Source organism: Benincasa hispida, chromosome 3, assembly GCF_027475165.1.
Source record: "Benincasa hispida cultivar pf3 chromosome 3, pf3_genome.v1.1, whole genome shotgun sequence".
In the NCBI taxonomy this organism is placed as follows: Eukaryota; Viridiplantae; Streptophyta; class Magnoliopsida; order Cucurbitales; family Cucurbitaceae; genus Benincasa; species Benincasa hispida.
In genome coordinates, this window is record NC_143480.1 from 710,959 (window position 1) to 778,788 (window position 67,830).

General features: G+C 36.2%; 2 protein-coding genes, 2 long non-coding RNA genes and 2 pseudogenes across 6 annotated transcripts in view; 3 read left to right on the forward strand and 3 right to left on the reverse strand.

Annotated features, from left to right (window-relative positions):
* The first annotated feature begins 8,377 nt into the window (after positions 1-8,377).
* On the forward strand, positions 8,378-10,093 carry LOC120069780 (pentatricopeptide repeat-containing protein At5g66520 pseudogene; annotated as a pseudogene). The gene has a single exon (XR_016528208.1). The product of XR_016528208.1 is annotated as a pentatricopeptide repeat-containing protein At5g66520 pseudogene (transcript).
* A 767-nt stretch (positions 10,094-10,860) lies between these two features.
* FKBP13 (FK506-binding protein 13) lies at positions 10,861-12,435 on the forward strand. The gene is made up of 5 exons (XM_039021594.2): positions 10,861-11,482; positions 11,648-11,740; positions 11,831-11,891; positions 11,971-12,039; positions 12,134-12,435. The coding sequence occupies exons 1-5, from the start codon at positions 11,126-11,128 to the stop codon at positions 12,196-12,198; spliced, it is 645 nt and encodes a 214-aa protein (XP_038877522.1). The 5' UTR covers positions 10,861-11,125; the 3' UTR covers positions 12,199-12,435.
* A 1,212-nt stretch (positions 12,436-13,647) lies between these two features.
* On the reverse strand, positions 13,648-15,136 carry LOC150036935 (serine/threonine-protein phosphatase 7 long form homolog; annotated as a pseudogene).
* Positions 15,137-46,369: 31,233 nt separating this feature from the next.
* Positions 46,370-60,405, reverse strand: LOC120069784 (uncharacterized). Of its 2 annotated transcripts, none has more exons than XR_016528722.1 (3): positions 59,986-60,405; positions 59,680-59,887; positions 46,370-47,035 (listed from the first exon to the last, which is right to left on the reverse strand). It is a non-coding gene; the product is annotated as an uncharacterized LOC120069784 (long non-coding RNA). The 2 variants fall into 2 exon arrangements; XR_016528721.1 differs by having other exon boundaries at positions 46,370-50,668.
* A 4,136-nt stretch (positions 60,406-64,541) lies between these two features.
* LOC120069774 (uncharacterized) lies at positions 64,542-65,492 on the reverse strand. The gene is made up of 2 exons (XR_005479691.2): positions 64,955-65,492; positions 64,542-64,882 (listed from the first exon to the last, which is right to left on the reverse strand). It is a non-coding gene; the product is annotated as an uncharacterized LOC120069774 (long non-coding RNA).
* A 1,093-nt stretch (positions 65,493-66,585) lies between these two features.
* The window catches only part of LOC120069761 (uncharacterized), a 2,569-nt gene continuing 1,324 nt past the window's right edge, over positions 66,586-67,830 (forward strand). Inside the window, exon 1 of the mRNA XM_039021556.2 lies at positions 66,586-67,000. Coding sequence (XP_038877484.1) covers positions 66,778-67,000 — 223 coding nt within the window. The 5' untranslated portion in view covers positions 66,586-66,777. The remainder of the gene's footprint in view (positions 67,001-67,830) is intronic.

Here is a 67,830-nt window from a genome sequence, read left to right on the forward strand (position 1 = left end):
AATCCTCCGAATTGACCCACATTCTGAATCATCTGCAGCATAATAGGTCTTATCTCAAAGCTTACATTTTCCTCAACCATGGGTCTTGAAATTCCTGGTGAAAATTTATAAAAATCCGGCGTCGCATAATCCCTCATAGGAATGTTGTGCTCAGCAGCAAGAAAAACTGGATCTTGCGTTGGCCAATTCTCCATTTGATTTCCTGCGGGTGCCACATTCTCATTAGCCATGCTTCTTCACCAATTAATTCGGCCCTGATGAACTCTTGCGCGAATAATACACTTGATCTCTGGGTCCACTTAGAATTTCTGAATTACTCCAGTACTCATAAGCCGTCAAACTGCTCTCCGCATTGAACAATCAGTACAAAGATATTTGTCCTGCATATATCACAAACATATTCAACACTACCCATTAACCAATCCTCGGCAACGGTGCCATAAACTTGTTGGAACATATAGATGATATGCTATACAATGCACGTAAGATACAAGTCCAATGATATATAATGATGACCTGACTTTATTTAATTTATGCGATACTACTTCTAGATATGCGTGAATAATGAATGTTCTTGTAGTATGTTGTGCATTGTCACGAGTTTCCTTACGTTGGAACCAAGTATAATTCCACTGCAAGTTTCTCAGTGTGATTCGAGGTAGAACACAGGGATTGTTTGAGGTTATTGCGTTATATTTGTGATACATGCGACCGGGGGTTTCTCAATTTATAAAAGGTTGTGTGTACAGGTATCTAAAAATGCGATAAAGTAAAGTAATGTGATAATAAAGTAAATGGCGATAAAGTAAACCTAAGCTAAGATGATACAAGATATAGGTTATATGATACAAGATATCGAGGTTGAGACTGACTGTGAAGATTATACAAAGATCGTGTAATGCGGTGGCAAGTCTTATGTGTGAAGCAGAAAGAGAAAGGATAACTAATATAAATATCGTAAGTTCCTTAATTGCGTTAAAGACATAAGTGTGGTTCCGCTTTTCCCTTGGTGTACACTTCTCGGTGATCGGCTGCGTTCCCACATCTATGTGGTGAAACAGGGACGAACATAATGAACGCAAGGTTGCTTCCATCTCTGGAAGTACTTCTCGCTAAATAACGCATTCTTCTAACCTTCTCTCGATAGATCAGAATGGCATCTTCACTTCTGCTCTCAAAGGTGAAGATGTCGTCTAGCATGCCTTAGCTAAACACATTTATCTCTTTAGAACAGATGAAGTTACTCGTTTAATTCATATTAATCACCAAGGGATTAAGAAAACTTCATGAAGAAAGCCATAAATGGAGGAACGAAAGTAGACAGAAAAGTGGAGATGGAAACGATCAAGACATTCAATAATACTATTTAGCGTCTGATACATGATTTATGAATGAAGAGATTAAGAAGTTGAAATACAATTGATGAATAGAGTTAGAAACAAATAAAAATAGGCGCCAACGTCTTGGCGCCGATCTAGATGGAGATTTTGCTTGTCGGTGTATGGATCGTGTGGAAGGATGAGCTTCCCTCTCAGGTTTGCTCAACCGGTAGCAGGGATCTAAGCACAGAGCTTCACGGCGAGGATTTGTAAGAATCGCACTGAGACTCACCTCTCGGCCTTGTCTCTTTTCTTCCCAGATTTCCTCCGATCAGCACCCAGCTCAGCTTCTCTCTCAATAGCCTCGTATCAATTTCCCCCGTATCAAGTATATCTTTTTGTGAATTCTATAGGGGCATTTATAGGTGAAAATCATTGACTCTTGACTTGTGGACCCCACTTATTGTTATAGAAATTTCGAAAATGGTGGAATAAATATTCCTTCTGTTATGCAATCAGACCATCAAATATGCACAACGGTTAGTTGTACACGTGTCGCAATCCTCTGCATTTGCGTTGCTCATTTGCATTTTTCGATCATGTGTCCTCATGTAGTGTTGTTTTTATTACCGCATGCGGTTGAAGTTCAGCTTTGGATCAACTGTCGCATTGCGCCGTCAATGCGTAGATCATCTCTTCATTATTGGTTGACGGACGCAATGCAATGGAGATGCGTTGTTCAGTTCGTCTTGAGCCTTGATCGCAAGCGGTGACTTGGTTTCCTACAAAACAGACTTGAAATATCTTTTTTTACCATCTTGATGGTGTTAGTGAGTGTATTTGCGATGAGTTATAATTATTGTATTTCTTAGCTAATTCTCATACAATTGACGCATATTTACTCTCTTTTGACCGCAATATCTGAATAAGGCAGCATAAATAACTTATATTTCTACAAGTTATCATCGACAATGGCAGAGATGGAGATAAAGATAAATCTCCTTATGAAAGTGGTAAAAGAGCAAGATCATGAAATCGCTGCTTTAAGAGATGAAATACAGGCTCGAAAAACTATTGAGTCGAGTCAATCTCCAATTACGAAAGTTAATGACAAAGGAAAGACTGTCTTGCAGGAAGACCAGCCGCAATAATCTACCTCTGTCACCAACCTATCAATTCAACAGTTGCAGGATATGATTGCAAACACCATAAGGGCTCAGTACGAAAGACCATCACAGTCCTTCTTTATGTACTCCAAGCCATATACCAAGAGAATTGACAACCTGAGAATGCCAGTTGGGTATCAACCTCCAAAGTTCCAGCAGTTCGATGGAAAGGGCAATCCAAAACAACATGTTGCACATTTCATTAAAACATGCAAAAATGTATGAATCAGAGGAGACCAGCTAGTCAAGTAGTTTGTCCGTAATTTAAAAGAAAATGCTTTCGATTGGTATACTGATTTGGAGCCAGAAGTGATTGACAGTTGGGAACAGCTAGAAAGGGAGTTCCTGAACCGCTTTTACAGTACAAGGCGCACTGTTAGCATGACAGAGCTGACGAACACCAAATAGTGGAAGGGAGAGATAGTCATCGATTACAACAACCGATGGAGAGCATTGAGTCTGGATTGCAAAGATAGATTCACTGAATTATCTATAGTGGAAATGTGCACTCAAGGCATGCACTAGGAGCTTCTCTACATCCTACAAGGGATAAAACCTCGTACATTTGAGGAGTTGGCAACACGCGTTCATGATATGGAGCTGAGCATCGCCAACAGAGGAATTAAAGATTTCATAGTCCCTAAAGGGAGAAAATACAAAAATGAAGCCAAGGGCACTGAAAAGATCGTGGATAGTGCCATAAAAGAATCTATGGTCGTTCATGTGAGCTCGCTGAAATTTTTCTCCAAAGGAAAATAAACAAAATTTGAAAGAAGGCACCATGAGGGCGAGAAGCATTGCCCAACTCTTAAAGAAAGACAGAAGAAGATTTATCCATTCCCTGACTCTGATGTGGCAGATATGTTGGAGCAACTACTAGAGAAGTAACTTATTCAACTGCCAAAATGCAAGCAGCCGGAACAAGCAAGAAAAGTAGATGATCCTAACTACTGCAAGTATCATCAGGATGTTAGTCACCCAGTTGAAAGGTGTTTCGTGCTGAAGGAACGAATTCTGGAGTTGGCTCGTGAAAAGAAGATTGAGCTAGATTTGGATGAAGTAGCTCAGACAAATCACACTATAGTAGCGGCGACTTCAAGTGTTCCAACACTATATGTTCCCATGCTCAAAGACAAAGCCTGATCCAGTTCGGAGCCTTCAAGTCTATAGTTGTTTGGTTCCAACTAGAGATTCAAATAGAAAATTCCAAAAAGAAAGATGAGCTCGTTGAAGATGACAACGAAGGGTGGATAGTTGGGACTCATCGAAAAAGAAGACAACCGAACTACACCCAAAAAAAGTCGCGTTCCTATCGAAGTTATAGAAGAAGGAACAAGACTCATAAAAATAAAGGCAAAAGGATGACATGGAAGCCTAAGCCTGCTAAGAAAGAAGACAAGGACTTCCCTCAATTCCGACGACCGGTAACTTTGGCAGAATTTCTCCCAATAAGCTTTCTCAATAATCATCCAGAGAAAGTATCAGAATTTATTGCATGTCACACTGTTGGCATAGTGGAAGTCGACAACAATCATATAACTATCGAAGAAGTCAATGACTCGGAAGAAATGAAGCAAAGAACTTCTGTCTTCGATCGTATTAAGCCTTCAAGTGCTCGATCTTCAGTCTTTCAAAGATCGAGTATGGCCACAGTAGGAGAAGAAGACCAATGTCCAACAACTACTTCTACTCGAACTTCAGCCTTCAAAAGACTAAGTATATCCACATCAACGAAGAGTCAACCTTCAGCATCTGCTTTTGATCATCTCAAGATAACAAGCGATCAACATAAAGGAAGGATGAAAATCTTGAAGGCGACGTCATTCCATGAAGAAAACAACAGCGAAAAGATTCACAGTCGTGTCCCTTCACGCATGAAAAGAAAATTTTTTATTGACATAAGTACAGAAGGTTTCTTGATAGTGAAGCCAAAACTCATCATATTGACGAATCCTACATATGAAGAGGATGATCAAAACCATGATGAAATAAGAACTTCTGAAGTTTAAATGAAGAAGCTCCTCATCGTAAGAGCCTAAACTGCATGATGCTCCTGGCCCGCATGAGCTTAAAATGTGAATGGCCCCCTCCTCAAAAAAAAAATCTTTGTACGAACTACGTCACGACTTGATCTCTATCATTATAAAGGGTATGTAGGCAACTTAGAGAAATTTAAGTTCAGTCGCGCATAAGAAAAAAACATTCTTTTTTAACTACATTATGACTTGATCCCTATCATTATGAAGGGTACGTAGGCAGCTTGAAAGAAACTTCAAGTTCAGTCCAGTTAAAAAAAAAATCCTTGAACTACGTCATGATTTGATCCCTTTCTTTAAGGGTATGAAGGCAACCTAAAGAAATTTAAGTTTAATCCATTAGAAAATGTACCACAACCACCTAAGTATGATACTACAAGATTGATGTTGATCATCCTCATTAAAGAAGAACACCCAATATTGAAGATGTTCATCCCTATTGGGGGCAACACAACAGATTGAAGAAGTTCATCCTTCGAAAGGAGCTAGCATGGTAAATAAAAGGCACACACTTGGAATGCACTTTGTTTCCTCTTCGAAATCAAACTTGGATGCTCTTCCACCTTCAAGTTCAAAGGTTTCATCGATATTTCATCTTCATGCTCAAGTCTAGAGGCTTTGCAATGCCATCTTCATGCTCAAAGTCGTGAAGTCGAGCCTAATGCGAAGATTCATTGATGCTTCGTCAAACTCAAGTGTGGAGGATTCGCCGATGCTTCAAGCTCAAGTGCAGAGGATTTGTCGATGCTTCGTCAAGCTCAAATGCGGAGGATTCGTCGATATTTCAAACACAAGTGCAGAGGATTTGTCAATGCTTTGTCAGACTCAAATGTGTAGGATTTGCTAATGCCTTGTCAAACTCAAACGCGAAAGTCTCGTCGATGTTTCTCCATCTTCAAGTTTAGAGGCTCCATCGATGCTGATCCATCTTCAAGTTCATGGTCAGTGTGCATGGCTCGGCTCCATCTTCAATGACTACAAAATCATGACGTAGCTTCGCTTCATCTCTGAAGTCTGGTGTGGTTCGCTTCATCTTCAAAGTCGTGGCATGGCTTCATATCATCTTCAAACTGATGGCACAGCTTCGCTTCATCTCCAAAATGTTGGCGCAGTTTCGCTTTATCTCTAAAGTCTGGCATGGTTCGTTTCATCTCCAAAGTTGTGGTGTGGCTTCGCTTCATCTTCAAACTGATGGCGCGACTTCGCTTCATCTCCAAATTCATGGTGCGATTTCATTTCCTCTCCAAAATGTTGGTGCGGCTTCGCTTCATCTCCAAATTCGTGGCGTGGCTTCATTTCATCTCCAAACTGATGGTGCAGTTTCACTTCATCTCCAAACTGATGAAGTGACTTCACTCTATCTCCAAAATCGTGGTGTGGCTTTGTTTCATCTCCAAACTGATGACGCGGTTTCACTTCATCTCCAAACTGATGGCCCGACTTCACTCTATCTCCAAAGTCATGGTACGATTTCGTTTCCTCTCTAAAATGTTGGTACAACCTCATCTCTTCTCCAAAATGTTGGTTTAGCTTTGCTTCCTCTCCAAAAATGTTGGTGTGGTTTCACCTCATATGCGAGGACAACTCTGGCCCGTCTGGCTCCACCTCATATGCAAGGACAACTCTGGTCCATCCGGCTCTGCCTTATATGCGAGATGTACTTCGACCGAATTGACTCCGCTCAAAAGCTTGATGGCATATTCTTCCCATCTTCAAAGTTTGATGGCATATCTGCCTCATTTTCAATACTCGATGACATATTTCCCTTATCTTCAAATTTTGATCAAGGAGTAACATAATAAGGTAGACCTTTCTGGGATCCTCCCTAGGGTGATCGAATGGGAGAGTTGTAAGCCTTTGCAGGGCCCCTCCCATGACGATCAGGATGCACGAACGGTGCTACAAGGCAGACCTTTCCAGGATCCTCCCTAGGATGATCGAATGGGAGAGTTGTAAGCATTCACGAAGCCCCTCCCATGACGATCAGGAAGCACGAACAGCGCTACAAGATAGATGGTGATCGAATGAGGGGGTTGTAAGCCTTTGCGGGGTCCCCCATGACAATTAAGAAGTACGAACACGAGCACGAACAGGGATACAATAGACAGACTATGCCAAGGTCGTCTTTATGTGCACCAAAGAATCGATCATGCGGCCGGACATTTCTACAAATAAAAAAAAAAAAACTTGTTACGAAACAAAGCTTATGAGAGGAGAAACTCACCCTTTAAGATTACTGATGAGTCGGTGAGATTAAAAAAATTATTTTATTGTGCTCTTTTGGTTGCGTTGTAACTCCTACAAAAAAAATAGTAAAGGGGCAAATTAGTAAAAAAATAATTAAAAAAAAGAGAGAGAGAAAAAAAAAGAAAACAAAAAATCTTCTGAAAAAAAAAAAAGAAGAAATAGAAAAAAAAAACATGGGGAAAAAAGGGTTGAAAAAAAAAGCAAACAGAAAAGAAAAAGAAAGCAAAAAAAAAACCTTGCTAAAAGGAAAAAAAGAAGGAAAAATAAAGAAAGAAAACAAATTAAAAAAAAAACAAAAGAAAAAAACGTTGAAAGAAGAGGAAGATGAGAGAAAGGAAAGTTAGAAGAAGTGGAGGGGATGCAGATAATGGAGGGACTTGGGGTGAGGTTTCCTAGATTCCATAACAAATTAGGAAATTCAAATTAAATAAAAAATTGATTTAAAATATTAGATTCTTATTAGATTTTCTAATTTGATTCTATCCTAATTTCAAATTAAAATAAAAAAAATAAATTAAACAAATTTTCTATCTAATTTGATTTTATTAGATTTTGTACTCAGATTTATCCTCAACTAAGATTTGGACGTATTTTAAATTTTATTCAAAATCAAATTTAAATTGTGGATACAATCACAAATTAAAATTTGGTCATATTCCAAATTTTATTTAAAATCAAATGGTTCAAATTAAATTGTAAAAAAAATCTCAAATTAAAGTTTGGGCATATTCCAAATTTTATCCCAAATCTAAATCACCATACTTTTATCCTCAAGCCAAATTACCAAGGATAAAATCTTAAATTAAAATTTGGGCATCTTCCAAATTTTATATCAAATTTAGGTTCTTATAATTTAAGTTATCACGCCTAACTTTGGAGTTCTTATGATTGAGCACTGAAAAAGAAGGTGCATCTTGTTGGTATAGGTAGTAACTTTCAATTCTTTTAGGTCTTTCTTAACCATACTTTTATGTCCTCAGAATACCTTTAATTCAGATGTGATACCGATTCATTCATGTACCCCTCCTAAATTCGGGTCGTTACAGAACCACATTCAAATCAACACCAACTCAAGTCCAACTTCTAATCCTCCATGAAATCAACAAGTCCAAAGGTCGATCATCAACAAGCCCAAAGGTCAATCATCTCTAAGAAGATCAACCAGCGATCATCTAAGAAGATCAACAAGCTCAAAGGCCAATCATCAAAGAATATCAACAAGCCCAAAGGCCGATCATCCAAAAATATCATCAAACCAGACTATAATTTATTTTAAGAGTATCGAAATATTATGTATTAGAGATTGTAATCACTTTTCACAAAATTAATATAAATACAAAGTTCAAGTTCCACGAAATAAATTTTTCTTGAAATCTCATGCGAAAGGTAGAAGATGGAAGGTTAGGCAGAAGATGGAAGATTTATTGGAGATTTATGCTATAATTGCAGAATTTAAAAGAAGATATTTGTTCGAGCACTTCTATGAAAAAATCTTCAAATTCCTATTTTTAAAAACTTTGTAATTAATTATAAGGTGGGGACTAAAAAACAATTTGATTCTAATTTTTGTGTAATTAAGAAGTTTATTTGGACATTTTAGGGAAAAACAAGAAAAATAGATATAATTGAAATATGAAGTCATTCTTTGGGGCGTCTAAGCTTGGAACTGGCGGTTGCCAAATTCGCCATTCCCCATATGGTAGAAGGACGAGACCGAGACGACGCAAGTTATGCTCGTTAATCTCTCATGTCACTTGCTCAAACCTGCTTGCCGTCAATTTGCTTTATCCGCCAAAGGCTTCAACTCTTGGGCTTTACGTATTCGAAATGCTCCCTCCCTTCATAAAGCACTTGCTATCTACTCCCAGATGCACCGCCAATCTGTTCCCCACGATAGTTTCTCCATTCTATTCATGCTCAAAGCCTGCGCTCGTTCCAACAATGTCTCCGTTCTCCACCATCTTCATGCTCATATTACTAAACTTGGTTTCACTGCTCATGTCTTTGTCGCGACATCTCTACTCTATGCATACGTCCTTCACTCCATTCAACTTGCTTGCTTGGTGTTCGATGAAATGCCCCACAAAAGCACTGTTACCTGGAACACTATGATTTTGCGGTATTCCAAGACAGGGGATGTAGACGCAGCTCGCCAGCTGTTTGATCAAATGCCGTCAAGGGACTTGGCATCTTGGTCCTCCATGATTACTGCCTACGTTAACAATCGCAATTACAGGGCTGGTTTGCTTATTTTCCAAGATATGATAGTTAATGGTATAAGTCCTGATCAGATCGCGATAGGATCAATCTTAAATGGGTGTGCTCATATGGGCTCTTTAGGATTGTTGGCTGGAAAATCAGTTCATGGTTTTGTGGTCAAGAATAGGTGGGAACTCAACCTGCAACTTGGTACAGTTTTGGTTGATATGTACGCCAAGTGTGGATTTTTGAAGTATGCTTGCCAGATATTTCATTTTATGTCTGAAAAGAATGTTAGGACTTGGACTGCTCTGATATGTGGGATGGCCCAGCATGGCTACGGCAAGGAAGCATTGCTTTTATTTGAGACAATGAGACGTGAAGGTGTGGAACCGAATGAATTGACTTTCACTGGGGTTTTAAGTGCATGTGTTCATGCAGGGTTTGTTGAAGAAGGCCGCAAATACTTTAACATGATTGAAGAATATGGCTTAGAAATAAGGATTCAACATTATGGTTGCATGGTTGATCTGTTGGGCAGGTCGGGATTGTTGGAGGAAGCTTATGGGGTTATTAAGAGTATGCGACTCGAACCTAATGTAATTGTGTGGAGCTCTCTTTTGTCAGCCTGTAAGCAACATAAAAGATTTGACATGGCCGAGAGAGTTATTGAGCAGATATTGAAAAAAACAGAACCCGAGAATCATGGTGGAATTTACTCTCTTATATCTGATTTGTATGTTCTGGAGGAGAAGTGGGATGATGCAGAAAAGATAAGGAATTTACTAAACCAAAATGTGCGGAAGGTTAGGGCTTATAGCCTTATCAGAAGTGGATTATAGTTGGCTGTACTTGCACCATTCTTCTTTTCGAATTAGAATGGTAATTGATAATGGTCAGGTTTATAAATTATTTTCGCTGGTGCTTTCTAATCTGCTTCCTTGCAAATTATTCTGAGGAACAATTGTAAAGGAAATTAATAGATAAACAGGTCTTGTATCTTATTGTTTCCATCCTTGACATAGGATGGTGACTCTTTGGGTTCACCTTTTTCAGATTAAATTTCCTATTCAAGCTTCATGAACTCTTACACCGTAATAAATAAACACTAGATTTCATCTCAAAATCAATTGAAAATGAATAGGCATGTATCTTATTTTTTGTTTTTTGTGGGATCCTCAAACAGAAATAAATGTTTAGTTTGCAACGCTGCATAGATTCTCAAATGCCAGCCCTAGACAATTTTACTTGGTCAAGAGAGCGTCTCCTTATTTTGTGTGCGGACATCAAATACTACACAACCTCAGGGATGATTGTTGGCTGATGGTTAGTGCTATGTGGGCGCGCTTACTTTTCTGATCATGGCTTGATCTGCTGCTCGCTTGCCCATTCGAGATTTTTGGTGGAACCAGAGCGGCCCCCACCCCACCAACACCACATTGTCTGTTCTGTTTGATCGATCATTTTTTCTATATAGCATACATTGGCTTGTTATACTTGTATTGTATTTATATGGTCACTGGTTAATTTGGCCAAATGATTTAAATTTGATGTCCCTCAAGATCCCGAGCCAGGTTAATAAGCTCATTGCGTGTGCCATGCTCTATCTGCTGGAAGTAAATAAAAGCTATGGAATCACAGGGAAAACAGAAAAAGAAGAACAAGAACCACAACAAGAAGAAACGCTAAACTAAGCATAAACTACTTCAAAAGATACCAAAACAATCTGATTTGCTGTGGGAGATCTATAATTTCATTATTTCATAATTATACCTGCTTTGTTTAGCTTCACTTGCAGGTATGAACGGCAGTTCTCATCTTTATTTTGATTATGAGAGTTCTTGACCGAAAAGATTGTGAAAATAAATCCGGTTAGATGTTGCTATTTTAGATATATTCAGAACTACAGATTGTAGTTGGGCTGGGCTCTAAACAATATTACCACAAACTATTAAAAGTCGGCTCAAAATGGTCCAAGGTTGGGGGATAACAAAGCAGGCCCGCCTTATGGTACGTCGCCCAATGTCATGCTGCCCACAGTGAATGCCATTAGCTTCTATCCATCTCAACGCAATAAGGCAAATCAGCGGTGTGCAGGTGGAAGCTAATCCTGTTTTGTTTGATCTTCTTCTGAGAGTAGAAACTAGTTTCGTTGGTTATGAGCTCGGTGACAATTTCAGTTGGGGCCGCCACACCCAGAACGCTCAGCTCCAACAACATATCACCTGATAAATGTCAAACAACGAAACAAGTCTCCAAATTTAACCACATCCGTACCCCAAAAATCTCCGTTTCTCATCAAGAACTGGAAGTGAAGGAGAAACCAGCTTCATTTGGCAGAAGAGAAGCAATTGGTTGTGGGTTCCTGCTCGGCCTTGCCAACGTTCTCCTACAGCCACTGCCTGCAGCTGCTGAAGCCACACCATGTGAATTCACAACAGCTCCGTCGGGCCTTGCATTCTGCGATAAAGTTATTGGGACAGGCCCTGAGGCTGAGAAAGGACAGCTAATCAAGGTATTCCTTCAATCACTTTTACCCCTTTATTCTCTACCATAGATTCAAGGATTTGAAACTAGACTTAATATATCTGCAAATAATGTGAAGAGTGCGCGCATATATAATTGATGTTGTATTGTGGTATTGTATACCCATGTGAAGTGACAAATTGGTTATCGGTAGGCACATTATGTTGGAAAATTAGAGAGCGGAAAGGTGTTTGACAGCAGCTACAATCGGGGGAAACCGTTAACCTTTCGAGTTGGGGTTGGTGAGGTATATATAATGTATATTATATATGTACTTTTAAAGAAACATGAGAAGGAGCTATTAATTGATGAAAGTAAAGTAAAAATAAATGTACAGGTTATAAAAGGTTGGGATGAAGGTATTCTTGGGGGCGAAGGAGTTCCAGCGATGCTTCCGGGTACGTTTTCCACGTAGACTGAAGAATGGAAATTGGAATGGTGTTAATTAACATATACTTGGTTTTCTGATTTGTGAAGGAGGGAAGCGGGTGCTAAAGCTTCCTCCAAAACTTGGGTATGGCGCAAGAGGTGCTGGATGCAAAGGAGGTTCAATTACTTTATAATCTTAACTCATTTTGTAGTTGGGCTCTGGGAAATGAGTTTTGAGTTCACTCTGGTTTTTGTTTGATTGCTGATGCAGGATCATGTGTCATTCCTCCTAACTCAGTTCTCTTATTTGATGTGGAGTTCATTGGGAAGGCATGACATCAAAAACTTCTAAGGGTTCTTTACTTGTCATTATGTTTGCACTCTCATCTCTCATTCCTCCTTCCTACTTCCATTTTCTCATCTTTTGGCCCTCTACAAATCCCTCTCCATCACTGATCATTCCCTTTTTCTTTTATTTCTTTTTTTTTTAAAAAAAAAAAAAACTTCTAGTACTCATACATATCTTTGAGATAATTATAATTATAATCAATTAAGTTTCTCTGCTTTTCATCATTATTAGAATTAATTTAAAATTTCTCATGATTATTTTAAATTGATTATTGTGAGATAATTCTTACTCTACCACTAGTATATTGCACGATGATTGACGGGAACCGATATGGAAAAAGATGTATAAATATCCTCTCTGAACTCCTGTATTACCTTTGATGAGATAATTCTTCCACCACCGGCAGGGAAGAGGAAGAGACGACGATTGAAAGTAATGAATGATCTTAGATATAACAAAAGCTAGTCAATCAAGTGGGTTGGTGGACTGTCGTTTCTCAACTGTGGTGAGAGAGATAGGGTAGCAACAAGATAGGTGCGTCAATAAAGAAGGGTCACCAACGAATAAGGAGACGGCAAAAATCAGAAGGAAGAATAGAAGAATGAGGAAATCTCTACCATATATAAAACGGCCAAAATGAGGAGAATTTTTACCTTTCTATTTTGCCCCTGGTTCTTAAATATATGCCAAATATAAGGAAAATTTATCCCGATGACTTAAGAAAAGTCTTTATGATTGATGACCCAATATGAAATCTAATCTTTTGATTAGATCACATCCCACTATCACTTATCACTTTTCGACTATTTATTGGGACGACTATATTTATGGTAGTCCTAACGCAATTGCAATTTACTTTTTCCCATAGAATTAGTAACAACAAAAATGAGATTGCCATAGGGCTAGGGACACATGAATATTCCTAAACCAATAAGTCCTAACAAATTGAAAAATTGTGATCCAATTATGATCCTAACAAACTGTGATGTTTGACGTAAGCAAAATGTTAGATTTTCATACTTTTGTGAGGGGAAAAATTAGGATAATATTGTAGTTTTTGAAACTATTTATAAAAATATGGTTGTTTCAAAACAATTTAGAAAAATATTGTGTTTTTTTTTTTTTTTAATTTAGTGTGTCGAGTGTTGTAAACTCGACAAAGGATGTCGAGTCTTCAAAATTTGACAAGCCTAAGTCGAATTTTGAAGACTCGACTTCCATCCATTTTTTTATTTTCCATTTTATTATTTTAATATTACACCTTCCTTTGTTATTATTTTTTATCACCATCTTCTTAACTTAACTCTAAAGAATATCATATAAAAGAATATCTCATTCACGTTTTCTTCCATAATTTAAAAATAATAAAGTATAAATTAAAATATTCATATTAATACAACTATTATCTCATTTATATAAAAATAATTAAAAAAAAATCAATGTGTCCCACAAGACGGATGTCGTCGATTTCGAGCTGGTTGTTGTCGTCGACTTCAAACTTAAGGTTGCTCTAGTTCCTCTTGATGTTGCTCTGGTACCTCTACAGACGTTTCATAATATAAATATTCATTATGCTCTTCACGACCCCGACCATGTCAATGCACGTATGAAGACAATGGACCAGCCTCTGAATCATAATATCCTGAACCAAATGCTAGCATCATCATCATCGGACTAACATAATCAGTTTGGCTCTGTGTCTGCATCATAGGGGGCAATTCTTCTACATTGTAGGCAACCTCATCGAACTCATCTTCTTCTTCTCGAACAGATCCTCTACGTCTAGGAGCTGGTGGGGGAACAATAGGTATGTCGTACATATAATGTATCTCCTCCATATAGCTCTGGTTTTCACTGCATATAGCAAGAACCTGGTTTGGATCATTCGTAGCATCACGGAGTCTACTGTAGTTCGATCTCTGTGAATTATAAAACAATTAGATAATATTTAAAATAAATTTATGTTAAAAATAATTAGATAATATTCATTTATTTACCAGATGTCCCACAGCTGCTCCCGGACGAGTAATGTAGCGCCTTGTGATATTATTATACCAGTTGATGTAGTTTTGAGTGACATCTCTGTCAAACTGTTTAATAGAAACCCCCACTGCAAAAACCTTGCACGATAGTGTCATCGCATTACCAAATGTGCAACTTTTTTGTACCATCTCTAGTTTTTAAGTCAATGTCATGCAATAGGGGTTCAGTATTGCAAGGCGATGGGACATCCTGTTGAAAACCGAATTGTCTCATCACCCTGACAGGAAGATGCCACTCACCAATGTGAAAACATATAAGAGGACTTATCGTCCGCCATATGTTTTGACCATTTATACAGAAATTAGGCAAAATGTTCATAACAAGTTTGTAAAACTCCCAAATAATTTGAAACACAAAATATTGTATTGAAAAACATTAAAGACAAATACAATAAAAATCTGTATAAAATAATCAATTTGGTTCAGTATTAATGTACCTGATCAGTTGAAGCAGATCAAACATGTAATTATATTGATTGACTACATGTGTGGTTGTCCTAGTCACACAAAATTTGTCTCTCCACCTAAATTTTTAAATTGATAATTTAGATTATGAATTAACTAGATCAGTTGTATAAAAATTAAATTGAATTAAATAACATACCGAAAACCAGCCTCATCCAGCTAACTGAGCATCATTTACATGTTGTAGCTGTCGAGCCATTGATGGAAATTGGTCTCAAGCCCATAGTTGCACAAGTATCAGAGGCCCAATTATCTCACGTACTTCAGGTTTTGTTGCTTTGCACAGTTGTCTATACAACCATGTCAAACATGCTCCACCCCAAGAATACCGTCTCGCATCATTGAGGTTAGCTAACAATGGTAGGAATATCAAGTGAACAAAATGACTTGATTTGTTAGAAAACAGACTTCCACCCATCATTTGCAGTATATATGCTCGTGCACATCTCATGACAGTTTCCTCGTCTGCATCATCGACGTGTTCACGAAATTATCCCTAACCATATTAAACTTAATCTCGATCCTTGGTAGGTGGGGTTACACCGAGGTACAGTTGACAAATTTGTAAACAGTCATCATACATCACTCCAGAGACTAGCTCACCGTCAACAAGTAACCCAAACAACACTTCTATGTTCTGTAGAGTGATAGTGCACTCTTCAATGGACATATGAAATATATGTGTTTCAGGCCTCCATCTCTCGACCAATGTTGTGATGAGATGTCAATCTAACTAAATGAATCTCAATCTGGCAACTTCATAAAATCTAGATGTACGAAGTAGCGGTAGTATTCGAGGGTGAAGTGGGATAGTGCGCTGAACAACTGCCTCTCGACGTCTGCAAGATATTTCGCCAGTGTTACGATCTTGCCATACAACGATTGATCGATGAATGGATTGGTTGCACACTTGACAATGGAGCTTGTCGAGTATTCGACATTCGACATATACCAAATGTTTGTCGAGTGTTCAACATTCGACCTCTTTAGGTCGAAAGTTCAACACTCGACAAAGCTCATCTGCCAAGATTCCCTGCCTTCCCTATGGCTTTGGCTTCTCTGTATGGTCAAGTCTTCATTGGGCACTTCATGCAGATCAGAAGCTGCACAGCATGCTGGCCATGACTTTATGACCAACTTTCTCGTGGGTCGACCTATGCCTTTTTAAACCCACTCCAGATGCCATTTTACCTCTCTTCTTCGTGAATTAGAAACCCTCTCCTCCCATTTTACCTCACCGCTCCCTCTTCTTCGTTCCACAAGAATCCCTTTCCTCCCATTTTTTACTTTTCATTTCCATTTCACATTCTTCTGTTTCATACAAATTGTCTCCACACTTCTCATCACAAATTATACTCGTTTGTTAATTTACTCTACTAGATTTCTACTTTTTTAAGAATAATTATAAATTTTGTTTTTGTTCTTATATTATTATTTTTTTTTTTTTATAGTTTTTATTACTATTCGGGAAACAAATATTAAAAAAGAGGTATATGTTTATTACTATTTTTTTATAAGTTATAGATTCTAATATTATTTTATTTTTTGTAGTTGTTGTCGGATAACAAATACCAAAAAAAAAAAAAGTGAATGTTGTCACTTTGAAGGAAAAAAAGAACTACGGTCGAATTTGTGAGTTGAACTTTAATTTTTATTTATTAGTAGTTTTTTGTTTTTAATATTTGTTTATGCTAAATCTATCATTTTTATTCCTTATATTGATGTTAATAATTTTTTAATATTACGCTGAATTTAATAATATTTTAGATATATCATGTTTATGTTAGTCTATCATGTTAATATTAATTTTTTTAATATTGTTTTTTAATGGAAGATCAAGAAGTAATTTTGTTTATTTGTTGTTTGTTATATGATATCTTATATTTTAGTATTATCTTTTAGTTAACAAGTTTAGTATTTTGTTTGTTTTAAATAAAAAAAAGTTAATACTTTATTGTTTGTTTTTATATAACTGTGATGTTTATAGTTTAAAAAGTTTAGTTTATTGTTATGTTTAAAAAGTTGATGTTTGTAGTTTAAAAACTTTAGTATTATTAGTTTAATACAAAATGATTGTGATTTTTTAAATATATTTCTTATGATATTTGATTTTTTTAGTATTAAATTTGAAAAAATTTAGTTTATTGTTATGTTTAAAAAGTTGAGGTATTATATTTAAAAACTTTAGTATTATTAGTTTAATACAAAATTATTGTGATTTTTTTAATATATTTCTTATAATATTTGATTCTTTTAGTATTAAATTTGAAAAAATAGTTTAAAAAGTTTAGTTTATTGTTAGGTTTAAAAAGTTGATGTTTATAGTTTAAAAACTTTACTATTTTTAGTTTAATACAAAATTATTGTGATTTTTTTTAATATATTTCTTATGATATTTGATTCTTTTAGTATTAAATTTGAAAAATTAGTTTTAAAAAGTTTAGTTTATTGTTATGTTTAAAATGTTGATGTTTATAGTTTAAAAACTTTAGTAGTTTTAGTTTAATACAAAACTATTGTGATTTTTTAATATGTTTCTTATAATATTTGATTTTTGTAGTACTAACTTTGAAAAATTAGTTAAAAAAGTTTAATTTATTGTTATGTTTAAAAAGTTGATGTTTATAGTTTAAAAACTTTAGTATTAGTAGTTTAATACAAAATTATTGTGATTTTTTTAATATATTTCCTTTGATATTTGATTATTTTAGTATTAAATTTGAAAAAATTGTTTTGAAAAGTTTATTTTATAGTTATGTTTAAAAAGTTGATGTTTATAGTTTAGAAACTTTATTATTTTTAGTTTAATACAAAATTATTGTGATTTATTTAATATATTTCTTATGATATTTGATTTTTTTAGTATTAAATTTATTACCTTTGAAAAAATAGTTTAGTTTAATATTAACTTTATTGTGATTTTAGTATTAAATTTAGTTTTTTGTATTAACTTTGGAAAAATAGTTTAAAAAATTTAGTTTAGTTTAATATTTTATTGTGATTTTTTAAATATATTTCTTATGATATTTGATTTTTTTTTATCGTTTTTTGTTTTTATTTAAGTTTGATAATTAGTAAAACAATTAATAATGTATTGTTTGTCTTTGTTTTTTTTTCAAATGACGGACAGATGTTTGGGATTTATGTTGTTTACAAATGGTAATATGATTGATGGTATTGATGGAGTTGATTATGACCAACCACCAATTGGGGTTTTAGCATAAATGTGAATAGTGAAATTATATTTGAACAATTCATTGAAATGGTTGGGATGTCACTTAGTGAAGATATGAGAACAAATTAGTTAGAAATAATATATAGACATCCTCATCTAGAACCATCAAGATCAATAAGGTTTATGCAATTTTCTATTCCGAATGAACAAGTTATGAACTTGATGTTCTCGATCACGATGCCTCTCCCGAATTTAGTGCATTTGTATCTAAATGTAAGTAGGATAGGGTTGGATATAAACTTGAATGCACCCTTTAGTCAGTTTGAAGATCCAACTCAATGTATTAATCCTGATCCGGAATCAGTTGCATCGCCATGTGATGATAAAGATATGACAACTAACAACTAGTACAGAGATTTCAGAAAGAAACAGACGATGAATTTGAAGAGTTGGATTTTGATGGTCATGAACATGAGTTACCTTCAATACATTCAATGATTTGGATATGAATGTACTAGATAGCATTCGAGAACACGACCCAATTATAGCCCCTGTGGATGTTGATAATACCCAATTGTATAAGGGGATGATTTGTCAAGACAAAGAAATGCTACAACACGTGGTCAAATGTTTTGCTATTAAATGTCACACACCATATGAGGTTGTGGAATCGACACCGATGATTTGGGAAATTCGGTGTAAGTAATGGGAAGAAGGTTGCTAATGGAGACTTCCTGCAATAAAGAAAAATCACATGGCTTGTTCGAGATCAGTAAATATGTTGAGCAACATACATGTTTTTATTCAGAAATGAGTCAAAGTCATGTGTAGTTGGATTCATCAATGATTGCACTAGAGTTTTGTGATGTCGTAAGAGAAAAACCATCTATCAGCGTGGGACAACTACAGTCCGACATAAAATCAAAATTTGGATATCATGTTCCTTACTATAGGGTGTGGGAGGGCAAAAAAAAGTATTGGTTAAAGTGTTCAGTGACTGGAATGAGTCATAAAAATTGTTACCTAAGTGACTGTATATGGTTAAGCAGACCAATCCCGGAACACATGTAGAGTGGAGAGTGAAAGAAACGTTTACTGAAGGCCATATTATCCTAACTTCTATATTTTGGACATTTGGTCCTTGTATAGAAGCTTTTAATAAATGTTGGTCGATAATTCAGATAGATGGTACCAACTTGTATGACAAATATTGAGGAAAGTTACTGATTGCTACATCAGTTGATTCGAACGGGCATCTTCTTCCACTTGCATTCGCCTTTGCAGATGAGGAGTTTACAGACTCATAGGGATGGTTCTTAAAACACTTGAGAGAAATCCTCCATCGCATGCCCATCACCACAAGTCGCACACTTTGCGATGTTTTAACTTATTGCGTTGATTTGCCCACCTTGCAGTGTTGGGCTACTGATCATCATTCCTTGAATCAAATTCATCATTGCGGTCAGTTGGTTTTGCAATGAAACAATAGCACCGTTATTTGCGTCCAAATCTTTGAGTCTCAATCTCTAGTCGCTCTCCCTCCAGTCTTCATGATTCTTGGAGATGCGATCCAGGATATTCTTTGCCTCATCATAAATCTTGTCAAGCAGACCACCTGCTGCTGCGGCATTGGCAGCGGTCTGCGAAGCAGGATTCAAACCGTGGTAGAAAATTTCCATTTGCAGGCAATCTGGTAGCCCGTTATGTGGAAAATCTTGGACTAACCTCTTAAATCTCGCCCAGGCATCGCTAAGTGATTTATCCATATCTTGTTCAAAATTAGTGATAAGCTTTCTTCGTCTGGCATTCTCTGTAGGTGGGAAATACTTCTTCATAAACTTCTCCACCACCTGCTCCCAAGAAGTGATCTCTCCTGGTTCGAGTGAATAAGCCCATTTCCTCGCCTGATCACAGAGAGAAAATGGAAATAACGTTAGTCAAACCTCCTTAGCAAAGATGTTCGGGAACACAAAAGTATTGCAGATTTCAATAAAACTTTGAAGGTGGGCGTGCGGATCTTCGCCACGCCTTCCTCCGAATTGACCTGTAGCCTAGATCATCTGCAGCATCACCGGTTTCATTTCAAATTTACTTCCGTCTAAGGCAGGCCTCATGATTCCCGGAGAGAAATCATATAGGTTTGGCGATGCATAGTCCCTAATGGGCCTATTGCGATTGTTTGCCAACAGAATTGGATTTTCCATGACATTGTTGTTGTTTGGTGCTTCATTCCTAGGCTGCTCCGCCATTTCTTCTTTATCGAATTGTGGATGCTGTTGGCGTTCTCTCAGTCTCCTTCAAAATATTCTCTCAATCTTCGGGTCGTAGTTCGCCAGAGATTGAGAATTCTGCAAAGAATTCACAAAAATTACCATTAACAACTATTTTGTCGAAGTCCCCGGCAACGGCGCCAAAAACTTGATGCTTATTTTTATGACGTGTGGAATTATGGGTGATATGTGTGATGGATAGCATTGTGCACTCAAGTTTCTCCGGCGGAATCCAAGTGTAAATTCCTCTAAGTTTCCTGGTAAGTCCAAGGTTGAACACAGGGACTTGTAAAAATAGTTATGTTGGTAATATTTATGAAAACTTTGTGGTAACCAAGTAAATAGTAAGTGATGGGTTGTTGTTGCATTGATGAAAATAGTAATAAATGCAGCAGAGTTTGAAAAGAGTTGGTAAACGGGAAATGCGATGAATATTGAATGGGTTGAGAAGGGATTCGACTAACACTCCCTAAGATGCGTTCATGCTTTGCGATCATGCAACATGCATGCAATATTAAACCACCTCTCGGCGTAAATGCTACGGCTTCTAAAGCTAGAATGCATGCAATAAATATGCGATAAGTCTACAGGGTTTACACATAAACCTCTATTTCTATTTATGAGATGACATTCACATAAATATGCGACCACATAATATCATTCATATTCCTAGGATGCACGCGATGCAAGTTGACAAACAGAGCTTATCTCTAAGTCCATGTCTCTTGTTTATGCAAGCCTAATCTTGCTCTTTCGAGTCCAGATTCTAACCTAGCTCTCTTGAGACATTAGATTCTCTCTCGAGTAACTCTAAAGGGGTATTTTGCACAACATAAAACAAGACAATCGCAGGCAATGAACTTCCTAGGTCATGTTAGCTTAATTCCTCTCAACCCATTCAACTAGTTTAGCTATTCATGTGTATTAAGAGAGTGAGCAGATGTAGAAATAGAACTTCCATTGAATAGATATAAGATGAAGTACAGAATAACAATGCAAGTAAAGTGAAGAGCCTGAAGCAATTTCTTGCCACCAAGCGTTACACTGTTTCTACTCGTGCTCTAAAGATATTCTCGCTTTCGCGAGAGTCGGCCCACTTTCTGCTCTTACGCCCCAAGGTTCTCTCTCGAGTTGCCTTGGACGATCTCTGGCGTCACCACTCTTCTCTAGCTCCGCTGTGAAATGGTAAAGAAAACTATGCACAGAGATGCAAACTTGTAAAGGTGATGAAGTGATCGACTGCTTCACCCTTCTCTGAAGAATGCGCTGAGTATTTATAGGGCATCAAAAGTGAAAGGCGGCTTCTCTCTCCTGGTTGTACAGATGGGACAGCTTTAATTCCTGACTGATGCGCCGGATATTTGTCATCGATAAAGCTGGATGTACTTGTGACCGTTATCGACTGTCAACTTAATTTAGATCCGACTGCCGTCAGCTTTTTGTCCCATCGATCTTAATTGTCCTTTCATCCGGATGCGCCCACCATGTTGCGGTGATTTTTCTTGGGTGAATGTTTGCGAGCAAGATCAACGCAAAGTCTTGCGGTGAAGTTGTGCTCGACCGATGTATTCCTATGATCGCATTCTTTGCATTGCGTTAACGCATTATTCTGCACAAAAACATAAAGATCAACTGCTCAAATGCGTTGGACGCATGCGACCACAAAAGTATAGAATTTATGCTTAATGGACACAATTTAACATATTCTATCAACGCAATTCAACATTGTTTAAGAACTTAGCACTATGATAACGTGCATTTCTGCCCGTTATCAGCATTTTATGGCAGTTTGCTCACATTTTAACATGAACTACGAAGATTTTATTGAGAACTACTATAAATTGTCAACGTATGTTGAATGTTACTCTCCTCAATTTCAACCTGTACCGCATGAAGATTACTAGATCACATACCCTAATATGACCATTTTACATGCTGATCCATTGTTGTTGAGAAAACCTGGTAGACCAAAGAGTTCACGTTACCATAACGAGATGGATTGGACAAAACCAATCACTCGACAATGATGTGGGTTTTGTAATCAGTTAGGTCATAATTGAAGGAAGTGTCCTTCGTTACTAAGACAAGCTCTAGACAGTTAGGGATTTTTATTATTAATACTTTTTATCTTGTAAAACCATTTTAATTGTGTAGATGATACTTTTATTGTATATTTAATATTTTTATTATAATTTATAAAGTTGTACATTATTCTTTTAATTAAGTTGTACATTATTTAATTGAGAAATAAATATTTTTTTTCTTTAGATCATGGCTTTAAATCTAGGACCACGATAACTTGCAAAACAACCATAAATCCCTAAATAGTTTGAAAACCACCATATTTCCCTAATTAGTTTTCAAATTTACAATATTTCAATAAAACATCCTTTGTGAGAGGTGAGTCATCAATCACAAAACCTTCTAATATAACTTTGGATTTTTTTTTTTTTTTATGGAAATAGATTTAATAGTTAGTTATGGATTAGATTCTCACCCTTTCATGAATGGTCCCCCTCCATGGACTCATCAACATACATGCATCATTAAAATTATCAAAGGTCTAGTCAAGAGTCTTCCATATTTATCCATTATCAACCCACATTCATCATTCATTGTAGAAATAGATGCATCATATATAGGATATGATGGCATTCTCAAGCAATCCATCAATGGTCAAGAGCAACTAGTTAGATTTCATTTGGGTATCTGACTAGGATCTCAAAAAAAATATTCAACCATAAAAAAAGGAAATTCTATCAATTATTTATGTACAAAAAAATTTCAAAGTGATTTAATCAACAAAATCTTTTTAATACGTGTTGATTGCAAAGCTACAGATGAATCTGATTTCTCGACAAATTTTTGCCAGATGGCAAGCAATACTTTCTTGTTTTGACTTCAAGATTGAAGCTATAAAAGGAAGTATAAACTTCCTTTCTAATTATCTTACGAGAGAATTTATTCAAGGAAAGAGAGAAAAAGATAGTGAAAGAGAGAGAGAAGAAAATGAATGAATTCTACTTACAAGAAAGAAGAAAAGAATGACCGTGATCAAGAACAACAACAACAATCAACACCTCTGCAAATCAAAGCCTCGCACTTTCAGGCGTTTCAATTTCTCAAAGGAGAATCATCACAAGTAATGGAGGATCGAAAAGGAAAAAAATCCTCAAACAATACCGTTATCAAATAAATTTCAAATTTTGGGATCATCCATCCCTTCAAGGCTTCTGTGATGACAATAAACTCTTCTCCTATCAAAATTGAGGAGTCATCCACTCTTCCAACCACTTACATCCAAGCCATTACAAACATTAATTCTCAAAATTCACTACCCTCAAACAAAACCTTTAATTATTGACCATCTTCATCTACTTCTTACCATATTACAACTCTTGCGTTAGGATTCCTAGGTAACTCAATTCCTAAGATAATCCAAAAAACATTTCCGTCAATTTTTTATTTTATTCTAAATCATCCACAAAAAAACTCGTTTATTCTATGAATTTGGTCTTAATGATGCTATCCTACCATACCCAATTTTTGAAAGTTTTAAATATTTTTCAAATAATATTTTCTCAAATTATTTTAACCTAACTCTACACGTTTCTCAAATTATTTTCATCTGGCGTGGATCTTTTGCTAGAATTACTCAATCATAAAATCAAATGGAATCTCCCATCTTTCCCATACATACAGAATCAAATGGTGGGACAAATTCAACCCGACTGTTGCTCAAAAAAATGTGGTGGAAAAATGGTTTTCCGTCTATCCCCACAATATGAAGCAAAACCTACAAAAATAAAAGTCAACAATTCTTGACTCAGAAATCAAGACTGATGGCTGCAATAGCACAAGTATCAAATGAAGAACTCAACATATCCTTCAACAAATTTCGTTTCAATCCAATATCAGCTAAGAAGAAAATACATCCAACAATCAAGAAGAAGATGATGAAAACAAATTTCCAAATTTTATACATCACATTTACGCTCCAACTCAATCCACCGATCCAAATCAGTAGAAGACAAAATTCTCAAATTGCAGATGAAGATAAAAGTATTGTACATGTGTCACTGTGTCAAAGTATTGTATTGATGAAATTTTCGACTTTAATGCATCTTCTGTAAAAACATGTCCTACAATCCATGATGTAAAGAATAACGTGTCATTGTAAATTATAAATGTGTCCAGTTAATGTAATGCATGAAAAGCTTACCATCTGTATGTAAAGGAAGCTTAGTATGGATCGAGAGGCAGAGGTCTTTTTCTTCTTTTTTTTTTTTTTTTAGTGTTTTGTCTTGAGAGAAAAAGAACATGTACTCTGTCAATATTTAATAAAGGTTTTTCAATTCTATATTTCCATCTTGTTATTCCAGAACCCAAAAGTCAAGTAAATTCTTAGCATTTTTATATTTTGAATAACTATTTTATTTATATCAATATTTTTTAGCATTTTATATTTTCAAGAACTACTTTAATTTTCCAAGAGTTTTCTTCATCTTTTCCTACAATTCCATTCTATTAAACTTAATCTCATCAATACTCACATATTCATCTTTTACATAATTACTATCCCATACAATCATCATTTCTCTCGATTGCCACGTGTCAAGCATGCATGCATCCACCAACTACATCCACCTCTTGCTACATGCATCCACCTCATGCATCCATCGAAATGGTATCAGAGTCTTACATGTTAGTAGAGTGTATTAGTTCAATTAAATTAGCATTAAAGATTTACAAGTGTTTGTTTTATAATATTCTAAATATCCTTTGTGGTAGTAATCAAGTTTTGCTAATAATTCTATTGAATAGCACTTTAGTAAAACCTTGTGCTCCTGGCAGCAGAATCATAAGACCGTTGGTAAGCTTGGTGTTCCAGTGTTGTAGAATTTTGGCATCCATATTACTCGTCACAATAGATAATTAGAATTTTAATAAGATTTTAAGTTTTAAAATTTTATTGTCAAAGTTAATTGGAAAAATACTCTCTAAGGCACATATTACAAAAGACTCCAACATAATTGAAGATTATACAAATGATTCTCAACTCTCCATAGTCAATAATGAAGAGCTTCAGATAGCAAAAATAGAAAAGAACCTCCATAATTGGAATATACCAAAAGTAGATATTAAAACTATTTATCAAATAGAAAATTTTGACTTTCTTCAAGATTATAGAATCAAAACCACAGAACAATTAGTCCCAATTAATAAACTCTCAGAAATTCTTCATTTATTCTCAAGACAATCAATTCTTCAACACCAAGAAAAATATAAATATATTCATATAGGATTAGTTCAAATTGCCATAAAACCTCTTTATAGGATAGGATTAGACACCTCAATTCTTTTACTACGACATAAAAACTTTTCAAATTCAGTACTTTTTACAGTTGAATCAAGTCTAGAGAGAGAACCAGTTTACTTTAATTGTTATCCAAACTTTTCAGTTTCATTAAGTGATTCAAATACTTCAATCTTTAATGCTTGATATTAAAATTCTAAACATGGACCGAGAACCACAAATGGAATCTATTGTAGGAATATTTCGAATACACTACTAATTTAATGCATAAAAATTTGTCCCCTAAAGCTCTTAAGACTTCTCCTAAAGGCCAAACCCTTCTAATGGAAGCCAATACTGAATACTCAAACACGTTTACTACAAAAAAATTATCTTGGAATCAAATTACTCATAATCCCAGATGGAATTTAGAAGACACCTTTAAACCATCGATCGAAAATCCAAAATTAACCCAAATTATTGAAAATGAAGATGGAAGTGTAGAAATACAATTTCAATATTCAAGAATGGAACTTCCTAGATTTTATACAACGTGTGAACTTCCTTAACCAAGTACTTCTATAAACTAATTTTAATTTATTTTTAAATAATATTAATTTAATATCTAAATATTAAATTAATAAAATATTAATATCACCAATAAATCAATTTTATATTTAAATCATAATTTAAATATTAATTGATTTTTCAATTTTGTTTAATTTCAATTAAAATAAACGTTTATAATTGTATCATATACAATCAATCGAAAACCCTAAATTGATACATCAATACTCAATTTTTTATTCCAATTTAATGAGCTAGTAGAGGGACCTAATGGACTTACAGATCATGAGCTCCAACGATCTATAATTAATTCGTTAAAACTCTTTAATCGAATTAATTACTATTCGTTAACTATCAAGACACACCAATATAGCTCGATAGTTGCACTCTCCTCACTCTAGATATATTTTTGTCCATATAAACCATAATTAGTAAGTCGATCCTTCACAGGTTGATTGTTGTCATAGTTGGGTCAAGATTACCGTTTTACCCCTATAAATACATCTCGTTCCTTAAGTTTCCACTGACCCTTTAATGAACAATTTGATTCATAATACTACTTATGAATCACGTCTTTTCTCTATCATGAGAAGGCGGGGCCCCGATTGTCCAAGACCTGGAATCAGTACTTAAGAGAACAACCTATCTGCTAACCCTAAAATGGGTAGGAGTGAATTTCATCTTGCAATGCTATGTCCCCAGCTATTCATCTGGTCTTATCCCCAAAATGGAAGGCTTATTGAGCAGTGTTATTGGACAACTCTCACCCATACAGATCAAAAAGATAATCCCAAATAAACAGGAGTTCATAGTTAGCTCAGGATTAAGATCGAGTTATCCTAGGTTACTAAAATACGAAATAGTCAATTTTAACAGTAAATGATCGTTATAAAGAAAAGTGACTATTTCGTGGTCCAGTCAATATGCAAACTCATTGCATAGGATGTCCCCACTCACATGTCTCTACATGAATGATTTGTGGATCACATCATTTGTATTACCTATACAAAATGGATTGCATCCAACAATATTATCAGGATGAGACACCAAATTTCATCCATATACTTATTAGACCATTTAGGCTATATACTATTAACTTGATCTTGTTTATGTCACTACATAAAGTTAAAGTATTCACACTATAGCCATGGATACGTTTATTGGATTTTCATAATAGAATGTAAAATCAACAACTTTATTGAATAAAATACTCAATAATATTTTATTAATAAATAGAATGTTTAACACAAACCACAAGTTCTAGGACATTCTCAACAATCTCCCACTTGGACTAAAACTCCATTGAGAATAAATATATACAATACAATGTTGAGAAACATAAAGGAAAATGACAATAAACTAGGGCATCTCTAATACCATAGACATTCTCCGACTTGCCCTAGATTAAGTGCTCAGAATCCTAGTCCAACCAGGTGGCCTTCGAATACTTTAGCCGAGAGAGCCTTCGTAAATGGATCGGCAAGATTGTCTTCAGAGGCTATCTTCGTGATGATCTGTCACACCCTCTCCCATATTACCCTTTTATTCTGGAAGAGGATACGACCATAGTAGTTACTAGCCCTACTGCCAGCACTTACCACCCAAGCCTTCTAATCTAAATACCAACCTATTCAGCTCATTAGTAATATACACAAACAGCTAACCTCCCTTAAGTATCTTCAAAGATTACATAAATACATGTATACAGCCAAGACATTACTTTTATAGAAAAATATTCACATGTGGCCCAAACATTCCTATTGAAGCCCTAGTCCCTCACAAAACATGTGTACATAAATAGATCATCAACCTAAGTCTTTTAACAAGTCGAGTCTTTCGATGGCAAGCAGCAGCATGATCAACCTTGAGGAAACTGACCGCTACCTGAGAAGGGAAAACACAGAAATTCTGTGAGCTAGAAGCTCAGTGAGTGACTATAGAATTGTAAAGCAACAAGCATAGCATCACTATAAACATGTAAATATACCAATGAGTAAACTCAAGCAATTGTCTCTAAATGTAGCTATAAACCATTCTCAGACATCATTAAACATTATTATTCCCTAGTTGAGGACGAGCCTAAACGCTCTAGCTCCCAATTGTTTATTACCGAACAAGAGACCCATACTCCGGTCTCTCATTCATAACTGCCTACGTGCACGTGGCAACACTAAGTACCATCATATTTTAGGTACTTCCGCTGGATACCTTCTCAAATTTGTCCTTCAGTATCGAACTACTATGATACCTTCTCATATGTCCTTCAGTATCAAATTGGCCAGATACCTTCTCAAATGTCCTTCAGTATCAAATTGGCCAGGTACCTTCTCAAATGTTCGTGGGTACCAAATTGGTTAGATACCTTCTCAACGTCCTTCGGTATCAAATGTGTATTTTGTAACATCAAATTAAGTTCCATTGCCTAGTATTTACACAAGAGTTGTTCCATTGCCATTCATTTACACAAGGACTCACTCTATCATAGAATTCCTCTAGAAAGCATATATCAAAATCAGAAACATAGCTTTTGTAATGGTTACATGACATACCTCGGCTTGTGTTACACACATACAAGCACGGAAACATGCATTAAGTTATTCTCCAACCATTTGTTGCTTGAGGAAGTATAATACATCATTAATGTCACTGTGCTTTACTTGATTATATATGCATGAGTATTAGAAACCTTACGTTTACTTAATCACTCACAGTTCGTCAGACTCTTATTGGTTTATATGCTTCCCCTAGCTCTTCTTAGCCTGAAAAGATATAATTCCCGATTAAAATACTTAGAATTCCTAGTAAAATACCTCAAATAATTCATTTATTAAAGAAACTTCCATCAATACAAACGGCTTTACTGGCGAGATCCCCCTGAGCGATGCTAGCGAGATCCTCTAGAGCGAAGCCAGCGAAATCCTCTAAAGCGATACCAGCAAGATCCTCTAGAGCGAGATCAAGCTTTTCCTGTCAAATCTTAGCGATACTCACCTCAATTCCTAGCGAGATTTCCCCCTAGAGCGAGATCCTCCTTACAAAATCAGCATGATTTTTTTTATAAGCGATAACCTCATGCCCAACTCTCGCTATAATTCTCCACAATGAACTGCTTGCTTGTTCTTCATAAGCAACTGTCTGCTTATGCACCAATTCCCAGTTATAATTTCAAAAATTCATAACTCAAAATCTAGAGCTCTTTTCAAGAAACTTCCTTCTACAAACTTGTTTAGATTTGAGTTAATTCCTTACCTTAAAATATCAACCTAGAATTCCTTATAGTTTGGCTTGGAACTTCCAAACTTCACCTCGAGCCCTACTTAATCCGTGGTTCTGCCTCTTCTGCAAATTCTCCATTTTTATTCTTCTTCTCTTGCAATATTTCTTCAGCAGGACAACCTTGAAAACTAGATTCTCCCAGCTTTCAAATGGCACCGAATTCACTAAATTTTCTCTTGTCAATTACCGAAACCATGCTTTTGAAGTTTCACTTCCCCTTTTAATCTTTCTGCCGCTTCCTGAGTTCAAAGAGTAGATTGCCACGTCACCCCACACTTAGTGCCTCCAGCTAGACTAATGATTGAGTTTCTTCATTTAATATATTTTCCTTCCCTTCCTTCATAATCCCATAAATAACATAAACTTCTACTTAATAAATATGTAATATAACATCCCTTTGGCCAAACATGCTTATCTAGGGAACCTAAGTTCGGGGTTTACAATCATCTCCCCCTTAAAAGAAAATTCATCCTCGAAATTTACCTGATATGTCATTTGAAAAGTTAAGGGTATCTCTTTCTCATTTGCTCTTCAGGTTCCCAGGTTCCTTCCTCGATCCCATGATTACGCCATAAAACCTTCACCAAAGGAATCGTCTTATTTCTGAGTACCTGATCTTTCTTGTCCAAAATCTCGAAGGCTTCTTCCTCGTAATATAAATCTTCTTTGAGCTATACCGGTTTTCTTGCTAGTACGTGCATAGGATCAGGCACGTATATCCTTAGCATCGATCATTAAATAAATCGTGTATACGAACTAGCTCTATCGGTAACTGCAACCTATAAGCTACTGGACCAACTCGTTCCACAATTTCATATGGTCCGATGTATCGTGGACTTAACTTCCCTTTTCTCCCAAACCGGAGAATTCCTTTCCATGAGGATAGCTGAAGAAATACCCGTTCTCTGACTTCAAATTCTAGTTCTCTTCTTCGTTTATCAGTGTAGCTCTTTTGTCTATCGCGAGCCGCCTTAAGATTATCCCTGATAAGTTTCACATTCTCTGTTGTTTGTTGAACTAATTTTGGATCCAATAATTCTCGTTCTCCGACTTTATTCTAGCATACTGAAGTCCTGCAAGGTCAGTCGTATAATGCTTAATAGGGAGCCATTCCGATACTAGAATGGTAGCTATTGTTGTAGGCAAACTCAATCAACGACAAGTGTGTATCCCAACTTCCTTTGAATTGTAGTACACAAGCTCTTAACATATCTTCCAGTGTTTGTATAGTTCTTTCCGACTATCTATCTGTTTACGGATGAAAAGCCGTACTGAAATGCAATTTAGTACCCATAGCCTTCTGTAAACTAGGCCAAAATTTTGAAGTGAACCTCGAGTCCCGATCCGACATTATCGACACTGGGGCTCCATATTAACTGATTATCCTATCCACATAAATCTTAGCTAGATGGTCTAGTGTAAAAGTAACTTTTACTGGTTTGAACTTGGCTGTCTTAGTTAGTCTATCGACTATTACCCAGATGCCATCAAATCCTGAGGGTGTCTTAGGCAAACCAAATAGAAAGTCCATTGTCACATGCTCCCACTTCCACTCAGGCACTGGAACTGGATTGAGTAATCCTGCTGGTCTTTGTCTCTCAGGTTTCACTTGTTGACAGACTATACATCGGTCTACATATTCTGCTATGTCTCTCTTCATCCCAAGCCACCAGTAAGATTTCTTCAAAGTTCTATACATCTTGGTGCTACCTGGATGCATGGCATAAGCGGAACTATGTGCTTTCTCTAGAATGGCTCGTTTAAGCTGTAGCTTGTTAGGCACACACATTCTCCCCTCCTTTTCTAGTACACTGTCTATTCCCAGTTGAAAGTCAACCCTGATGCCCTTACTCACATCATTAGCAATCTTCTGAAAATCAGGGTCGTCCAACTGATCCCGCTTAAGGTTTTCTACTAAGGTCGGCCTTATTTGAAAAGTAGCTATCATTCCTCCTGACGGTTCCATTGATAAGGCGGTTCTTGAATTCCTAAACTCCTGCAATAGCATTCCTCTTACTGAACCAATAATGGCCTTGGGCCTTGAGCATTTCCTACTTAGTGCATCTACCACAACATTAGACTTACCAGGATGGTACTCAATGGAACAGTCGTAATCTTTAATCAATTCAATCCATCTTCATTGTCTTAGATTCAATTCCTTTTGATCAAAAATATATTTTAAGCTTTTATGATTTGTAAATATCCTACAGCGCTCTCCAAATAGGTAATGTCTCCTCAGAGCCAGAACAACTGCTGCCAACTTCAGATCATGCGTGGGATAAATGCCCTCGTGTTTCTTAAGTTGATGAGAGGCATATGCAATCACCTTCCCATCCTGCATTAACACACATCCCAATCCTTGTCGGGATGCGTTGCAATAAATCTCAAATTCCTGACCTGAAATAGGCAAGGTAAGCACTGGTGTTGATACTAGTTTCCGTTTCAACTTCTGGAAATTCACACTCCAACGACCATTCAAACCTCATGCCTTTCTTGGTCAGGTTCGTCAACGGAAGGGCTATCTTAGAGAAACCCTCCACAAACCTATAATAATAACCTGCCAACCCTAGGAAACTACATATTTCTAAAATAGTTGTGGGTCGTTCCCAATTAACTATTGCTTCCATCTTCTGGGTATCTACACTAATGCCCCTCTGCTGAAACCACATGCCTAAGAAATACTACCCGATCTAACCAAAAATCGCATTTACTGAATTTAGCATACAACTGCCTATCTCGCAATGTCTGCAATACTATCCTCAGGTGGGTAATATGATCCTCCCTACTACCAGAATACACCAGTATATCATCAATGAATACTATCACGAACTGGTCCAAATAGGGATGAAATATTCTGTTTATGAGATCCATGAATACCGCAGGGGCATTTGTCAATCTGAAAGGCATTACCAGGAATTCATAATGTCCATATCTCGTTCTAAATGCGGTTTGAGGAATATCAGCTTCTCTCACTTTCAGTTGATGATAACCCGATCTCATGTCTATCTTCGAAAACATCGTGGCTTCTCTTAGTTGATCAAACAAATCATCAATGCATGGTAACGGATATTTATTCTTAATCATTACCTTATTCAGCTTCCTATAGTCGATACACAATCTAATTGTACCGTCTTTCTTCCTCACAAACAATACCGGAGCTCCCCAAGGCGATACACTAGGTCGAATGTATCTCTTGTCAATTAACTCTTGCAGCTGAACCTTTAATTCTTTCAACTCAATCAGTGTCATTCTATACGGTGCCTACGATATGGGAGTTGTTCCTGGAACTAAGTCAATAGTAAACTCCACCTCCCTGTCAGGTGGTAATCCCGATAGTTCTTCAGGAAATACATCCCGAAATTCATTTACCACTTGGACATCTTATGGGTTCAGCTCTTTCCCTTGAGCAACCATTACATGAGTTAGATAGACTTTACATCCCTTGCTCAATAGCTTCCGAGATTTCACTGTCGATATCAAATTCCCCGCGACTAATCGTTTTCTTCCTGTCAGCATTGCATCTTGGCCATTTGATTTTCTGAGCACTACCTCCCTCTTGTAACAGTCTACTAAAGCATCATACTTACTTAGAAAATCCATCCCCAGGATAGCATCAAACTCCAACAGTTCTAAAGGAAGTAAATCAACATAGAAGTTCTGACCATTAATCAGTATCTCACAATGATTATAGCATCTATCTACTACTATCACATCTCCCAAAGAGGTAGAGATAAATAATTCTTCAGGCATAGGTCCAACCAACCTATCTATACTAGATGCATACATGCTAGATATAAATGAATGTGTGGCACTAGGATCAAATAAAACATAAGCAAACTGCCTACATAAAATAACATTACCAGTCACAACATCTGAAGACTCCGCTGCCTCCTGGTGTGTCACGGCATACACTCGCCCCTGCTGCTAGGGTCGACCTACGACATTCTTCTGCTTGACACCACTTGACCCTTCGCCCCGATTTCCAGCACTCTTTGATTGGTTAACTGTCTGGGAGGTCGGCTGTTGTGCTGTTGGAACGTCCTTGTTCATCTGGGGACAGTATCTCTTGAAATGCCTTGTTTGTCTGCATTGGAAACATGCACCTCTGCCACTATAGCATGCCCCAAAATGCCTCTTGCCACAACTAGGGTATGTCGGTCTCCTGTCTATGCTGGCTACCGATTCACCAGCTCGTGGCATCTCTGATCGGCTAATTGCACTAGCCGAGGGTCTCGTTTTCCTTTTCTTAGATCTCTGCCAATTGGTTCCCCTAAAATGGCTTCCATTAGTCTGGGTTGCAACTGAAGTTCGGAATCCCTTGTCTCTAGGCCCTATTACAGCATTACTGCCTCCTGGCAACTGCTCAACATCTACCAAACTCCGCTCGACTCATATTTCTGTTTCTACTAACTGGTTAAAATCTAGCCAATTAGTAGTAAATGTCACCAAAGTTCTGATTTCCTTCCTCAAACCTTGTTCAAATTTCCTGCATCTATCTCTTTCCTCAGCAATAATCGGCAGCGCATACTGTGATAACTCTGTAAATTTCTGCTCATATTCTACCATCGACATCGTTCCATGTGTTAATCTGAGGAACTCATCCCTTTTTGTATCCCGAAACGAGATGGGGTAATACTTATCTTCAAAGGCCTTCTTAAACTCAGGCCATAACATCACATCTGTACTGGCTCGTCTGGCGGATATCACTTTCCACCATTTATTTGATTCTTTCTGTAGTAGAAAGGTGGCTAATCCCACTTTCCTGTCCTCTGGACAACTCATAACATTGAAACATTTTTCAACTACATCCAGCCACAACTCAGCTTCAGCTGGATCTGTTGTACCTTCAAATGTCACAGCCCCTAGGGCTTTAAAGCTCTCAATTACCATATTTTTTTTCTGGGTCGGCTCATGCAGAGCCCACACTGGCTGTTAACCTCTGCAATATCTTGTCAAACACTGCATCTTCTAGCTGTGAATCTGCCCTTGCTTGGGGAGTACTAGACTCTCCCTCAGACATCGTTTCCTGACCCACTGGATCATTCACCTTCTTTTTGCCACCCGGTGGGTTCTCCCCAACCTCCGAGCCCCTATTGGTAGGGTCAGTGTTCCCGCCACCTGTCTGCTTACTCGGACTGCCACATTGCCTCGGCATTTCACCTAATACAATGTACACATGTTAGGGACTTAGACTTATGCATAAACTTCCCTCTCATTCCCAAAATCTTACGCTCTGATACCAACTTGTCACACCCCCTCCCAGATTACCCTTTTATTCTGGAAAAGGATATGACCGTGGTAGTTACTAGCCCTACTACCAGTACTTGCCACCCAATCCTTCTAATCTAAATACCAACCTATTTAGCTTATTATTAATATACGCAAACAATTAACCTCCCTTAAGGTTCTACAAAGATTACATAAATACATGCATACAGCCAAGACATTACTTTTATAGAAAAATATTCACAGGTGGCCTAAACATTCCTACAGAAGCCTTAGTCCCTCACAAAATATGTGTACATAAATAGATCATCAACCTAAGTCTTTTAATAAGCCGAGTCTTTCGGTGGCAAGCAGCAGTAGGATCAACCTTGAGGAAACTGACCGCTACCTGGGAAGGGAAAACACAAAAATTCTGTGAGCTAGAAGCTCAGTGAGTGACTATAGAATCGTAAAGCAACAAGCGTAGCATCACTATAAACATGTAAATATACCAATGAGTAAACTCAAATAATTGTCTCTAAATGTAGCTGTAAACCATTCTCAAACATCATTAAACATTATTATTCCCTAGTTGAGAATGAGCATAAACGCTCTAGCTCCCAAACGTTTATTACCGACCAAGAGACCCATACTCCGGTCTCTCATTCATAACTGCCTACTTGCACGTGGCCACACTAAGTACCATCATATTTTAGGTATTTCCGCTCGAATACCTTCTCAAATTTGTCCTTTAGTATCGAGCTACTATGATACCTTCTCATATGTCCTTCGGTATCAAATTGTCCAGATACCTTCTCAAATGTCCTTCAGTATCAAATTGGTCAGGTACCTTCTCAAATGTCCTTCAATACCAAATTGGTTAGATACCTTCTCAACGTCCTTCGGTATCAAATGTGTATTTTGTAACATCAAATTAAGTTCCATTGCCTAGTATTTACACAAGAGCTGTTATATTGCCACTTATTTACACAAGGACTCACTCTCTCACAGCCTTCCTCTAGGAAACATATATCAAAATCAGAAATATAGCTTTTGTAATGGTTTTATGACATACCTTGGCCTGTGTTACACATATACAAGCGGGGAAACATGCATTAAGTTATTCTCCAACCATTTGTTGCTTGAGGAAGTATAAATACATCATTAATGTCACTGTACTTTACTGGATTATATATGCATGAGTATTGGAAACCTTAAGTTTACTTAGTCACTCACAGTTCGTCAGGCTCTTATTGGTTTATATGCTTCCCCTAGCTCTTCTTGGCCTGAAAAGATATAATTCCCGATTAAACTACTTAGAATTCCTAGTAAAATACCTCAAATAATTCATTTATTAAAGGAACTTCCATCAATACAGATAGCTTTACTGGTGAGATCCCCCTAAGCGACGTTAGCGAGATCCCCCTGAGCGATGCTAGTGAGATCCCCCTGAGCGATGCTAGCGAGATCCTCTAGAGCGATGCCAGTGAGATCCTCTAGAGCGATGCCAGCGAGATCTTCTAGAGCGAGATCAAGCTTTTCCTATCAAATCTTAGCGATACTCACCTCAATTCCTAGCGAGATTTCCCCCAGAGCGAGATCCTTCTTACAAAATTAGCGTGATTTCCTTTATAAGCGAGATCCCCATGCCCAACTCTCACTATAATTCTCCACGATGAACTGTTTGTTTGTTCTTTACAAGTAGTTGTCTGCTTATGCACCAATTCCCTGTTATAACTTCAAAAATTCATAACTCAAAATCCAGAGCTCTTTTCAAGAAACTTCCTTCTACAAACTTTTTTAGATTTGAGTTAATTCCTTACCTTCAAATTTCAGCGCAGAATTCCTTATAGTTTGGCTTGAAACTTCCAAAATTCACCTCGAGCCCTGATTAATCCGTGGTTCTGCCTCTTTTGCAAATTCTCCACTTTTGCTCTTCTCCTCTTGCAATCTTTATCCAACAGGACACCCTTGAAAACTAGATTCTCCCAGCTGTCAAATGGCACCAAATTCACTAAATTTGCTCTTGTTAATTGCCGAAACCATGCTTTTGAAGTTTCACTTCCCTTTTTAATCTTTCTGTCGCTTCCTGAGTTCAAATAGTAGATTGCCACGTCACCCCACACTTAGTGTCTCCAGCCAGACTAATGATTGAGTTTCTTCATTTAATATATTTTCCTTCCTTTCCTTCATAATCCCATAAACAACATAAATTTCTACTTAATAAATATGTAATATAATATCTCTTTGGCCAAACATGCTTATCTAGGGAACCTAAGTTCGGGGTTTACATGATCATGTCTCCTCGGTGTACTATCTCTCTGATGAGATGGTACTTTCTTTCAATATGTTTTCCACGTTTGTGACTCCTTGGCTCTTTCGAGTTGGCAATAACTTATCACAATATAGTGTGATAAGTAGGAGCATATCTGGAACTATTTCTAAGTCAGCCAAGAATTTGCGTATCCATACTGCTTCTTTAACGGCTTCACATGCGACTACATATTCTGCTTCCATTGTAGAGTCAGCGATACAACTCTGCTTAACGCTTCTTAAAACCATTGCTCCTTCTTTAAAAGTAAAAACTGATCCTGAAGTAGATTTTCTTGAATCTACGTCAGTCTGGAAATCAAAATCAGTGTATCCTGTAAGGATCAAATTCTTAGATCCAAAGCATATAGTCCCTCGTTCTCCTTAGATACTTAAGGATGTTTTTTACAGCAGTCTAATGACTATGTCCTGGATTGGATTGGAACCTGCTGACGATTCCAACTGCAAAGCATATGTTAGGGCGTGTACATAACATTGCGTACATCAAACTCCCAACTGCAGATGCGTATGGAATTCTTGACAATTCCTCAATATCTTGAAGTGTTTTAGGACACTGTTCCTTTGAAAAATGAATTCCATGTCTAAAAGGTAACATACCTCTTTTGAAATTTTGCATATTATATTTTGACAACATCTTGTCAATATAAGATGCCTGAGATAGTGCTAGGGTTCTATTCTTTCGATTTCGAAAGATCTGTATTCCTATAGTGTATTGAGCATCACCCAAATCTTTCATTTGGAATTTTGTTGCTAACCATCTCTTTATGTCAGCAAGGAAGCTTTTCTCATTCCCAATTAGCAAGATATCATCAACATAAAGAACTAATAATGCTACATTTTTGTTAACTATCTTCTTGTATACACAAGGTTCATCAACATTCTGTTCAAAACTATAAGATTTAATCACAGTATCAAATCTTATATTCCAGGATCTTGAAGCTTGTTTTAATCCATAAATGGATCGTTTAAGCTTACAGACTTTCTATTTCTGTCCTTGTTCGATGAACCCTTCTGGTCGAGACATAAAAATACTTTCATCAAGATGGCCGTTCAGAAAAGCTGTCTTGACATCCATTTGTCATATTTCATAGTCATAATATGTGCCAATGGATAGAAATATTCTAATTGACTTTATCATGGCAACAGGAGAAAAAGTTTCTTCATAATCAACCCCTTCTCTTTGGGTGAAACTTTTTGCCACGAGTCTGGCTTTATAGGTTTGTACTTTGCCGGTTTGGTCTCGTTTCCTCTTGTAGATTCATTTGCAACCTATAGGTTTAACCTCATGTGGTTGATCTACAAGTTCCCATACAGAGTTGAAGTACATAGACTCCATTTCAATGTCCATGACTTTTATCCACTGTTCCCTGTCAACATCTTCCATTGCCTTTTTAAAGTTTAATGGATCCTCTAAACCATCATCGTGTAACCCTCCCACTACGTTGAGGCATACTCAAATCTTGAGATGGACGTGACGGGACAACAACAGTTGTTGATGGACTAGCTTGATCAGCAACTCTTGTTGATGTTTCTATAGCATCTTTGGTCATTTCTTTCAATATTAGTTTACTGCATGGCAGATGATTTTTTATATGATCTTCTTCCAAGAATGTAGCATTTGTCGATACAAATAAATACAAATACTTTGTCTTCTTGTGGATCATAGAACAATCCTTCTTTTGTTTCTTTGGGGTATCCTACAAAAAGGTATAATTTCGAACGTATTTCCAGTTTCTTAGGATTTCATACCAACACATGTGTTGGACAACCTAAGATACGGAAATGATGTATACTTGTTTTACATCCTTTCCATAATTCATACGGTGTTTCTGAAATATTTTTTGAAGGAACAACGTTTAGAATATATACAATGGTCTATACTGCAAACCCCCAAAAGGATTGAGGTAACTGAGCATAACTCATCATTGATTGGACCATGTCTAACAAGGTTCGATTTCTCCTTTCTGCAATACCGTTTTGTTGTGGTGTTCCAGGTGCTGTAAGTTGAGATTGAATTCCATGGTCTACTAGATAGTTGCAATTGTAAATCCATATACTCACCTCCTCGATCAAATTAAAGTGTTTTAATTCTTTTACTTAACAAATTTTCTGTCTCGGTCTTAAATTATTTGAACTTTTCAAGAGTTTTAGACTTATGACTGATTAAGTAAATGTAGTCATATCTAGAGTAATCATCAATAAAACTGACAAAATACTGATAGCCTCTTCGTACTTTTACACTCATTGAATCACATAGGTCTGAATGTATAAGTTTGAGAGGTTCTTTGGCATGAAGACCTTGGTCAAAAAAAGATCTTTTTGTCATTTTTCCCTCAAGACATGATTCACATGGAGGTAAAGAACTGACTTAAATGACCGATTTTTACTAATCTCTCAATCCTGTTGAGATTAATGTGACCAAGCCTAAGGTGTCACATATAGGCGTTAGAAGAAATTTTTCGTTTCTTATTTTAAGTCTCAGCCGTTTTAAACATCTCTATATTTAGAATGGCCTTTGCTTCAGTTGGTTTTAATACGTACAACTTATTTTCGAGTCTTGCAGAATAAATATGAACACCTCTTGAAAAAACAAACACTTCATTAAATTCAAAAGATATTATGTACATATTTTCTAGTAGACAAGAAATGGAGATTAAGTTTCTTTTCATCTTAGGTACATAATACACATTCCTAAGTAAGATAAAAGACTCTCCAAAAAATAGCTTGACATCTCCCACTGCATGAGCTGAAATGACTTTCATGACTTCATATGTTGCCACCTTGAAAGTCATTTCCTTTTCAGAAAGTTCTCTCCAAGAACTAGTTTCCTGTAGAAAAGTGCAAACATGATTAGCGGCGCATGAATCTAATATCCAGATTAGGTGAGTATTCTCCACTAGACATTTTTCAACTACTAGTAAATCTGATTTACCTTGTTTCGCCTTTTCTGCTTTCTTTTCCGCCAAATATTTTGGGCAGTTTCAGTGCCCATCCTCTCCGCAATGGAAACATTTTCCTTTGGGAGTTTTATTTTTGTTTTTCTTAGCAGTAGTTTTCTTATTCCCTTTACCCTTTTTCTTCATTTGTACGGATTTGTCTTCCGAAGAAGAAGGAACAGACTTTTTGTTATCAGTGGGTCTTGTTCCAAACGTTGACCCCTTAAAAAACTTCTTGGGTTTAAAAATAATATTTACTTCTTTCTCCTTAAGTTTCATCATAGACTGATACGTCTGTAACTCGTTTAACAACGTGGTCAAATTATAAGTAATTTTGTTCATAACAGCATTGGTTCTGAATGGCATATAACTCTCCGTGAGAAATTCCAATATCATACTTACTTGACTTGTTTCATCTATCATCACCCCATGAACCTCAGCAACATTAAAATAGACCATCATATCGAGAACATGTTCTCTAATGTTGGTTCCATCTTTCATGCGAGTAATGTAGATATACGTAATGGCTTCATGTCGAACAGAGGATGACGGTTGCCCGAACATCTCCTGAAGTGACGCTATTATCTCTCAGGCGGTGGGCATTATCTCATGTTTCTTATTAAGTACATCAAATATACTTGCTAAGATGTAGGCTCGAGCTTTCTCATTAGCCCTTACCCACCGATCATAGATGTCCCGAACATTTTGGTTCGCTTTTGTACTGGTAACCAGAGGGCATTCTTCTGTCAACACAAATCTCAAATCATCCACAACTAATATTGTATTGATGTTGGATTTCCAATTTGAATATTCTTCACCGTTAAATTTATCGGAAGCTAATAGTTGTATGATTGAATTCAACATTTGCTCAAATAATTTAAACAAATTTTATTAGACTTTATGCATCTAAATTCAATTTTAGCAAAATAATAAAGTACCCAATAAATCTTTATCTATTTGCAATAATACTTTAGTGATTTAGAACAGTTGCTATCGAGGGGCAGTCAATAATTTTTTCACTAAAGCAAGACAATTCTTGACCAAATACTATATCGGAATAACTCTTTACTCCTACAAATCTTTTGGTTATCGTTTTCAGTCAAGATATTTACTAATAATTTAGCAATTCTTGTAAGTGTGACCTACAATTTTTCAGATTTTATAGAACGGTATGAATATGCCCCCGAAAAGGAAGACAATACCCAAAACGGAACATAAAACCTTATTCATTTCTGAAGCTTGGGTTATTCTGAATCCTATGCTACAACCCTCCGTGGGGATTGTCATGTTTAACGACTAGCTAGTGCCGTCTAAAAACGATAGCAGTCACAATATAGGAATCTCACGGTACAAACTAATGGAGGAGATCATAGGACAATGTTGACACATTTCCTTCACCCACTTACATGAACTACTCCCCTCATTCACCTTGTTATTGATCCATGCAAACATTTTCCGAATGGAGTAGTCGTGGTAAAAGCGAAATGAAGCCGAGCATAGATCTTACAGTGTGAACTCTTGAGAACGTGAGAGCTAATAACTATATATCGAATATATTGTTAATCTCCTACTGAAGTGTTCTATATGTTTGGGTATCTATTAGGTTTTAAAACCGGTTAACTTTTAAACAATCTAAGTCTATATCATTTTTATCTAAGTATAACATTTATATTTGGATATAACCCTACGATGTCTAAGTGTTTAAACCAGTTTTAAACCTCACACCTCTCACGCAAGCTCATAAAATTAGTTAACAATGCTCAATCTTTCGGTCATAATCCCCAGTTAAGAGGTGTTACGTAAACCATCAACTTAAATACCCTCAGCCTTAGACAAGTTTATGAACTGATTTGAGTTTGTAACTAAATTTTATAAGGTAACAATCTATTTTAACGGTTAAAACTAGTTGTTAACCTAAGTGAGCATGTTGTGTCTCTTTGTTATGAATTTTAAAGTCTAATACAACTTTATAACAACTTACAAAAATTAGACATGCTAAACATCCATAACATTCATCAAAAGCATTTTAATACAACATTTATATTAAAAGAAAGCCCTATTCATGCATAGTATATATTATAAGAATTTATAACATAGTTTCAATGCATGTAACATGCTTCCTACGGCGGAATTTTAAATCTATATGGTATACTGTATGCATATACAAGAATTGTTTAATTATTACATACACCACATGCATAAACAATTAAACACATATTGATATGGTTTTTAGTTTTGGTTTTGACATTTTTAAAGTGAACAAAAAGTCTAAATATTATAAAATAGCTTCAAAACCACTTCTGAACCGCTCGAACCGCTCCAAACCAAACCCAAACAACTTGAGCTAGACCAGCCAAAACCGTTCGAGGTCGAACCGAAAAGATCTCAAGAAAAAATCGGTCGAGCCGGCTGCTCTCACTAGTTTTAGTGTCGCTCGGTTCAACTCTTGCTCAAATTCAATCTTTCGTTTCATGCATCGAAATCTCGCTTGAACTTTATTCGAAATCTCGCTCAACTCGACCTCTCGCTCGAAATTCCAATAAAATCTCGCTCAAACTTGATTCAAAATCTCCTTTGAACTTGAAATCTCACTCGAAAATTCCATCAGAATCTCGCTTGGAATGAAATCTCGCTTGAAGTTACATCAATATCTCGTTCTCGCTAATAAGAAACATCTCGCTCTCGCTGGAAAGGGATATCTCGCTTGAACTTCAACAACGAGATTTAAAAAGAAGTTGATGAACTGGAATCTGCAGCTTGACCTTCTTCACTTCTTTCTCCAAATACATCCTAATTTCAACTTCTAATGACTCCATATGGATTACAGACTCTTAAACACATATTAAGGCTCATCAAACAAGAGCTAATTACAAGAGAAACAACATATTTGAAAGGATTAAAATGCCAAAACACTGGGAAAAAATCATATCAGTATACTATTTAATGCAGTTCATGGAAAAACACCCACCAAACTCAAATTAACAATAGTTAAGCGCTTATATCATGCTCTGATACCAATTGAAGGAACGAAATATCATGCAACGGAAGATTACAGAATCAATAAGCACTTAAACTAGATTTAATTTGAGTTTTGAGCATGTTGTACATATGATATTCAAAAGAGGGTTTGAAATACATATTACCTTTGAAGATTCCTTCACAAAATCAACTGAAAAACACCAAGATCTCGCTTAAATCACTGAGAGGACTACCACCGAGATCTTCTCTATTATGCTCAAGCTGAAATGTGTGGTTGAAACACTTGAACAAGTTGAGTTGATGAGGAACGAGAGCAAGGTTATCAATTTAGAACTTTTATATTTTTCAATCTCTCGCTAATCTCCATGCATGGAGCTTCTATATATAGGTAAAACCCATGCAAATGTATAAGGTTGCATGTTGGGCAGCTCCAGCTTGAATACTAGTAATGGATTTTGGTGATATTCTAAAATACATGTTAGTGGGTTTTTCCTAAGATCCATTCACATAAAATGATTTCATAAAATCATTTTACCTAAATTAATTTTATAAAATTAATTTAAATAAAACTAATTTTAATTGATTTTTAAATAATATTAATTTAATATCTAAATATTAAAATTACCAATAAATCGGTTTTATATTTAAATCATAATTTAAATATTAATTGATTTTTCAATTTCGTTTAATTTCAATTAAAATAAACTTTTATAATTGTATCATATATGATCAATTGAAAACCCTAAATTGATACATCAATATTCAATTTTTTATTCCAATTTCATGAGCTAGTAGAGAGACCTAATGGACCTACAGATCATGAACTCTAACAATCTGTAATTAATTCATTAAAACTCTTTAATCGAATTAATTTCTATTCGCTAACTATCAAGACACACCACTATAGCTCGATAGTTGCACTCTCTTCACTCTAGATATATTTTTGTCCATATAAACCATAATTAGTAAGTCGATCTTTCACAGGTTGTTCATAATCACAGCTAGGTCAAGATTACCGTTTTACCCCTATAAATACATTTCATTCCTTAAGTTCCCATTGACCCTCTAATGAACAATTCGATTCATAATACTACTTATGAATCAAGTATTTTCTCTATCTGAGAAGGCGGGAGCCCCGATTGTTCAAGACCTGGAATCAGTACTTAAGAAAATAACCCATCTGCTAACCCTAAAATTGGTAGGAGTGAATTTCATCTTACAGTGCTATGTCCTTAGTTATTCATCGGTCTTATCCCCAACATGAAAAGTTTATTGAGCAGTATTATTGGACTACTCTCACCCATGCAGATTAAAAGGATAATCCCGAATAAACAGGAGTTCATAGCTAGCTCAGGATTAATATCAAGTTATCCTAGGTTACTAAAATATGAAATAGTCAGTTTTAACAATAAATAGTTGTTATAAAGAAAAGTGACTATTTCGTGGTCCAGGTTATATGCAAACTCATTGCATAGGATGCCCCCATTCACATGTCTCTACATATATAATCTGTGGATTACATCATTTTTATTACCTATACAAAATGGGTTGCATCCAACAGTATTACCAGGATGAGACATCCAATTTCATCCATATACTTATTAGACCATTTAGGTTATATGCTATTAACTTGATCTTGTTTATGTCACTACATAAAGTTAAAGTATTCATACTATGTCATGGATATGTTTATTGGATTTTCATAATAGAATGCAAAGTCAACAGCTTTATTGAATAAAATACTCAATAATATTTTATTGATAAATAAAATGTTTAACACAGACTGCAAGTTCTAGGACATTCCCAACAGTCCACAAGCCCAAGTCAATGTCATTGGAGGATTTCAGAGGAAGTACGACCCCCATGGGAAAACTTACCAATGGTGGCGAGACCATCTTAATTTCAAATGGGGATCTCAAGGGTAATACAAGAACTGAAACCAATCTTCTTCAAGCTCCTCAGGTATGCCTCTAGAGGATGTAGTGAAATCCCTTGCTGACCACTCCTTAAAATTTCAATAGGAACTCCACAATTTGCAAAAGGACAATATCCAACTTCAACAAAAAACAAAACAACTTCGACAAGACATCAAATCCTTTCAACAAGAGGCTAGGCAAGGCTTCTCAAACTTGGGCACACAAATCACACAACTTACAACTGTGGTAAGCAAACTTGAGAATAAATCATCCGACAAGCTCGCCGCTCAACAAACCTAAGATCATCGATTACCAATATTGTGTTCAAGTTTGATTTTCATGTAGCATAATTGTCCCCATTAAGCTTCTCGAAAGCAAGTAATTGTACTAAAGAGTCAGACATGCTGAAAATATAAACAAATTCTATAAATAAATTACTTTTTAAACCCAATCATATTTTAGCAAAGTAATAATCTACCCAAATGTCATTATTTTATTTGCAACGATACTATAGTGACTCAGAATAAGTGCTACCGAGGGGTAGTCAAGTATTCCTTCATTAAAGCAAGACATTCTTAACTAAATACTATCTCCAGAATAACTCATATTTCGATAATCATTTTGCTACCATTTTCGGTCAAGAACTTACTAACACTTAGTAATTATGTATGTGTAACCCCTCAGGTTTTAGATCTCAGAGACTAGCGGCCCCAACGATGCTACTGAATTGGAAAGTCAAAGTTGGGAAATGACCTAAGAAATCCTATCCATTTCTGGAGTTTGAGTTGTTCTGAATCCTATGTTAAAACCCTTCGAGGGGACAGCCGTGGTTAGCGACTAGCTAATGCCGCCTTAAAGACGACAAGCAGGTACAACATAGGAATCTCATGGTCCAAACTACTGGAAGAGACCACAGGACACGTTGACACACATCCTTCACCCACTTACTATAAACTACTTCCCCTATACACCTTGCTATTGACTCATGCAAACATTTTTCGAGTGGAGGTCACTCCCAGGGTGACACGAAACGTTGCATGGATCTCACGGTGTGAACTCGTAGGGACGTGAGTGCTAAGAACAATATATCGTTTATGTTATTAACTTCCTACTGAAATGTTGTATTTATTTTTGGGTAAATATTTACCTAGGAAAGTTCTGGCTAATTAAACAACCTAAGTCCATGTGGTTTATCCAAGTATAACATTTATAATTGGATTTAACCTATGACGTCTAGATGATAAACCAATTTTAACACCTCACACCACTCACGTGTGCTCATAAAACCGGTTAACAACGCTCAATTATTCACCCATAATCCCAAGGTAGAAGGTGTTCCATAGACTGTCAACTTAATTACCCTCATCCTTAGACAGGATTATATATTGATTGAGTTTATGACCCAAGTTTTATAAGACAACGACCTATTTTAACTATTAAAACAAATGGTTAACCTACGTGAGCATGCTTTTATCTTTGTTATAGATTTTAAAGTCTATCTCCTTTTATAACACTTATAAAAAGAAAATAAACCTATAACAAGCATCTAATATGCTTTACAAAATAATTATATAAACATTCATTTCATGCATTAATATAACAACGTATATAAAAAAAATGGAGTCCTACACATTCATACTATACATTATAACACTTATAAAATATTTGCAATGCATGCTACAAGCTTACCTATGATGAGATTTTAAATTTGCATGGCATACAATATGCACACAATAGATAAATTATTTAATTCATATATTCACAATGCACAATTAAATAAATACACTAAAATGGACCGGTTTTGGCATCCTAAGCTAGCTAAAAACTAAAATTATTACAACAAAAATAGAAAACAGCCTCGAATCGCCTCTGAACACTTCAAACCAGCTCAAATCACTTGAAGAATGCTTGAAGCGGCTTCAAAAACCCAAAATCCAGCAAAAATCGCCCAAAACCGGTCAAACCAATTGAACCAGACCGGTCTAGACCATCTGGACCGACTGAGCCACCAAACCGAACGCCCGGGTCAGACAGAGCAGGCGCTGAAGTGGGTCAAACTGGGCTGAGTCGCGGGTCATGGGACGGCTTGGGTTGGAGTGCTGACGCAATCATGGGCCATGCGGGACTTTGCGCCTAGATTGTCGAACGGGTTGGGCCGCGCGTGCTTGAGGCGTCAACAGGGCCGGTTAGTGGGTCAAAATCGGGTATGGAGTTGTTTCACGCATGGCCTTCACTTCGAGGGTTTGGCCGTCACTCTGGATCGGGTCAAGGGGTCGTGAACCGGGTCTAGCAGCTGAATTCAGGTCTGTGAGAATTTCTTCACCAAATTTGGAGTTGTCTTCTTTCTGAAACCGAGCAATTACAGCCTAAAAACAACTCTAATGACTCAAAAAAATTTACAAACCCTTCACGACACGTTAAAGCTCATAGAACATCCAGCAATTACAATAATTAATACACCCAAGAGAGAATTTGGATGCCAAAACCGAAATTATCCACTTTAGCACACAAACATTCATCACATGAATCAAAACCCACCATATGCAAAAATTAACCAAAATTGAGTACTTTAAGCATGCTTTGATACCAATTGATGGAACACATGCACAGCGGAAGGAAAATTGGATCTAAAGTACTATAATTAGGTTAATTTTGTAGAATAAGAATGCAATTAAAAACAAGTAAAGGGGAAAGAAGAGATTCAACTTTTGTAGACTCGAGTCTTCTCCAAATTAGCTCAAATCTTCTCACAAATAATTCGTAGACCATCACGAGAGTCTTCTCGACTATTCTCCGGCCTTAGAACGGGATGGTGGGATCTAGTGAGTGACTAATTTGGAGAGGAAAAGGTTAAGTCTTTAAGAAAAAATAATTATGAAATTATCAAATAATCTCATAAAAATCCACTTTAGCCAAGAAGCTTAAAATTCATTAAACTCTTCCTTTTAAAGACCATTTCATGCAAAATATGCAACTTTGAGTTTGATGAGAACTTGACACTCAAAAATGCCAACTTTAAGTTTGATGAGAATTTGACCTCACTGAAATGGGAAGCTTATTGAGCTGGCGCTGTTGAGCCAACCCTCACCCATGTAAATCTAAGGATAATTCTTAATAAACATGAGTTCATAATTAGCTCAGAATTAAAGTCAAGTTACCTAGGTCATCGCTTTAAAACAGTCAGCCTTAAATAGTAAACAACGTTCCCATTAGAATCCAATAGAAAATGTTCGAAGAATCAGCTGCCTCTCATTATAAAGTAAGAGTGACTTATTTCTTAGTTCGATCTTATGCAAACTCATTGCATAGGACGCCCCCGCTCCTCATGTCAATACATGAATGAATCATGATCACTTCGTTTGTAGCACTTTACTACAAATTGTAACAACTACATAGTGAGTCGCATCCGATAATGTTACCAGAATAAGGTACTCAGCCTTATTTGTATACTATAGACCATTTTGGCTATTTACTGAACTTGATCCACTCTTATGTCTCCACATAAAGTTCAAGTATTCATATAATAGCTATGGATCTTTAGTTTATTGGATTTAGGTTCTTTCTAAAACGAAATGAGCAATGCATATATTCAATAACAACTTTATTGAATAAAACCTCATTAACATCTTTATTGAGAACAGAATAAGTTTATTCTTTACAAACCACGAGTTTTAGGACATAAAATCCAACAATTAGACATCATATATTTATTAAATAAATAAGATGTTTGTACATTACAATTAAAAACTATAGGACCCTACGAGATTTAGGGTACTAACCCCAACAATATATCCAATATTAACATATAGTTTGATATATACTATATGATAAGGTCGTAATTATGTGTGTGTGTGTATATATATATATATATGTTAAATATTTTATTAATTTTTTGAATTTAATTAAGGAGGGAGTTATAACTCCCTCCCCTGGTTTCTCTCTTCTGATGGAAGTGGGAGGTTATTGTGATTTTTCTCCCAAAAAGACATAGAGTGTCTGTATTGTATATTATCTCTTCCATGAAACAATCTAGGAAAAAATTCTCTCAAATCCTTCCTCTCCCTCTCTACCAAAATCATAGCAAAGCCCATACATTTTTGCTAATTCTCAACCCCTACGAAGAATACAAAGGAAAATCTTGTGGTGGTGACCATTTTCGTTTTCTGTTCATGAACACTCGTGGAGAAGAGATCATGAAGAATTATTGGCTTTAAGGGTAAGTATGATCCAAACCCTAACTCATCTTCTCTGTTCAATCTCTATAAGTATGCTGCAAAATTCTATAGAATGCATATTAAAATTTTATGTATTTTAATTATGTGAAATTTGAAAATTGGTAACGATCCCTGCTTCCGCTATGGACCTTACAGTCTTTCAACTTATTCAACCTCGGAATCTCCAAAACCTTTCGTAAATGTTCCTCTTGTTCTGCCTCCATCTTGGAATAAACCAAGATATCATTAATAAAAACTATAAAAAAGATGTCAAAAAACTCCTTGAACACTCTATTCATCAAGTCCATAAATACTGCATGAGCATTAGTCAAGCCTAACGACATCACAACGAACTCATAGTGTCTATATATAGACTAAAAAGCAAATTGAATGTCACTATCCTTAATCCTCAGCTAGTGGTAACCTGTTCGAAGGTCAATCTTGGAGGAAATTGTACCTCCCTGTAATTGATCAAACAAGTCATCAATCCTCGGAAGAGGATATCTGTTCTTGATGGTGACCTTATTCAACTTTCTATAGTCAATGCAAAGGCGTAACAAACCATCTTTCTTTTTCACAAAAAATACTAGAGTGCCCCAAAGTGACACACTTGGATTTATGAAACCCTTGTTGAATAGCTCTTGCAACTGGATCTTGAGATCCTAAAACTCTACTAGAGCCATTCTATAAGGAGCCTTCGATATAGGAGTTGTACCTGGCTCCAATTTTATAAAAAGTCTATCTCAGATACAGTGGTAAACCCGAAAGATCCTCTAGAAAAATATCTGCATAGTCCCTTACCACTGGCTCGGAAGTCAAGGCGAATTATCTTCTCTGGTATCAACTACACTGGCAAAGATACTCAACTTCTAGTTAGAGGGCGAGCACTTAAAGTCCTGCCCTAAACGACTTTAAGTGCTTGCCTTCTAACTAGAAGTCCATCTCAACTGCCAAGCAAAGTGTCTTTGTATTAGTGGTCAGTTTAAAGACGTACACAAAACCTCGTATCCTATCCTTTAAATCTTGGACGAATCTTTCTGCTCTCATAGCCTCTATAGAGATCAACTTGAGTTATAGGTCGATTCGGAGCTTTAGGGACGGTCTGGTTACCATCGACTCCCTTTTTCTGCACCCCTAAAGGGGAATGATCCTGAACTTATGGATGTTGCACTTGGGGGTCATGAACCCCTCCTTTAACAGTCTTTCTTGCTATGAGCTTAGGTACCATGTCCTATCATGAACTCACAAATAAGCTCTCTATCTTTGGGTCTTTCTCAAAAAGACATGCTACTGAAATATTACATCACTAATCTCATATATGTACTGAAAATTTTCATTAGTAGGACATACCTGGCAATGATGAGGAATCCGTTACGAGCCACAAGGACTATCTAGTCTTACATAGTAAGTCAGTCTTCAAAACCCAAAACATGGGCTCTGATACCAACTGTAATGACCCGACCCCCTAGGACTCAAGCTAGATCATTACTAAACGCATGCATGCATTGAAGTTAAAACGCCATCCTTTTTATAGTGAAATAAATGCTAAATAAATAAGGTAGATTAGAAGATGTTCATTAAATTCAAATGATAGGGTACCCAAAAGTCATAAACGAAAATAAATAATTCTGAAAACAAATCTCAACAGTAAATTCCAAATACCAAAACTAAAAGTGAATAAAAACATAAAGGAAATCTTAAAACATGAGTGGAAGATTAAAACTGGTCCCTAGTGGCTCGTTCAATGATTCCTCTTGTCATTTGTCAGTGCGTCCTTGCCCTTACCTGAAACATAAACATGAGAAAGGGTGAGTATAAAATACTTAGTAAGTAACCCCGCCACTGGGGTCAGGCTAGGCATCTATGTCCTCTAGATGCCTACTTCTGGTGGAGCATATAAACTTCTCTAGTCCTCATAGGGCACATACATACATGAATTATTGCATTTCATCCTACTATAGTTAAGTATACCCACTACCTCTAGTAAGTCCTGTAGGATGCACAACCTCTAATGAACCCTGAAGGAGACACCACCTCTAGTGAATCCCAGAGGAAACACAACCTCTGATGAATTCCGAAGGAAAGCACCACCGCTAGTGAATCCTAAAGGAAACACGACCTCTGGTGGATCCAAAGGAAACCACCACCTCTAGTGAATCCCGAAGGACACACAACCTCTGGTGAATCACGAAGGAAAGTACCGTCTGAAGAAATCTAAACAGAGATCTCTATGAGCAGTGGAAGTGGATCATTCCAAATCCCATTCGGAACGAACACAAACAAATACAATCAAAATGGAAACGAATAGATTATGCATAAATCAAAATTACAGCATGCTATAAGAAGATAAAAGGGATAGAGTATGCATACCTTTGAAGAACTCTTCATCAAGTATCCCTCGTTCAATGTCCCATGCATCCAACGATCCACTCGAACGCAACAAACAGAACAACCAACAACACGAACAACTGGATGCACCTCGAACCCAATCGAGTCCAACTCAATCCACGAACGAAATTAGAACACCACCACAAGTGTTATCTTGGTATCTAGGAGTTATGGGCTCTATATGATCTTGGATTGAGGAAAACAGGAGGTAAACGATCGGGTAAATGGGAGATGAAGACTGTCTATCGTATAGACAATTAACTCGATCGTTTAGAAGATGAAGCCTATCGTATAGACTTTACTACTCGTCGTTTAGCAACAATCAAACGAGTAACTATCGTATAGTCAACTCTTAGCTCGATCGTTTAGACTCTCAACACTATCGCTTAATAAAAACACTTTTTACTTGATAGCCTTTTGTGTGTGATTTTTCCGAAAGAATCGACTGCTAATTTTGGAAAACAATTTTCCTTTTTTTTATCTCACGATTACCATAACTTTCAATGACCTTCCACTCAATTCGGTTATTAGAGAAAAGAAATTAATTATCATATAATTAATATATTATAAATAAATATGATAACCAACTTATCATATTATATTTATAACCTATAGTTTTAGTATTTCATCATATGAAACATATAAATCATATTCCTTTTTCTATTTTATGGTATTAATATAAATCATATTTGTATTAATTCCTCCAATTAATGTATCTAATACATCATATCAATTATATCACATATGATTGAATTTCCTCTTGTTAATTTGAATACTTCAAATCAACCCAAAATTTGATTCTCAACTTGAACTCATTAAGCTACCAAGTGGACCTCATGGACCTGTAGCTTGAAGCTCAACGATACGTGAATAACTGACTAAACTTTTTAATCACAAGATCCATCATCCGTTAACTATTGGTCACTCCATTAAAGACTGACAGTTGCACTCTTTGTACTACAAATATATTTTTGTGTCCATATGATCAATTAACAGTGTGATGACCCTTCACAAATCGCTCGTAAGTACAGTTGGGCCAATTTACCCTTTTTCCTCTGGTCCTAGTTGAACCGGAGAGAACAAAATTCATACCGGTGTCATATAATTACTTAGCTGAGTGAGATATCAAAGGATTAGGTAAGTTCCATCATATAAGCAGGCCCGACAAAAATCCTTGTATAGCCTCTTCGATTTCTCGAAAGAGAAATATGACCAGTTCGAATGCCTCTGACCTGCTTTCAAAAAGTGAACTAACAAAGTTCTTGAATGGGCTTTCCTCTTTCTCAAAGAGGTAGCCTAAGATTGGGAGAACAGTGTAGCCTAGATCTCTTGCATACTTTAACTCCTCGCTATAGTAGACTCCAACAAATTCCCCGGTTGGAAAGATGAGTGTTTCATTCTTGTCTCAATAGCAAAGAAAGGACCTCTTCAGAGTCTTCGGACATACCATATATGCCTCAATAAACCCAAAGATGCTATCTAATTCCATGCCTTCCAGATTACCATGCCAAACAGGAACACCACCAGGTATTGGAAATTCCTTCATTACAAAGGGATAGAGAGAGTTCACATCGTAGTAGTAAAGGTTCTCTCCATAAGGAATGTATGTATCTGTACGACCACCATAGTATGCACGCCTGATAAAGTTGTCTTCATTTTGGGTTGGGATGTGGATTGGCCAATTAGATACATCGTAGTATTTCATACGATAGATGCTTAGAACAAGGGAAGAAAAGGTTATCTTGCATTCTATGTCAATAGTGTACAGCTTCCTTCCAATATATCTCTTGTGCTTTTTGCATTACACCTCCAAGTAGCAGGATATCCTGCTTCATATAGTCTAACAAGTCTTTTTTCATTCTTGACAGATTTTCAGGTGTTACCTTATCATATTGAATATGTTGAAATGTCTTAAATCTGTGTGTTGGCGCTTCGAACAACCAAGTACGGGGGTCTCGCTATATAAACTCTCTAACCCTAGAGGCACCATTTTGATGTAATTTCTGAAAACATTCTCTCTAATAATATTGTTCTCCCTCTGCCCGTGGATGTAGCTAACACACTGTTAGTGAACCACGTATATCTATGTGTCGATCTTCTCTATCTCTACGTTATTTTTGTATTTTTTTTTAATTGTCGATTTCGTAACAAACTGGTATTAGAGCCTTGTTAGGGTTTTTTCGAAATTCTGCATTTGTTTGACAATTAAAGATGTCTGGCGTGAATGTAAAGATCGACAAATTTACCGGGAGGAACAGTTTTGGTTTATGGCAGATCAAAATGTGATCCCTGCTAAAGCAGCAAGGGCTGTGGACACCACTGACAGGTAAGTCAAAAAAGGCTGCCATGGATGACGAACAGTGGCAGACTCTTGAGGAGAAGGCTTATTCGACGATCATGCTATGTTTGGTTGATGACGTTATCATCGAGGTCACAGATGAAGAAACTGTCGCTGGTCTTTGGTTGAAGTTGGAAAGTCTTTACATGACGAAATCTTTAACCAAGAAGTTGTTTCTGAAGAAACGTTTGTATCATCTACGTATGCAGGAAGGTACGTCTCTACGAGACCATCTTGATCAATTAAATAAAATTTTATTAGATATGTGTAACGTAGAGGTTAAGGTTGACGATGAGGATGCTGCCCTAATTTTATTGACATCTTTGCCCCCGTCATATGAGAACTTCGTTGACTCGTATATTGGAGGAAAAGAAACTATGACCTTAGAAGATACAAAGTCCACGTTGCTTATGAGAGAGGATCGTCAAAATGTAGAAAGTTTAATTACAAAAAGTCAGGCATCTGGGTTAGCTGCTACAGGAAGCAAGGGACATAAGAATTCTGGTAAGTAGAAGTCGAACCAGAATAAAAAGTCTTCGAAGTCAAAGGGTTCTAGGTCAGATGATATTTGTAACTACTATAAAGAAAAGGAGCATTGGAAAACCGAATGTCCTAAGATAAAAAGGAATCAGGAAAAGAAGGAAAAGAGTGATAAAAGGGAAGCATCCACCTCTGTTGCGATCAACTTGAGTTAGATTCTGAAGAAGTCGAGATCGATTCTAAAGGAGATCTAGCTTTAGTTGTGAATGAACATTCACATTCTGATGATGTGTGGGTTCTTGATTCTGGGGCATCTTATCATATGTGCCCAAATAGAGAGTGGTTCTCAACTTATCAGCAAATAGATTGAGGGAATGTTAGCATGGCTAATGGTGTTGTGTGGAAGATAGTTGGAATCGGCTCAGCCAAGATACGAACACATAATGGTGCCTTCTACACTTTAAAAGAGGTTAGGCATGTTCCACTAATGAAGAAGAGTTTGATATCCTTTAGTGTACTCGATAGCAAGGGTTACAGTTTTGAAGGTAAAAGTGGAACAATGTATGTCTATAAGGGTTCTGAGGTAGTTCTGAAAGGCATAAAGCGTGGAACACTGTATTTTCTATTAGGTTCCACGATAACAGGTTGTATTGTTGTTGCATCGTCGGTCGTTCACAAGGATGATATGACTATGTTATGGCATATGAGACTTGGTCATATAAGTGAAAAAACGATGAAAATCCTTAAAAAAGAGATCTTCTTTGTGGGCACAAGGTGCAGGATTTTGAATTTTGTGAACATTGTGTATTTGGGAAGCTCCATCGCAGCAAGTTTCTAAGAGGTGTTCATCGTACAAAAGGGACACCTGATTATATTCATTCAGACTGTTGGGGACCTTCCAAAGTTGAATCTATTGGAGGTAGTATGTATTTTTTTGTCTATAATTGATGATTACTCAAGAATGACTTGGGTTTTTATGATGAAACATAAAAGTGAAGCCTTCAAGAATTTCAAGCAGTGGAAGATATTGATTGAAAATCAAACTGGGAAGAAGATCAAAAGGCTACGAACTGATAATGGTCTAGAATTCTGTGGATCCAAATTTAATGAGTTCTGTAAAGCTGAAGGGATTGTTCGCTATCACACTGTTAGGAATACTCCACAATAAAATGGGGTTGCAAAACGTATGAATCAAACGTTGTTGGAGAGAGCAAGATGCATGCTCTCTAATGCAGGGTTGGTTAGAAGGTTTTGGGCAGAAGTACTAAATACATCATGTTATTTGATCAATCGTGGACCTCACATAGCTATTAATTGTAAAACACCTTACGAGGTGTGGTATGGTAAGCCTGCAGATTATTCTTTATTAAAAGTTTTTGGTCATACTGTCTACTATCATGTTAATGAGGGTAAATTAGAACCGAGAGCTAAAAAGGGTATATTTGTGGGTTTTGGGGATGGAGTTAAGGGATATAGAGTCTGGTCACCTTCTGAGAATAGAGTCATACTTAGTAGACTGTGATATTGGATGAAATTTTCATGCTTAACTCAACTACAAAGCCTTTTGTGACGTCTACTGATGTGGGAGAAAGTAGTAGTGTTGATAAACAGGTGGAGATGAAATTCACTTCAGTTGTGAATGAATTACAACATTAAGGTGGAGAAGATCAACACGTTACTACAGAAGCTGATGTGCAACCAGAAATTAATGTGCCTAGAACGTCAGAAGTTGCTTTGCCTAAGAATTCTAGATCACGAGTAGATCAATCGAGTATAGCTCGTGATAGAACTAGAAGAGTTGGTGTTGGACCTCCTGTGAGGTATGGTTTTGAAGATATGGTAACTTTTGCGTTGCAGGTTGCTGAAGAGGTGGATCCTCATGAGCCATCCACCTATAGAGAAGTTGTGTCATGTGGTGAGTCTGCTAAATAGCTTGCTGCTATGGGGGATGAGATGGAATCTCTTGACAAAAATCAAATTTGGGAATTAGTTAAACAACTTAAGGAGAGAAAAATAGTCACCTGTAAATGGGTCTTCAAGAAAAATGAGAAAATATCACCTTCAGGGGGCATTAAATATAAAGCTCGAGTTGTTGCTAGAGGGTTCACACAAAGGGAAGGAGTTGATTATAATGAGATCTTCTCACCAGTAGTCAGACATACTTCTATCAGGGTGTTACTAGCTATAGTAGTACATCAGAATTTGGAACTTGAACAACTAGATGTGAAGACAAATTTCTTACATGGAGAGTTGGAGGAAGAGATTTATATGACCCAACCAGATGGGTTCCAATGTCCAGGTAAAGAAGATTATGTTTACAAGTTGAAGAAATCTTTGTATGGGTTAAAGCAGTCTCCAAGGTAGTGGTACAAACAATTTGACAGCTATATGATTGGACTTGGCTATAACAGGAGTCTGTATGATTGTTGTGTATATCACAACAAAGTTGATGATGGTTCGATGATTTATCTATTTTTATTTGTAGATGGTATACTCATAGTTGCAAAGTCCAAGTCTGATATTCTAAAATTGAAGAATCTTCTTAGTGTTGAGTTTAATATGAAGGATTTGGGTGTTGCTTAGAAAATTCTGGGTATAAAGATTTATAGGGACAAAGATAAAAATAAGCTCTTCTTGTCACAGAAATGATATATTCAAAAAATATTGTCCAGATTTGGTATGTCATCAGTTAAGCCTATAGATACTTCTAGTGCTGTAAATGCTCATTTGTCATATGTGTTTTCACCACAGTCTGAAGCTGAGAAGGAGTACATGTCTCGAGTTCCTTGTGCTAGTGCAGTGGAAAGTTTGATGTATACTATGGTCTGTACTAGGCCTGATCTAGCCCATGCTGTTAATGTTGTCAGTAGGTTCATGGGTCAACCTGGGAAGGAGCATTGCCAATCCGTTAAAAGGATTTTTTGTTACCTTAGAGATACATCTGATGTTGGTCTGATTTATGGGAATTGTACAGAGTGTTTGGTGATCGGTTATTCTGATTCTGGCTATGCTGAAGATGTCGACAGTAGGAGGTCTATGACTGGCTATGTGTTCACTCTGGGTGGTTCTGTTGTTAGTTGGAAGGCAACCTTACAGCCTACAGTTACTTTGTCTACTACTGAAATAAAGTACATGGCCTTGACAGAAGCTGCTAAAGAGGAAATATGGTTGAGGGGGTTAGTTGGTGATCTTGGTTTGCATCATGACCAAGCTATTGTATATTGTGATAGTTTGAGTGCAATATGCCTAGCCAAGGATCAAGTTCATCATGAGAGAACTAAGCACATAGATGTAAGATATCACTTCTTAAGAGGTGAGCAGAGAGTTAAAGTGATGAAAATTGGTATTGCTGATAACCCTGCTGATATGTTCACCAAACCAATTCCACAAGGCAAGTTCCAACATTGTTTGGACTTGTTGAATGTTTTGAATTGTTAGTGATCCCTTTTGTGGGACACTTTGAGGCATGAGGGAGAAGTCTGGGTACGTCTGGCGATATTGATTTATGTTGCATTTGGTACATCTGTTATCTGGGAGAGAATTCAAGTCAAGGTGGAGATTTGTTGAAATGCCTTGAATCTGTTTGTTGGCACTTCGAACAACCAAGTACGGGGGTCTCGCTATATTAACTCTCTAACCCAAGAGGTGCCATTTTGATGTAATTTCTGAAAACATTCTCTCTAATAATATTGTTCTCCCTCTGCCCGTGGATGTAGCTAACACACTGTTAGTGAATCACGTATATCTGTGTGTCGATCTTCTCTATCTCTACGTTATTTTTGTATTCTTTAATTGTCGATTTCGTAATAGAATAAATCCTTTCAAACTAAGAGCTGGGCATAAATTTGTAGCTAGTGAGCTCAGTTTACCAGGGAGGAGATTCCAACAAGAGAATTAGGGTGCTAAAACAATAACTCAAAACCAACTTGCTGAAAACGGTTCCTGTCTGCTTTTTCTTTTTTTTTTTTTTTATCGAAATGAAATGGAAAATCTTTTTATTGTTATATGCCCTATACCCCAAAGATTTCTTTGGTAGATCCTAACATGAATTATGTACACAATGAGGATCATAATCATTGATACAGTTTGGGTACCAAGCTATCAATTCAATATATTTACAAAAAAACCTTCGATGTAGTGATGCAATTTTTATACATAATCAATCCTATTTGTTTTTGTTTATTATGAAAATGAATCGAAACCTATCAAATCTTTATATATATATCCTTTGAATTACTCAACTATATCCTATGAATTTCATTTCACACCGAAAATTATCCTAGGAAAAGTTCGAATCTGTTTCGTTCGGATATTGATCGGTCCTGGTTTGACATGGTTTATACGTTACTGGTTCCCGGAAGAGATAATATCTCCATTAGCTAAACCCTTTCTTACCCTGCCTTTGGACTCGTATTTAAGTACCATTGATTCCTCTAATGAACAATAAGTCATAGTCCTACAATGACTGAGTCCTCTTTTCCAAAGAGAGGGTGTGGCCACTATGTTCAAGACCCGGAATCAGTCCTTAAGGGAGCAATTTATCTACTTACCCCTGCTTCAGGGAAGGAGTGAATTCCGTTTTGTGTAGCTGAGTTCCCAGGTCTCCAATCAGACGAATCCCCAAAAAGGTAGGCTTGTTGAGTTAACAATCTGACCACTCTCCCCCATACTAATCAAAGGATCGCCCTCATGAGTAGGAGTTTCCAACTTGTTCAGGATTGAGGTCATGTCACCTATGGTCATCCTAGTGAGATGTAAGTCTCAATTATCAACGACGTTATATAAAGAGACTAATCATCTCGTGATCTGGTCTTATACAAAGCCTTTGTATAGGATACCCCCGCTCACATGTCTTCACATGAATGGTCAGGATCAGACCATTTGTAGCACACTTGTAACATCTACAAAGCGGGTCATATCCGTGGTGTCATCAAGATAAGGTATCCCCTTTATCCTTATACTATAGACCATTTAGGTTATTATTTAAGGCATGATCCACTTGTATGTCTCACATACATGCTTAAGTTACATGAAATAACCATGGATCTTAGTTTATTGGATTTGAGTAAATGCATATAAAATAACACTTATTTTATTAATAACAATGTGTATACATAAAGTTTACAAACTACGAGACCACTGGAAAAATTAGGACACCAATCCCAACACCACCTCTAGTAAATCCCGAAGGACACACAACCTCCAGTGGGTATCTAACTAATCAGTGAGGACACCATCGCGATCTCAACATCACAAGTATCATAACATGGTTCTAAAACATACATGTACGTAAAACTCATCAACCTCAAATCAAGCATAATCTCATAAAATAAAATATACTTTAATCATGCTAGCAATCAAACATATTTATGTGCATTTAGTCTTTTCAAACTTCAATCAATGAAGGCATACATAAACATCATACTAACTAATAATCCTCAATAAACCATAATTATCAATACCTGGCTCTAGTCTTTTCAAACCTTGGTCAATGAAGACATACATAAACATCATGCTAACCAATAATCCTCAATAAATCATAATTATCATTGTCTGGTCCTAGGACGGTTCCAGTAGTAATATTACTTACCTCAAATCGAAGTTCCAAAATTAACTTAAGCAATCAAACACCAACGACAACCTGAAATAACGTTCTTAACACAAAAACAATACCTAATTTATAACAACCTTTGATGAAAACCCTAAAATTCTAAATGCCCAAATGCTTACCCAAACTGTGTCGAAAACACCAAAAATTGACCCGCTAAACAGCAAACTAGTTCTACATCAACTGAAATCTGCAATCAAAATATCGTGGGCAAGTAAGATTTAATCCAAAAGTTAAGTGGCCATTCAACCAAAAGCCAAAATGTCACCATTTAAACTATGATCTTACTCCAAAATAAAGATTTCTGAGAAGTGTAGGTGGGTTGAATGGTGGCCAGATGACAACCCAAAATCGGCGACAAAGAGATCTACGGTAGAACAGGTTAGACGATGTGGCGGGACTGACGGCAAGGAAGAGGAAGACGAGGGTGAGACGACATGCGAAGGGCTGAGGCTAGACCATCGACATCAGGCTGAAGACTGGCTCGAACAGCGACTAAAGAACGGCTCCAGCACGCAGCGGCTAGAACTTCGACACCAAACAGATCTGATGCGTGTGGCTGGGCTGGACGTGCGGCAGATGAGACATGCGACGCGAGGGGGCTGGGTCGGCGATGGATATGGCCTACAGCGGTTGGGTTAAGATGAAGAAGATTAAGATTTGGGGGTGGGGGGTCTCAGCGGCTAGAAGAAGAAAGGGGGGAAGGGTAGGGAAGAGGAAGAAAAATAAAGAAAAATATAAAAATAAAATTAAATAATATATTTTTTTTTTTTTTATTCTTTTCCTATTCCATTTTATTCTATTAAATTTCTTTCTTTTCCAAATTGAATTAATTCCTGCCATTAATTTCCAAATTGAATTATGCGACATAGAAAGTCCAATTTCCACAATAGGCATTCGATAAACAATTAAATTGAAACATTCTCTTTGCAACAATTAAATTTCAGCAACTACATTTTAAATTTGCAAAATTTCAAAAACACCCTCAATTAATATAAATTACCAAAATTACATTACAATAAAATTTTGGGGTGTTACAGTGAGACACAAGAACCAATTTCGGCGGTGGACCAAAGGAATTGAGCATGAGACCTACAACGTTGGTTGACGCATGGATGAGATTTAGACAGAGTTGGCCAACGACAAGCAACAGAAACAAAAAGCCCAACGGACGTGAAAATGTGTGGACACACACGTAGATCTGGACAACTGAGACTGGAACGAGAGACCGATGGCACTGGGCTTCTGTTTCAAACAGTGACGTGGGCTGCGCAAAGATGCCGACGACTGATGGCTGAGGCACACCCCGCGACGACTGGACAATAGAATGGCAATAGAGGTGTTTGCTAACGTTTGTGGTCGTGTTCGTGGATTTAGGGTTGGTACTTCACGAAGTAGAAGACCCTTTTCTTCTTTTATTTTATTTTTAGTCTCTCTCTCTCACACACACACATATTTCTTTTACATGCACACATGCGCGCGCGCACACACACATATTTCTTTCATACACACACACATACATTTCCTTTTCCCTCTTTTCTTCCAATCAATTTAAATTCCTTAAAAAATTCCTAATCTCCAGATTAATTTATCCAACTTTCCTTAACTTAGATTCAAATTTTCAATTTTTTACAAATATCATTTAAATTAATTATCTTACCTCCCAAATTCAACTTTTTAGCCTCAATTTTAACAAAATAATGCCCAAATAATTCAAAATATTTTAATGAAAATTTCCTAAAAATTTCGGGATGTTACAAAATTATTTTCAACAAACACACTTTTGTGCAAATCTACAAAGAGGTCATATCTCTTCTAATAATCAAGGTAATCACCAATTTTTGTATTTATTTTCATTTTGATATTTTTTGTGCAACACCACATATGTTTATGATGGTTGCTTCTCAAATTTACTCTATTTGTAACTCTATGGTAAGGAGGCTTCAATTATGGATGGTACCCAAAATATAGATGTTGAGATTGAGATGGTTTATTATATTTGTTCTCCCTTCTTGCTACTTTGATAAGTAAAGAGGTGAGGATGGAGAGATTCGAGGAATTGCACGGTAAGATATGGGAATGCAACACACTCTTGAAAGAGGGAATATTATTTTCTTATGTAAGTTGATTTTCCGTGAGTTCTTGGAAATCCTTCATATACTTTATCTGTATTTGTTGTAAGTTCTCTCTCCCCTATTTCTTATTTTTGGCATAATGAAAATATTATATATATATATATATATATATATATATATATATATATAATTATTCTCTTCCAATCACAATGACAAAGTGAGAATCAAGATGAAGAAAAAATTAAGAAATTAAGGCAGAGAGATCGACAACCAGGAGTTGGGCTTGTAGGCAGCCATCCTTTAAAGAAAGTGTAATCATGGCATCAAAAATGTATCGGGACTCAAGTGATTCACCGAAGTGACGGGACCTTGAAAGAATGAACAAGATAATTAGGGGAAGATGGAGATATGGAGTGATAAGTTAGAAAATATGTATGGAAATATTATTAAATTAATTTAATATTCTAGTTTTTCTTTTTCAAAATCTTATTGTATATTCATTACTTATTCATATAAATTTCCTTTCTATTGGTTGTTGACATAATTTATGGGTTTACAGACAAATATAAGGGTATGTCAATAAACCATTTTCTCATTTTCTTAAATTAATAAAATAGAATACTTTTGTAATCTTATTCCCTTTTAGGGGCCAGTCTTAGATTTCTATGTAGTGGGCATCTAGATTATCACATTTATTTTGTGATATTGTAAAATGTCCGGGCATTTTGGGATTCCTGGCATTTTAGGATGCCCTTACCCGAGGGCATCTCAAAAGTTTTGGATACCCTCCTGAAATATGGGTTTTCCATATTCTCAAGTTGAGGAGACTCCAATTTGCTTTTTTGTCCTTCCTTTTATCTTTTATATATACTGTCACACACACATCACTCTTCATATGTATTATACAATTGAAATAAATACTGTCAACCATATATATCACTTTTTTTTGTCATATCATAGTTCTTAACTTTTTAAGCAAAATATTCGAATTCAAATTTAAATTAATATTTGTTTTACTACAAATACTTAAATTATAATATAATATTTTGTTGAGAAAAATAACATATAAAAATAATATAAAATTATAAATTGTATTACTTTAAAAAAGAAATTCAAATAGATAAAAACAAATATTTATATAAATTCAAATTATATTAAATTACTTATAAATTAATAAATAGTCGCAGGGACATTATTGGAACATTATATAAATTTAAGACATTTCTGAGTAAAAATTCAAAACAAACACAGTTATCAAAATACTCCCTTATATCTGAAAAAAAAAATTCTATAAAACAAACATAGTAATATAAAAATATCAGACATTTATAATTTCGGACATCTAAAGATTTCAATAATCTACATTTCAAAAAAAATAAACTACTATTCAGTGTTCACTTGAGATTTATTTTACTTTATTTTATTTTTGTAAATATTTCCTTGAAATTTATGATTCGTCTTAAAAATTTATTATTGGTTTTTTCAATCAAATACAATCGAGGAATTTTTTGCATGTGTTGTAAAAATGTCTTATCAACATATTAAACAAACTCTATTTTTTTAAAAAATAAGAATGGACATGTACTTTAAAAACTAATATTTTTTTCAATTATTCTCTATCAGAGATATTCCATATACAAAATAAAATAGAGAAAACTCTAAAAATAGATATATGGACAAGATAACTAGGGGAAAGTTGAGATATATAGAGAAGTTAGAAAATATTTACCGAGAGATTATTAATACTAATTTAATCCTCTAATTTCTTTATTTTTCAAGATCTCATTTTATAATGTAAATTTTCTTTTATTTGTTACCGACGGAATAAATTTATGGTTTTAACTAATATTTAAATATACCTTGTTACTATACTCTTTTTCCATTTTATTTAATTAATAAAATAAAATAAATTTATGATTATCCCCCAATACAAAGTATGTTTTCTCATATTTTAATTATTCCTCTTGTTTCTTTACGATTTTGTGAATGAGAAATTAGAGGATAAAATATAAATTTTTATAGAAATAAATAAATAATCTGTATCGATCCTAGTTTCCTACAACATTCTAGGATGCTACTTCATGCATGCATAGGCATAGGCTCAATCGTACAATTTCTTTTAAATCATCAAATTAAAGAGCCAAAAATTTTATTTAATAATGCTCAAATGAGCAAGGATGGGAAAACATAATTAAATAATAATAAATAAACTAAAGCAAAATAAAATAAAATACCAGTCGGGGTACCCATAATTTCTACCAAAACAAATGTTTGAAACTAAATAGTCAAATAATAAAATTGATATATTTTGCATAATAGTGAAAGACGCCTAACTCCTAACCCAGATTTCAAAACATAATATTATATGCGGAAGCAGTGAATCGTATTAATGGCTAGGTCACGAATCTCTCTTATCATGCACTGTCATTACTCGAGAAAAGGGTGAGTATAAAAATATACTCATAAGTGGCCCACTACTGGGCCCACTCAATGACCTATTAGTTTACTCAATGACCTATTAGTTTATCTATTGGACCAAAAATGCACAAAGGCATAGGCATAGGCATAAGGGGCGAACCCGAAGGCACGCTTTCATAAGTAATTATAAGTGGCGATCCCACAAAGGACACCATACATAAGCATAGGGTGTGGCCCGAAGGCTCACACATGCGATGTGCATGGCCCAATGGTACACTAACGGTCACTAAAATCTCATATGGACATAAGCTTACAAACATCTCAAACATAAACATGCAATCAAGGCTATGATTCAACATCAAACTTTCACACCGTTCCCCATACTTTCACAGTCTACTCATAACTCATACATCAGTACCCATAACTCATACATCAGTACCCATAACTCATACATCAGTACTTAACACATCAATCTTATCACAATATCCTTTAATCCTTACATCCAAATTCATCACAGCAAGAATACTTCAAATTTAACACGTCAAATTCAGCATAAAAGATTTCATCACAGTTTCACATATGAAAAAAAAATATTTCTCAACAGGCCTAACAACATCCTAGGGCAACCAGCTACCTCACTGTCCCAAAACAAGACCTTACTCTACTCGAGAACTCCCTTCAGACACACCTTCCTGAAACCAACAACAAATTAGGTCCAAGAACCCCAACATACAGTGAGCTGCCAAAAGGGGACCGGAACTTACCCGAACAGTAGGATCAGGCGAAACCAACCGCGAATCGGTAACAACCGACACTGTTCTGGTGTGCAAACGAACGAGGTGAGCTCTGACGCGCGTTGGGCTTCGACTATCGACGTGCGGCGGACGAACAATAACGTGGAAGAGAAGCTCGACGCAGCTAGGACTCGCGCGGACGAGAAGCTCGGCGCGGAACAGAAGCCTGCGGCACGGAAGAGAAGCTCGGTGCAGCTGGGACTCGCGTGGAACGGAAGCAGGCGGCGCGAAAGGAGGGGCTCGCGCGGCTGGGACGGACGGCTACGTCGGGTCAAGCGGCGGGCGGATCGGAAGAGGAGGCGAGCGGCTTTGGCTATGCACCCTGTCGACGCACGGAGAGACGACCGACGAAGGGCTGGCACGGAGGAGCAAGGCCGAACGGACGACAGTAGCAGGGGGCGGCTGGAGGAAGAAGAAGAAGGAAAAGAGAAAAAAAAAACTTTTTTTTTTGTCCTATTTGCACGTATCCAAGGCCTATTAAAAACCCTACTTTCCTCTTCTTAAAAATAACCAATATTTTCCTCCTTTTTTTTTTTTTAAACAACTTTGGGACGTTACATAATCAATAATTTTTTTTCCTTTAAACAAGAAACATTTAAAAATTTGTATAAAGAATTGGCGTTTCTTTGCTTTTTCCCTTCCTAAAGTAGCACTGCCTTTGAAAAACTAGAAAAGAATTACTCCATTAAATAATAATTAAGATATATTATTATGTTACTTTTTGTCGATTTTATTTCACAAATTTTATCAACATCATATTTTAATTTTATTCATCCACATATTTTTATATATTTTTCTTTTTTTATAATTCTAAATTTCATACCAACCATTTAAATTTTAAATTCATTTATAAGTATTCATTCAAAAAGACTATTCTCCTTAGAAAAGATATCACAAATTTTCAATCACATTAAAAAAAGTAGGAAAATTCTTATAAATAGAAAAATTCTAAAAATATTCACACTTTATAACAAAAAGTTTTAAAAGTACTTAATATTTTTAAATATTTTTTTATATTTAAAAAGTCCCCCTAAAAATATTTCATATCCATGATAAACTAACTTGAAATAAGAAATACATAGTTTCTCACACTATTTTGAAATTACTTCATTCCATATAAAGTATTTACTAATTCAACTAGTAAAAATTGAATCAAAATTTTATGTTAAATAACAGTTAAATCGCAATTTAAAATTTAATATATAAATTCATGCCAGAAAAATTTTAACAGCATGCATCACACTACTTTTATGAAAAACCAAGGAAAAATGTAACGGTATAAAAATAATGTAAAGTAAACAGGTTCAATAGTAATCAAATTACATCTATAAAATGGTAAAGATGATAAAAAGCAATCCAATTTATTTACGATTGAGATCCATCATGATTAATCCATGAATGAAATCTCATTGTAATTATATCGAATTTGATTATGGATTGGTAAACTGTGACCAGAATTTAAAAAACTAAATTTGACAATTGAATATTTAAAGACAAAAAAAAAATCTCAAGTAATGAGAAAAAAATAATAATAATCCCTTGGTTTGGAATATTTTTCCCGAATATCTTTTATTCAATTATATTTGTCAAAAGAAAAAAATGAGAAAAGAAAATAACTACATTTGGCAATTTCCCAAATACACGTGAAGTCCGGGAGTGAGGGGCATTTTCGGCACTAAGAGGGTGAAGGTTCTTAAGAAAACCCTAATTCGCCCAGAACCCTAAACTTGGTCGGCGACGCAATCAAAGCAACTCGAGACTCAGCGCGAGGAAGTTCATCGGAGAGAAGAAAAATGGCGAAATCCATGAGATCCAAAAGAGAGAAGAGGCTGAGGGCCATTAGGAGAGAGATGGTTGACCCTTTTTACGACAAGAAAGACGCTGCGAAGCTCGCTGCTCAAGAGGCTGCCCTTGCTGCCCCTAAGCTTCCCGTGCGTTCCTCTCCTTTCACCTCCAATGTCTCTACTATGGACGTCGCACAAGCCTCTACTTCTACCGACGCCGACACTGCTATGGGTACCCCCTTTGTTCCTTCTATTACTTGCAGATGTTTCTTTTTGCTCCGCTATGTTCCTTCTTTTGGTTATTTGGATTTCATTTTTGTGGTTTCATCTCATTATATGAAAAAAAAGAAAAAAAAAACTTCATTCTTGCCCCGTTTTGCTTAGTTCACTTAATCGACTTCGAATCTCGTAACAGAAATTATTTCTGTTACCTAAATGCACATTTTTTTGTCATTCGTCTGTTCTTAATTCTTTGTATAGCTAAAAGAGGGGTGAGAGGGAGAGAGGCGTAGAGAGCCTACCCCTGAATTAAGTTCGTGCAATCTACGTTTTTGGCCTGATATGTTGTGGCTTTTGCTTCGATCCACTTCATGGACTAGTCTACATGCCTAACCTTAAAACTTGAATGCGATAAGTTGTAGTTCCTCATGGTATTAATTGTGCGCGAATAAGAATATTTAGGACACAGGGAGCCTCTCAGAAGATTTGAGCTAATCATTAAGCCATGAGGTTAACAGAATCACTGGACTGGACTAAACAGAAAGCAAGCGACCGAAATAGCAGATTGAATATACATATAATTATTAGGATTCAGATGTTAAACTTGTATTTCCTTCAATTTGATCAAATAGAGAACATAGTGGCGTAATATGGAAGGATTGTTGCCCAACTTCACTATACAATTGTTCTTTTCCCTTTTTGATGAAGATCAAAATGTTTTGTGAAATTTCGTTTGACAGTCTGAACTTGGTTTTTTCCTGTTTGTTACTCAACTCATATTTTATGCTATAGGGGCAGATGAATTCAGTTTTTTTTTTTTTTTAATCTTGTATGAGCCATAGT

Bases quoted from the DNA above. Each gene is read 5' to 3' on its own strand.
- FKBP13 (XM_039021594.2), top strand. From the start codon at position 11,126: ATGAGCTCGGTGACAATTTCAGTTGGGGCCGCCACACCCAGAACGCTC. The intron at 11,741-11,830 runs GTATATATAATG...ATAAATGTACAG, and splicing joins TTCGAGTTGGGGTTGGTGAG to GTTATAAAAGGTTGGGATGA. The intron at 11,892-11,970 runs GTACGTTTTCCA...TGATTTGTGAAG, and splicing joins AGTTCCAGCGATGCTTCCGG to GAGGGAAGCGGGTGCTAAAG.